This window comes from Musca domestica, unplaced genomic scaffold (assembly GCF_030504385.1).
Source record: "Musca domestica strain aabys unplaced genomic scaffold, Musca_domestica.polishedcontigs.V.1.1 66, whole genome shotgun sequence".
Lineage (NCBI taxonomy): Eukaryota > Metazoa > Arthropoda > Insecta > Diptera > Muscidae > Musca > Musca domestica.
Window position 1 is genome coordinate 17358 of NW_026712376.1, and position 72089 is coordinate 89446.

A 72089-nucleotide genomic window follows, 5' to 3' on the forward strand; every position below is an offset into this window, starting at 1 on the left:
TATATATATATATATATATATATATATATATATATATATATATATATATATATATATATATATATATATATATATATATATATATATATATATATATATATATATATATATATATATATATATATATATATATATATATATATATATATATATATATATACTAGCTGAACCCGGTGCGCTTCGCTACTCCTTTTGATTTTATATGCATTCAAAATTTTATTTACGATATATTTGGATAAAGAAAAACAAATTTAAAAATTAAAATAAAAACAAGTAAAAAAGCAGTAAGTTCGGCCGGGCCGAACTTTGATATCCTCCACCATTTGGAACGAATTAGAAAATTTTCAAAAAAATAAAATCCAATAAAAATTCTTTTAAAATCTTTAAAATATCTAATATAGGAAGGTGCCGATATATGGGGGGATATACGATATTGTGGACCTATAAAGACCAATCTATGTCTGCGTGTAAAGTACTCACAAGGAACTTCGTGTGTGGATTTTCAGACAATACGATTGGAAAATGTGACTAAAATCATCAAAATACCGAATATCGCGGGGTACGTTATATGGGAGCTATACGTTATCGTTAACCTATATAGAGAATTCTCTGTCGATGGGTAAAGTGCTCACAAAGAACCCCTTGTGTACAAACAACCCCTTGTGACCATTCCGTTGAAACATATGGCTAAAAACATCAAAATACCGAATATCGGGGGTACCGTTATATGAGGGCTATACAATATCGTGGATCTATATAGATTATTCTCTGCCGAGGTATAAAGTACCCACAAGGAACTCCTTGTGTGGATTTTTAGACAATTCCGATGAAAAATGTGGGTCAAATCATATAATACCGAATATCGGGAGGTACCGTTATATGGGGGATATACGATATCGTGGACCTGTATAGACAATTCTCTCTCAGGGGTGAAGTACTCACAAGGAACTACTTATGTTGATTTTAAGACAATTCCATCGAAAAGCGTGGCTAACATCATCAAAATACCGAATATCGGAGGTTACAGTTATGTGGGGGATATACGATATCGTGGACCTACATAGACACTTCATTTTGAGGAGGTAAAATGCCCATAAGGGACTCCTTTTGTGGATTTTCAGACAATTTCGTTTGAAAAATGTGGCTAAAATCATGAAAATACCGAATACCGTGGGGGTACCGTTATATGGGGGCTATACGATTTTGTGGACCTATATAGATAATTCTCTGCCGAGGTATAAAGTACCCACAAGGAACTCCTTGTGTGGATTTTCAGACAATTCCGTTCAAAATGTGGGTAAAATCTTCAAAATACCAATATCGGGAGGTACCGTTATATGGGGGCTATACGATATTGTGGACCTATCTAAATAATTCTCTGCCGAGGTATAAAGTACCCACAGGGAACTCCTTTTGTGGATTTTCAGACAATTCCGTTTGAAAAATGTGGCTAAAATCATGAAAATACCGAATACCGTCGGGGTACCGTTATATGGGGGCTATACGATTTTGTGGACCTATATAGATAATTCTCTGCCGAGATATAAAGTACCCACAAGGAACTCCTTGTGTGGATTTTCAGACAATTCCGTTGAAAAGTGTGGGTAAAATCATCAAAATCCCGATATTCGGTATTTACCGTTTTATGGGGGCTATACGATATTGTGGACCTATATAGATAATTCTCTGCCGAGGTATAAAGTACCCACAAGGAACTCCTTGTGTGGATTTTCAGACAATTCCGTTCAAAAATGTGGGTAAAATCATCAAAATACCGAACATCGAGGGGTACCGTTATATGGGGGCTATACGATATTGTAGACCTATATAAACAATTCTCTGCCGAGGTATAAAGTACCCACAAGGAACTCCTTGTGTGGATTTTCAGACAATTCCGTTGAAAAATGTGGCTAAAATCGTCAAAATACCGAATATCGGGGGGTACCGTTACATGGGGGCTATACGATATCGTGGACCTATATGGACAATTCTATGCCGATGTATAAAGTACCCACAAGGAACTCCTTGTGTGGATTTTCAGACAATTCCGTTGAAAAATGTGGCTAAAATCATCAAAATACCGAATATCGGGGGGGTACCGTTATATGGGTGCTATACGATATTGTGAACCTATATAGATAATTCTCTGCCGAGGTATAAAGTACCCACAAGGAACTCCTTGTGTGGATTTTCAGACAATTCCGTTGAAAAATGTGGCTAAAATCATCAAAATACCGAATATCGGGGGGTACCGTTACATGGGGGCTATACGATATCGTGGACCTATATAGATAATTCTCTGACGAGGTATAAAGTACCCACAAGGAACTCCTTGTGTGGATTTTCAGACAATTCCGTTGAAAAATGTGGCTAAAATCATCAAAATACCGAATATCGGGGGGTACCGTTATATGGGGGCTATACGATATTGTGGACCTATATAGATAAATCTCTGCTGAGGTATAAAGTACCCACAAGGAACTCCTTGTGTGGATTTTCAGACAATTCCGTTCAAAATGTGGGTAAAATCATCAAAATACCGAATATCGGGGGGTACCGTTATATGGGGGCTATATGATATTGTGGACCTATATAGATAATTCTCTGCTGAGGTATAAAGTACCCACAAGGAACTCCTTGTGTGGATTTTCAGACAATTCCGTTCAAAATGTGGGTAAAATCATCAAAATATCGAATATCGGGGGTACCGTTATATGGGGGCTATACGATATCGTGGACCGATATAGCCCATCTTCGAACTTGACCTGCCTGCAGACAAAAGAGAGATCTGTGGAAAATTTTAGCTTCCTATCTTAATTCGTTTAGACTGTAGCGTGATTACAACAGACGGACAGACGGACAGACGGACGGACAGGGCTAAATCGTCTTAGAATTTTACGCTGATCAAGAATATATATACTTTGTTGGGTCTAAATGATTATTTCGATGAGTTACAAACGGAATGACAAAGTTAATATACCCTCCATACCTTTTTGGTGGAGGGTATAAAAATATTGCACTAATTTAATGCGTTAATAAACAAATTCATTACAAAAGCAGTAACATGACATGCATACACGAAGGGTTTGTCCTTTGGATTTATTTATTTCATAGCAAATACCAAGCGTGCAGGAAACTGCAATTTTTTTAAGTAGAGTGGCATTTCTATTGCTATTAGTGAATTCGAGATAGCAACATACTTCGCCGTAATAAGCGTATTTCAAATAATTGTTGTGTTGTTTTTTAGTGTTAGCCTAAGGCGTTGTGGGTCAATGGTTCTTATTAAAATCATATCCCAATCTGATCCGATTTAAATATAATTTTAAAAAAATTACTTTTACACCAAACTCCGCCACACCTTTCATATTTTATTGAAATTGGTGCGTCAAATATGTGAAATCGGCCGAGAATATATATATGGGAGCTATAATCACATCTGAGCGTATTGAATATAATTTATCAAATTTATTTTTGTACCAAATTTAGCCAATCATGCCGAATTTCGTTGGAATCGAAAATACGTATCGTGTTTTGTGCATCAAATATGTGAAATCGGCGGAAAATATATATGGGAGCTATATCCAAATCTGAACCGATTTTAATATAATTTGACTAATTTATTTTCTAATGAAAATCCCGTTACATATTCCAAATTTCTTTGGAATCGAACAAACATATCGTGTATGGTGCATAAAATACATGAAATCGGTCGAAAATATATATGAGAGCTATATCCAAATCTGAACCGATTTAATATAATTTGACAAATTCATTTTGGCTCCCAATTCCGTTACTTATTTTAAATTTCATTACAATTGGAAATACATGTCGTGTTTGGTCCACCAAATACATGAAATCGGCCGAAAATGCATATGGGATCTATATCCAAATCTGAACCGATTTCAATATAATTTGGGAAATCAATTTTTTAGATAAAATCCATCACATGTTTCAAATTTCATTGAAATTGGGGGATACATAGCGTGTTTGGTGCATCAAATGCTTGAAATCGGCCGAAAATATATATGGGAGCTATATCCAAATCTGAACCGATTTCAATATAATTTGACAAATTTATTTTCGGCTTAAGTCCAGTCACACATTCCAAATTTCATTGGAATCGAACATTCATATTGTGTTTGAGGCATCAAATGAACGAAATCGGTCGAAAATATATATGGGAGCTATATCCAAATCTGAACCGATTACAATATAATTTGGCAAACTTATTTTTGTTCCAAATTCCGTTACGTATTCCAAATGTGGAGACTTTATCTTCAACCAATCAATAGATATGTGCATATAAAATCTAAATTTTTGGGAAGTACCTCCGATTCTGATGCTATATCTCCAGTTCCAAGTGGAAATTCAAAAATGTATATAGCCTATGTTACTTTCAGGCGATGTTGCAGTATATATGGAAATTTTCAGGAAAATCTATTCAGCGGTTTTCAAGTCCATAAATTACAAACAAACAAACAAACATACAAACATTTTCCTCTTTATAGATATACTAGCTGAACCCCGTGCGCTTCGCTACCCCTTTTGATTTTATATACAATACCAAGCGTGCAGGAAACTGCAATTTTTTTAAGTAGAGTGGTTTTTCTATTGCAATTAGTGAATCGAGATAGCAACATACTTCGCCGTAATAAGCGTATTTCAAATCAATTGTTGTGTTGTTTTTTAGTGTTAGCCTAAGGCGTTGTGGGTCAATGGTTCTTATTAAAATCATGTCCCAATCTGATTCGATTTAATATAATTTAAAAAAAATACTTTTACACCAAACTCCGCCACACCTTTCATATTTCATTGAAATTGGTGGTATATATATATATATATATATATATATATATATATATAATATATATATATATATATATATATATATATATATATATATATATATATATATATATATATATATATATATATATATATATATATATATATATATATATATATATAAAAGAGGAAAATGTTTGTATGTTTGTTTGTTTGTTTGTAATTTATGGACTCGAAAACCGCTGAATAGATTTTCGTGAAAATTTCCATATATACTGCAACATCGATGACAATGAAAATTGGAAGGCTTCTGCCCAGCCCTAAGCTCTAGCCCCATGCTAACTTTAATTGGTCTATAATTGCGACCTGTAGAGCAACTGCAAAATCAGGAATTTTTTCAGTTTTTGGTCCATTTCAACGCCTAAATATTATGCGATCATCTCCAAATGAAATAGGGTTCTATTCTGACCCTAGCCCCACCTCCATTTATATAATTGCGACCTGCAGAGTGATTACAAATTTACATGGACAGACGGACAGACGGACGGACGGACATACATAGCTAGATCGACTCAGCTCAGCGAGATAGGAAGATCCATATATACTTTCCTATGTGGGAAATCAATATTTCGTGGTGTTACATAATTTTTGGCCCAATCAAACTTATAATTCCCCCAACACATAGTGTTGTAGGGTATAAAAAGTATACATTAACTTTTTATAATAGTCCCATGTAAGATGGTTCTCTACCCCCAAAGTAGCCTAAATACACATTTTAAGTCAAATAGATTCGAAAATATAATCAAAACCCTCGAAATAGGTAAAATCAGGAGGTACTTTTATATGAGCCCTACTCCGAAACATTGACATTGAAAAATTTCCGCAAAGAGGTCTTCTACCTGAAGCTAGATGCCAAATAAGGGCAAAATCAATTGAAAAATGTGACCAAGGCCCTGGTAATAGCTAAAATCACCAGACACCTTCACATACGAGTTATAATCAAGCATGGTCCTATACTTATAATTATTTGAAAGAATTTGTTTTTCTTTCTAAAATCTCAAATTACCAACATTTGAGGAATGTGAAAGGGGCTATATCATTTGAGGGGGGCTACATCACAATGTAGACCAACCTGATACATATTTTTTACAAAAGATTCCTCATGTAACCCCTAGGACTGTATTTAATTTAAAACTTTATCATAACTTTTGCGGAGTATAGTGCAAAATATTTGCAGCCCTATGTGTATTGTTATGCTATATAAAATGGACTCCAAAACAAATAAATCAGGGAACCCCTCTTTTCAATTCACTCCACTATTTTGTAAAGTCCGCATATTACAGTGCCTCTACATATTCGGCATTTAACTGATTGAAGTCCCAATGAATTTTGCATTTTGAGTTGAGTTCATTGGATGGATTATTTCCATGTGTAATCAAAATTGAAAATTTGTGTATGGCAACCGTTTAACAGCATGTATAGAAAATATGCAAACTGTCTCGATTTTTTGGTTTTTTTTTTTCAATAAGAATTTTCAATTCCAAAAGGCATTCTAAAAAAATTCTGCACAAAATTCCATATCATAATAGAACAGTCAATTTTTCAATTCACGACGAATATTTAGACATGTTACAAACGGAATGACAAGGTGGAGGGTATAAAAAACATATAAAATGAATTTCTTTCTTTAACTGTGAGATTTTGTGTTTAATATCTATGTTGGGTCAAATTGACTCAAAGGATCATAAGAAGGGCACAAATACAAGGAGTGTAGAAGGGTTAGGCTAACAGTAAAAAACTACACAACCAATTAATTGAGGATACGATTATTACAGGGAAGTATGTCACTCAACTTCTAAAGATTGCAGATTCCTCCACGCTTGGCATCTGCTATGAAATTAATAAATCCGAAGAACAAACCCTTCGTAGGGTAAGTGCGCCTAAGTTCGGCATGTCCCAGTAGTCGGCAGTTTTGAAATTTAAACTTAAATAAGTAAAAATGGAATTGACCAAATAATGAAATAATTGCAAAAAAACGTCAACAGTGTTCTTTGCTCACTTTCTGTAAAAAACAATGAGCTCTTATCTTTTATTTCGAGAGAATAACGGTTTTCGTCAGTGAGTGTCTTTCAACGCGTGTGATAGTGCTTGTTTGTAAAGAAAAAAATTAGTGGTGGAATCAACTTAATAATCGATTTAAGTAAATTAAATTTAATACTTTTGGAATCAGAAATATTTTATAATAGTAAATAACAGTCTAAAGATCATTATATAACTTAACAAGTTTAAAAGCAGTAAGTTCGGCCGGGCCAAACTTTGAATACCCTCCACCATTTGGAACGAATTTGGAAATTTAAAAAAAAAATGAAATCCTTAAAAAATTCTGTTAAATTTTAAAAATACCGAATATTGCCGTTATATTGGGGTCTATCGACGTGAACCTACATAGGCATTGTTTGTCATTAGTCATTACCAAATTCAAATTCGAAACTTGAAATAAAGGGTGAATAATGTAGCTAAAAACATCAAAATATCGTATATAAGGGAGTGCCGTTAAATTGGAGCTGTGCGAAGACCTGGACCAGCATAGACAATTTTCTGTCACAGGCTGTAGCATCCATTACGAACTTCAAATACCACATCTCAAACAATTTCGGTGGGTATTGTACCTAAACTCTTCAAAATACCGAATATAGGGAGGTACTGATATATGGGGCCTATACGAAGACCTGGACCTGCATAGACATTTTTCTGTCACAGACTGTAGTTCCCATCACGAACTCTAAATAGGTAATTTGAAACAATTCCGGTGAATAATGGCGCTAAAATCATCAAAATACCGAATTTTGGGAGGTAAAGTTATATGGGGGCCATACGAAGACGTGGAAATGAAATTTCGAATTTCAAATACGAAAGTTGAAACAATTCAGGTTAATAATGTCGCTAAAATCATCAAAATACCGAATATCGGGAGGTACCGTTATATGGGGGCTATATGAAAACGTGGACCTACATGGCCTATTTACGAACTTAACCTGCCTACTGGAAAAATAAACACGTGTGCAAAATTTTAGCCTTCTATCTCAATTCGTTCGAAAGATAGCGTGATTACAACAGACAGACAGACGGACATGGCTAAATCGGCTTAGAATATATATACTTTGTTGGGTCTGACATGAGTATTTCGAGGAGTTACAAACGGAATGACAAAGTTAATATACCCTCCATAGTATGGTGGAGGGTATAAAAACATACATAATCAACCATTTTTCTCTTATGTTATTTAATGCCGACATTAGGAACAGAAAAAAAGAGATTTGCCAGTAGTCGGCAGGGGGTGCCGATTACTAGAAAAATATCAATTTTGACCTATTTCACCAAAACTTGAGAAAAGTATTAAAAAATAATCCAAAAACTACTCAAATAAAAAAATAGTTTTGAGTCGGCAGTTGCTTTTGTTTGTGCTTTTTGACCAACTTTTCTAAATTAAGTACCTTTTTTGTTAAATCAGCTAATTGACGTTTTAGATAGCGGTGGCATTTTAAAAAAATGTTGGTTATCTAAAGAAAAAGATCACTTCACAAATTCCAAATATAAGAAAGGTACTCTTTTATTTAATCTCATTTTATTTTAATTAAAAATCCATACTATTCTTGATTTTCTACCTATATTTGGTTTAGAATGATAATTAAATAAAACACTATTTAAAAACGAAATTAGTTAATTAAACTGAGAATTAGTATTACAGCATTGTTTTAAATTATTTCGAAAACTAAACAAAATATGGAATCTGAACAACTTTATTTTTCTGCAATTGAAAGATTTCACTCAGAATGTCGGAAGATTGAAATATTGAAAAGCCTAAAAGTGCCGACTACTGGTACACTTACCCTATATGCGGACAAATTTGGCATGTTCCAGTTTTTCTCATAGCCAGCTGTTCCTGTCATGTTCACGCGTTGGTAGACCGAGCTATTTGTTACTTTACGCATTAAGGTATTACAATAATGTTTTTATATCCTCCACCAAAAAAGGTATGGAGGGTCCACGATATCGTATAGCCCCCACATAACGGCACCCCCGATATTCGGTATTTTGATGATTTTAGCAACATTTTTCAATGGAATTGTCTGAAATTCCACAAAAGGAGTCCCTTGTGGACATTTTACCCCTTCAAAAAGAATTGTCTATATAGGTCTACGATATCGTATATCCTCCATATAAATGTACCCCCCCCCCCCCCGATATTCGGTATTTTGATGATGCTAGCCACATTTTTCAATGGAATTGTCTTAAAATCCACACAAGTAGTTCCTTGTGATTACTTTACCCCCTGAGAGAGAATTGTCTATACGGGTCCACGATATCGTATATCCCCCATATAACGGTACCACCGGTATTCGGAATTTGGTTGATTTTACCCACCTTTTTCATCGGAATAGTCTGAAAATCCACACAAGGAGTTCCTTGTGGGTACTCTATACCTCGGCAGAGAATCTATATCTATAAAAGAGGAAAATGTTTGTACGTTTGTTTGTTTGTTTGTTTGTTTGTTTGTTTGTAATTTATGGACTCGAAAACTGCTGAATAGATTTTTCTGAAAATTTCCATATATGCTGCAACATCGCCTGAAAGTAACATAGGCTATATACATTTTTGAATTTCCACTTGGAACATCAGAATCGGAGGTACCTCCCAAAAATTTAGATTTTAAATGCACATATCTATTGATCGGTTAAAGATACAGTCTCCAAATTTGGAATGTGTAACGGAATTTGGAACAAAAATAAGTTTGCTAAATTATATTGTAATCGGTTCAGATTTGGATATAGCTCCCATATATATTTTCGACCGATTTCGTTCATTTGATGCCTCAAACACAATATGAATGTTCGATTCCAATGAAACTTGGAATATGTGACGGGATTTGATCCGAAAATAAATTTGTCAAATTATATTGAAATCGGTTCAGATTTGGATATAGCTCCTATATATATTTTCGGCCGATTTCGAGCATTTGATGCACCAAACACGCTATGTATCCCCAATTTAAATGAAATTTGAAACGTGTGATAGATTTTATCTAAAAAAATTTATTTCCCAAATTATATTGAAATCGGTTCAGCTTTGGATATAGCTCCCATATACATTTTCGGCCGATTTCATGTATTTGGTGGACCAAACAAGATATGTATGTCCAAATTTAATGAAATTTAAAATAAGTAACGGAATGGGGAGCAAAATTGAATTTTTCAAATTATATTGAGATCGGTTCAGATTTGGATATAGCTCCCATATATATTTTCGACCGATTTCATGTATTTGATGCACCTAACACGCTATGTATCTCTAATTTCAATGAAATTTGGAATCTGTAGCGGAAATTAAACCTAATATACATTTGTCAAATTATAGTAAAATCAGTTCAGATTTGGATATAGCTCTCATATATATTTTCGACCGATTTCATGTATTTTATGCACCATGCACGATATGTATGTTCGATTCCAAAGAAATTTGGAATATGTAACGGGATTTTGATTAGAAAATAAATTAGTCAAATTATATTAAAATCGGTTCAGATTTGGATATAGCTCCCATATATATTTTCCGCCGATTTCACATATTTGATGCACAAAACACGATACGTATTTCCGATTCCAATGAAATTCGGCATGAGTGGCTAAATTTGGTACAAAAATAAATTTGACAAATTATATTCAAATACGCTCAGATTTGATTATAGCTCCCATATATATACTCAGCCGATTTAACATATTTGATGCACCCAAAGCGAGAAAGACGAAATCTGGCACCAGAAAAAATTGACAAATTTTATTGAAATCAGTTGTGGTTTGGGTATAGCTAACATATGTGTGGTTACAATAATTCGGTTACAGTAATAAATGTGACAAATTAATTGGAAATTAGTTAAGATTTGGATATAGCTCCCATATATATATTCTCGGCCGATTTCACGTATTTGGCGCACCAATTTCAATGAAATATGAAAGGTGTGGCGGAATTTGGTGTAATGGGATATGATTTTAATAAGAACCATTGACCCACAACGCCTTAGGCTAACACTAAAAAACAACACAACAATTGATTTGAAATACGCTTATTACGGCGAAGTATGTTGCTATCTCGAATTCATTAATTGCAATAGAAATGCCACTCAACTTCAAAAGATTGCAGTTTACTGCACGCTTGGTATTTGTTATGAAATAAATAAATCCGAAGGACAAACCCTTCGTGTATGTATATCATGTTACTGTTTTTCTAATGGTTTTGTATATTTACGCATTAAAGTAGTGCAATAATTTTTTTTTAATTATAAAATTTGTTTTTTTTTAACCAACATATATTCGTAAATAAAATTTTGAATGCATATAAAATCAAAAGGGGTAGCGAAGCGCATCGGGTTCAGCTAGTTATCTATATAGGTCCGCCATATCGTATAGCGCCCATATAACGGTACCCCCGATATTTGGTATTTTGATGATTTTATCCGCATTTTTCAATGGAATTGTCTAAAATTCCACAAAAGGAGTCCCTTGTGGGAATTTTTCCGTATATCCCCCATATAACTGTACCCCCGGTATTCGGTATTTTGATGATGTTAGCCACACTTTTCGATGGAATTGTCTAAAATCTCCACAAGTAGTTGTTTGTGAGTACTTCACCCCCTGAGAGAGAATTGTCTATACAGGTCTACGATATCGTATATCCCCCATATAACGGTACCCCCCGATATTCGGTATTTTTATGATTTTACCCACATTTTTCATCGGAATTGTCTGAAAATCCACACAAGGAGTTCCTTGTGGATACTTTATACCTCGGCAGAGAATTATCTATAAAGGTCCACTATATTCGGTATTTTGATGTTTTTAGCCATATTTTTCAACGGAATGGTCACAAGGGGTTCTTTGTACACAAGGGGTTCTTTGTGAGCACTTCACCCCCCGACAGAGAATTCTCTATATAGGTTATCGATAACGAATGGCTCCCATATAACGATACCTCTCGATATTCGGTATTTTGGAAATCCACACAAGGAGTTCCTTGTGAGTACTTTACACGCAGACATAAATTTGTCTTTATAGGTCCACAATATCGCATATCCCCACATATCGGCACCTTCTAATATTAGATATTTTAAAGATTTTAAAAGATTTTTTAATGGATTTTATTTTTTTTTTTGAAAATTTTCTAAATCGTTCCAAATGGTGGAGGGTATTCAAAGTTCGGCCCGGCCGAACTTACTGCGTTTTTACTTGTTTTTTTTTTTTTTTTTTGAAATTGCTTTCTTTTTTTTAACAAACATATATCTATATATAAAAAATCAATTGTTGTTCGTTGGTAATGGAATCAGTTGAGAACTACTGGACCGATTTGCATAATTTTTTGTACAAACGTTCGTTCCGAATGCCCTCTTAGCATAAAAGAATGAAATATAAAAAAATCGCAAAAAAAGAAGCCAATAATGTTGTTAATATAGATTTTGTAGTATGTTGTGACATTATTTTTTTATACCATACAACACTATGTGTTGGGGGTATTATAAGTTTGATTGGGCCAAAAATTATGTTACACCTCGAAATATTGGTTTCCCACATAGGAAAGTATGTATGGATCTTCCTATCTTGCCGAGCTGAGTCGATCTAGCTATGTATGTCCGTCCGTCCGTTCGTCTCAAAAATTTCTTTCATGACAACGTTTTCACTGTAATTACAAATAGCCAAAAGAAACTTTGAGTCAAATCGGCCCAGCCGTTCTCAGCTAATGTGTTACTATACTTTTTCTAATTTTTTACATAGGATTGGAGGGAAAGTCAACAGTACGTCGTCTAATAATCTTCATTATTTGTCAATTATAAGGATTTTAAATAAATCGAAATAGTTGGCGTAAAAGTATGCGTGGTTAATATTGGTTTATGACGAACGTTAATACAAAAAATTATGCAAATCGGTTTAGCCGTTCTCAACTGATTCCATTACCAACGAACAACAATTGATTTTTATATGTATAGATAAATGTCTGTTTCACGGAGAATCTTCAATCCATAAGTTTTCCAGTCAAATATTCAGTAAAATCGTTTGTATTGGATACTTTATTATTCAAAATACTATTTTCAAAAGGTTGGCAAATATGATAATCCCGCAAAGGTATGTCTGCGTATGATATGGTAATCTTTCCAAAAAATGGGGAATCACAGAATTACAAGATGCTTTTACAATCCAAACGAAAATATTACTGTTGATGAACAATTTAGAGGCCAGTGCAATTTTAGTCAATACATTCCGTCAAAGCCTGCCAGATATGGCTTAAAAATTTGGGCACTTTGCGATTCGAGAAATACACAGCCCGAAAAAATCAAGGTGAGTCTTTTGTATGTATTTCTTATCGCATTTGCTTTATTTCCTTTCTTACTTGTGCTAAGATTATCTGATCCTCTTCCAAAGGGATACACAATTACATGTGACAACTTTTTTACCACACATAACCTTGCCATCCAACTACTTCGTTGTAATATTACATTAGTTGGAACCGTCCGTAAGAATAAAAGTTTTTTGCCATTAAAAATTATGTATATGAAAAAAGCTTGTATTTCACTCAGACTTTTTATTTTCTAACGATGTTACTATAGCATCATATATTCATCATTCAGACGATGTAAGAGATGATGCACAAAAAAAATAGAAATAATACATCATTGCAACAAAACGAAAGTGGGAGTTGATGTCCTTGACCAGCTTGTTGCTAATTACATATGTAAGCGTCAGACAAAACGATGCCGTTATTTTCAAATATGGTAGATATATCAGCATATAACTCGTATGTCATATGGACTGATATGAATCCTGCCTGGAATTGTAACAAAAACTTTAAACGCAGGCCCACATGGGCCATCAGCAAGAAATATTGTTAAAAGTTTTCAGACACAAAACGATCTTACATATGATTCAAAATGTTCTAAACATAATAGTACATTGCCGAGTAATTTATTAAATAAACGACAGGGTTGTTTTCTCTGTCGACATGGAAGGAACTCCAGTAAGCATTCCACTAAATGTGATTCCTGTGCAAACTTTATATGCAAAGAGCACACAGTATAATTTTGCTTAAATTGTCATCCAAGATCTTAAAATTTTGGACATTATTATTAAAAATATAATTAATATTGCCTATTTGAAAAAAGACAGAATTTAAAATTAAATGTTATTATTGTACCCTCCACCTTGGAAATACTAAATATTCGTCGAAGACCCCATAATGTATATATATTCATAATCAGCACAAAATTCTAAGTCGATTTAACGATGTCCGTCTGTCTGTTGAAATCAAGATACAGGCCACATTATGTGACCTAGAGCGTAAAATTTTAGCAGAATAATTTGTATTGCCTCTATGGATGGTTGGTATTGAAAATGGTATAGTCGTTTTTGGTATAGTCCCCATATAACGGTAACCCCCCGATAATCGGTATTTTGATGATTTTTGCCACACTTTTTCACGGATTTATCTGAAAATTGGTCATAATGGGTCCTAGTTCGTGTGGCGAAGCATTGTATGTATTGGCCCACGCTTTGGTATAGCCCCCATATAATGGTACCTACCAACATTCGGCATTTTGATGATTTTTGCCCCATTTTTCATTGATTTTTCTAAAAACATTAAGTTCGGCCAGGTCGAACTTTTAATACCCTCCACCGTAGGGTAATGGAAACATTAGAACCAATACCAAATACCACAAATACCAATTTTTAGAATTATTCGTGGGAAAATGTGGCAAAAATCATCAAAATACGGAACATCGGGAGTTACCGCTATATAGGGCTGTACAAAAACGTGGACCTATACATACAATGTTTCGCCAACGGAGCTAGAACATATTATGACCAACTAATTCCAATTTTTAGACAAATCCGTGAAAAAATGTGACAAAAACCATCAAAACACCGAATATCGGGAGATACCGTTATATGGGGGCTATACCAAAGCGTGGACCTATACATACAATATTTCGAAACACGAACTAGTACCCATTTTGACCTACAAATACCAATTCTCAGCAAATCTGTGAAAAAATATGGCAAAAATCATCAAAATGCCGAATATGGGGAGGTACCGTTATATCGGGGCTATTCCAAAACATGGACCTATACATGCACTGTTTCGCCACCGGAAATAGAACCCATTATGAGCAACAAATACCACATTTTAGAAAAATCCATGAAAGAATGGGGCAAAAATCATCAAAATGCCGAGTGTCGGGAGGTACCGTTATATGGGGGTATACCAAAACGTGGAGTTATAGCTGCAATGTTTCGCCACCGGAGCTTGAACCCTTCATGACCAACAAATACCAATTTTTAGACAAACCTATGAACCGCCGTGGACCGATATATGTCATTTTCAATACCAACCATCCTAGACACAATACAAATTATTCTGCTAAATGTTGATGCTCTACGTCAAATAATGTGGCCTGCATCGTGATTTCAACAGACAGACAGGCGGATATCGTAAAATCGACTTAGAATTGTATGCTGATTATGAATATATTTACATTATGGGGTCTACGACGAATATTTAGACATGCTACAAACGGAATGACAAAGTTAATATACCCTCCTTTCCAAGGTGGAGGGTATAAAAAACATATACGAATTTCTTTCTTTAACTGTGAGATTTTGTGTTTAATATCTATGTTGGGTCAAATTGACCCAAAGGATCATAAGAAGGGCACAAATACAAGGAGTGTAGAAGGGTTAGGCTAACAGTAAAAAACTACACAACCAATTAATTGAGGATATGATTATTACAGGGAAGTGTGTCACTCAACTTCTAAAGATTGCAGCTTCCTCCACGCTTGGCATCTGCTATGAAATAAATAAATCCGAAGAACAAACCCTTCGTATATGCGGACAAATTTGGCATGTTCCAGTTTTCTCATAGTCAGCTGTTCCCGTCATGTTCTCGCGTTGGTCGACCGAGCTATTTGTTTATTTACGCATTAAGATACATATTCCAAATTTCTTTGGAATCGAAAAAACATATCGTGTATGGTGCATAAAATACATGAAATCGGTCGAAAATATATATGAGAGCTATATCCAAATCTGAACCGATTTTAATATAATTTGACAAATGTATATTTGTTTTAATTTCCGCTACACATTCCAAATTTCATTGAAATTCGAGATACATAGCGTGTTTGGTGCATCAAATAAATGAAATCGGTCGAAAATATATTTGGGAGCTATATCCAAATCTGAACCGATTTCAATTTAATTTGACAAATTCATTTTGGCTCCCAATTCCGTTACTTATTTTAAATTTCATTACAATTGGAAATACATGTCGTGTTTGGTCCACCAAATACATGAAATCGGCCGAAAATATATATGGGAGCTATATCCAAATCTGAACCAATTTGGGAAATCAATTTTTTAGATAAAATCCATCACACGTTTCAAATTTCATTGAAATTGGGGATACATAGCGTGTTTGGTGCATCAAATGCTTCAAATCGGCCGAAAATATATATGGGAGCTATATCCAAATCTGAACCGATTTCAATATAATTTGACAAATTTATTTTCGGATTAAGTCCCGTCACACATTCCAAATTTCATTGGAATCGAACATTCATAGGCATCAAATGAACGAAATCGGTCGAATATATATATGGGAGCTATATCCAAATCTGAACCGATTACAATATAATTTGGCAAATTTATTTTTTTTTTTTCATATTCCGTTACGTATTCCAAATTTGGAGATAAAATCTAAATTTTTGGGAGGTACCTCCGATTCTGATGCCATATCTCCAGTTCCAAGTAGAAATTCAAAAATGTATATCGCCTATGTTACTTTCAGGCGATGTTGCAGTATATATGGAAATTTTCAGGAAAATCTATTCAGCGGTTTTCGAGTCCATAAATTACAAACAAACAAACAAACATACAAACATTTTCCTCTTTTATAGATATAGACTAGCTGGCCCGGTCCGCGTTGCCGGCCCGTAATTTTAGTCTTTAATGCTTTTTATATCCTCCACCTTGGAAAGGGGGGTATATAAACTTTTTCATTCCATTTGTAACATCCATAAATGTTCGTCATAGGCCTCATAGAATATACATATGTATATTCATAATAAGCACAAAATTCTAAGTCGATTTGTCCGTCTGTATGTCTGTTTGTTTAAATTACGATACAGCCTACATTATTTGACGTAGAGCATCAAAATTTAGCAGAACAATTTGTATTATGTATAGGATGGTTGGTATTGAAAATGATCTATCGGTCCACGTTTTGGTATAGTCCCCATATAACGGTATCTCTCGAAATCCGGTATTTTGATGATTTTTGCCACATTTCTCCTCGGATTTGTCTAACACATACATATAACGATACCTACCGATATTGGGTATGTTGATAATCCTAGTCACATTTACGCACATAATTGTTTCAAATTTAATATCTTAGAAGTTTTGATAGATGACAATCCTTGAAGTATAAAATTGTCAACAGAGGTTCCCGTTTTGGTATGGCCCCATATAACGGCCTCGATCACTTTATGGTTTTTAGATAAGTTAACTTTGACTAAGTTAACCAAACAGTCTTTCTGGTGTATGAAGTTTAAAGTGAAACACGCTTGAATTCAGATACTTTTATACAAAAATTTTTCCTTTACCCTAAGGTGGATGATAATAATAGTTCTGCTCGGTCGAACATAATTTTTTACTTGTTTTTAAAGTAATAAGTAGTATTTGTCATTGAAATTTCGCGTTGGAGACCCCATAATGTTCATATCTTTTATCATAGTATAATTCAAAGACGATTAAACAAATGTCCGGTTCCTTAAATCATATGATTGTTATACAAAATGTGATCAGTTGTTGCAAGGATGGTCTCTTCCCAAATTACCAACATTTGCCGAAATTAGTATGAAAATATGGTAAAATGTGAGATATACTTGAAATCGGGTTGTACCCTTATCCGGGGGTTATGACCAATATCATGAACTGCAAAAACGATTTAAGGTATCGAAAGTTTGGGAAGAATTTCTGAAAGAATATAAATCCTTTTTTGATATTATTCATTCAGAATTCAAAACAATAAAAAATGTGCACTTCAATATAGTTTTTAAATTGAAAAAATTTCACGCCAAAAGGATTTTTTCTTTTATACATTTATTGACATATTTAACGCAATTTTTTCCCAAGATTCCATTCCGAAGTTGTATGAATTGTGAAAGTCCGTCAAAACGTTCTTGAGTTATAAGCATAGTAACTAATAAACAAATTGAAAAAAAAAATCTTCAACTTGTTCGCAGGTTTTTTACAGCGAATGTTTAAAGGTCCTTACGAAGTTTGGTTCTTACTGTTATTTTGAAATTTGACTTTTGTAACTCGGGGTATGACGAACATTTGTACAAAAAATTATGCAAACCGTTCCAGCCGTTTTCAACTGATTCCGTTACCAACAAACAACAATTTATTTTTATATATATAGATGTTAATAAATTTTTCTTGCGCATTCATGCAACTATCAGTCAAGATACATTGTTTTGGTACTTGGTGTGTTATTTTATACATTTTGGCAAAGAAAATTCGTTAAAACTACTGATAAAATTTTGATGTGAATATTTCTGATCGGTCGAAAATATATATGGGAGCTAAATCCAAATCTGAACCGATTACAATATAATTTGGCAAACTTATTTTTGTTCCAAATTCCGTTACGTATTCCAAATTTGGAGACTGTATCTTCAACCAATCAATATATATGTGCATATAAAATCTAAATTTTTGGGAGGTACCTCCGATTCTGATGCTATATCTCCAGTTCCAAGTGGAAATTCAAAAATGTATATAGCCTATGTTACTTTCAGGCGATGTTGCAGTATATATGGAAATTTTCAGGAAAATCTATTCAGCGGTTTTCAAGTCCATAAATTACAAACAAACAAACAAACATACAAACATTTTCCTCTTTTATAGATATAGATATATAAAAATCAATTGTTGTTCGTTGGTAATGGAATCAGTTGAGAACGACTGGACCGATTTGCATAATTTTTTGTACAAACGTTCAGTCAGAATGCCCTTTTAGCATAAAAGAATCTTCTCTGTCCTCAACTCCTGTCCTCAACTCTCTTCCGATGCGAAACTCCGTGTCGATTAGTTTTCATTTGTGGCCTATAGAACGACTACAAAATTAGAAACATTTAATTTTTTAGCCATTTAAATGTCTAAATGCACATGCTAATAACAATAGGCTTCAATTCCGACCCACCCCCATGCAAAATTTCGTGAGGATCGGACGATAATTGCGACATGCATATAATACCCTCAAAACGTAGTGTTAGGGGGTGTAAAAATTTAGACATTTTAAAATTCATGACAGAAATGGAAAAAATGAAACAAATATATAACTTTTTTTTGGTATATTATCCCGCGATTTTCTTAGATTTTATCCTTTTCTGGCAAGAGACCATTCCGAATTGATGTGAATTGTGAAAATCGGCCCAGCGGTTCCTGATTTATAAGCAGAATAAATAACATCAATTCTTTTACATATATATTGTACCTATTTTGCTATATATCCGATTTCTTGGCTATTAGCATCACTGTAATGGTCAGAAGTGACCTTTTAATGTAGTTGCGATTTGGCTGGGATTGAAAATATTCGCGGTTTAGTGGAAACTTTCATATTTTCTTACATAAAAGTTAGGGTCTATTTTACCCGCTAATTATTGTCCGATGGCCGCTCAAATTGGTAGGTTTCTGCCCAGTCCCAAACTCTAACCCCACGAAAATTTTCGTCGATTGGTTCCTAATTATGACCTATAGAGCAACTGAAAAATCAGGAAAATTTTCTGTTTTTGGTCCATTTCAACCCCTTCATATAGTGCGATCATCTCCATAAACAACAGGGTTCTATTCTGACCCTTACCCCACCTCCATTTTCAATTTCGTGAGGATCGGTTCATAATTGCGACCTGACCTAAAAGTCAAAAAGTCCATTGACCCGCTAATATTTTTAATCCCCCCGAAATCACAAATAGACGATTCTGATAGTAAATATATCGGATATATGTAGCGAAATATATACTATGTATATATTCAAAGGAAGGGGATGTTAGCTAGAATGCTTATATCTCAAGAATAGCTGGACCGATTTTGACAAATTTAGTCAACTCAGATTGCCCTCATGGAATAATAGTATAAAATCTAAAAAATCGCATAACAAGATGCCAATAATCAGGTTAATATAGATTTTGTAGTATTTTGTGACATTATTTTATTTTTTCATATTTTTTATCGCATGTTATTTTTTCAATTTGACTTATAACATTGAAGTGTTTATTTTGTTATATTTATTTACCTTACAACACAGTTTGGGGGTATTATATACAGATTGCAATTATCGTCCGATTCTCACGAAAATTTTCTCAAGGGTAGGGTTAGGCTCCAAAAGGCGAGGCGTAAACTAAAAACTTTCCTGATTTTGCAGCCGTTATAAAGGTCACAAATAGAAACCAAATGACATGAAATTTCGCATGAAGTTAAAGCTTAGGACAGCTGGTCCATAGGACAGCTCCATAGCTCCATAGGACAGCTGGACCATTATTTTTCTGTGAAAAAATTCCAACATTACTGACACGCCTGAGAAGAGAGATTAGGACCGGGGAGAATTCTAGCATTTTGGATGACCATTGGATTACATTTAGCTGTAAAATGGACTACAACAACTAACAGCCCGACGGAGTGCATAAATATTGGGCAAATGTCCTTTTTCAAACTGCTAATGGTAATATCTGGGCAGTGCTCCGTGACATAATTTCAAAAGCGAAATCTTCCGAAATGGATTTGGACATAAGGGGGTTTCTAACAAATTGTAGTGTTGTAGGATATCACATGGTCGGCCCCGCACGACTATCGCCTTTGCTTACTTGTTTCTTTATATTTTTTATCGCATGCGATTTTTTCAATTTGACTTATAATATTGAAGTGTTTGTTTTGTAATATTTTTTCACCTTACAATACAGGTTGAGAATATTATATACAGATAGCAATTAAAGTCCGATCCTCACGAAAACTTGCACAAGGGTAGGGTTAGGCTCAGAAGGGCTAGGCTTATTGTTTTCACAGATGTTCTCAATATATATTTGGGTGTTTAAATGGACCAATACAGAAAAAATTCCCTGGTCACACAATTGATTGGACATTGAAGAACTGTAGCATTTTGGATAACCACTGGATTATATTTAGCTATAAAATGGACCACAACAGCTAGCAGCACGACGGAGTGTGTAAATATTGGGCAAATGTCCCTGTTCGAAATGCTAAGGGTAATATCTGGTCAGTGCTCCGTGACATAATTTCAAAAGCGAAATCTTCCAAAATGGATTTGGACATAAAGGGACTTCTAACATATTGTATTGTTGTAGGGTATCAAATGGTCGGCCCCGCACAACTATAGCCTTTGCTTACTTTTTTTTTATAAATTTTAATAATTCCTTATTTAAAATTTTAAATTCTAAAATTGGTTTGACAGTTCATTGTCCCAGCAGCTTAGTCGATACGACTACCTATATTCTTTTACCATACTTTTAACTGTAGTCAATTTACAAATTTGTGGATTTTCATGGTTAACGCTTATTGATGTTTTCCTTGTTTTGTGGTTTATTGTTGTATTCTATTCAACACATTTGTTTAAGGTCCACAATATTCACAATGAACGAAAGAAATTTTGCAGGTACACTTGTATATATATTTTCAATCTTTTTATACCCTCCACCATAATATGAAGGGTATATTAAGTTTGTCATGCCGTTTTTAACACCTCGAAATATACATTTTAGACCCCACAAAGTATATATATTCGTGATCATCATACAATTATATATCGATTTAGTGATGCCCGTCTCTGCAAATTAATTCCGAACGAAACGAAGTAGGCTAATAAAGATTTACTCAAATGAATATTATGTCTGCGGGACTCTTGGTATTGAAAAAGGGCGATGTAGATCCACGTTTTGGTATTTGATGTTCGTAATAGATATTACAACCAAAAGAAAATTTTACAGCCTATGACAGAAAACTGTCTGTGCATGTCCACGTCTTCGTCTTGCCCCCATATAACGGTGAACTGTCAAACCAATTTTAGAATTGAAAATGTTGAATGAAAAGTTATTGAAATTTGTAAAAATTGTTGAAAAATACATATCATAACAACCTCCGATTTGCGTCGCATATTTTTCACCAAGCACTTCAAAAATTTTTGACATATAAATGTTCCCAGGCGTTGATGCATCTACCTGAATTTTTCTACCATGTTACAGCCTATGACAGAAAATTGTCACTGCAGGTCCACATCTTCGTATGACCCTCATATAAGGGTACCTCCGATATTGGGTATTATTGATGATTTTAGCGACATTATTTCAAATTTGGTATTTGAAGTTCGTAATTGATACTACAACCAAAAGAAAATTTTAGTCAAATCGGCAAAGCAGTTCTCAACTGGTGTGTTACTATATATTTTTTTTTTTTAAATTTTATACATATAGTTTTAACGAAGTATGTGTGGTTCAGAGGGACTGAACCCAAACAGAAACCTAGGGTTGGAGGGATAGTCAAGAGTACGATTTTATTGATTTTTATAGATATAGATTTCACTATTGTGAGCAGCGCCCCTATATATTTTTCACATTAACTATTTTTATACCCTACAACACTATGTGTTGGGGGTATTGTAAGTTTTGATTGGGCCAAAAATTATGTAACACCACGAAATATTGGTTTCCCACATATGAAAGTATATATGGATCTTCCTATCTCGCCGAGCTGAGTCGATCTAGCTATGTATGTCCGTCCGTCCGTCCGTCTGTCCATGTTAATTTGTAATCACTCTACAGGTCGCAGTTATGGCCCGATCTTCACGAAATTTAGAATGGAGGTTGGGCTAGGGTCAGAATAGAACCCTATTTCTTTTGGAGATGATCGCATAATATTTAGGGGTTGAAATATAGATTTTGTAGTATATTGTGACATTTTTTTAATTTTTCATATTCTTTATCGCATGCGATTTTTTCAATTTGTCTTATAATATTTTGTAATATTTTTTCACCTTACAACACAGGTTGGGGTATTATATAAGTATTGCAAATATCGTCTGATCCTCACGAAAATTTTCACAAGGGCAGGGTTGGGCTCAGAAGGGCTGGGCCTATTGTTTTCAAAGATGTCCGCTATATATTAGGGGTTGAAATGGACCAACAACTAAAAATGTTCCTGATTTTGCAGCCGTTATAAAGGTAACAAATAGAAACCAAAGGACACGAAATCTCGCATAAAGTTAGAGTTTAGGACAGCGGGTACAATAGACCACTAATTCTGTGTGAAAAATACCAGCATTACTAACAGGCGACATCCGAAATACACAAAAGGCGAACTTCTGCTTTTTATACCCTACAACACATAGTGGTAAGGGTATTATGTCTTTGTGCATTTGTTTGTAACATGGAGAAGGAAGCGAGATAGACCCATAGTTACTTTTGAAGATCTCCATAGAATAGCTTTCTGAGTTGATTTATGCATGTCAGTCCGTCCGTCCGTCTGTCCATCCTTGGCCCAAGGACGAACCCTATTGAAATTGGAGACAATCAGTAATAATTTAGATAAAGCTCCCATATATATGTTCGTCCGATTTGCCTTTTATTGTGCACCAAATGCGTAATATCAGTCCGAATGGTATTGAATTTTGCACACACAACCAAATTAGGCCTGAAAATAAATTTGATCGAAATCGGTACGGATATAGCTGTAGCTTCCATATATATTGTTCATCCAATTTGTTATTTTTGTCCTCCGCAGCCGTAATATGCATTCTGTAACAACAATATTTGGGGAGACATATCAAATGTAACTCAGAAATACCTTTGCTAAATTTTATCGAGATCGGTTCAGATTTGGATATAGCTCCCATATAAAACTTCGTCCGATTTACTTTTATTGTACACCAAACGTCTAATATTTGCCCAAATGGGATGGAATTTGGCACGTGCGACAGAATTTAGTCTAGAAGCCAGTATGCCAAATTTGGTGAAGACCGGTTCACATATAGCTATAGCTTCCATATATATTGTTCATCCGATTTGTTGTATTTGTTACACACAGCCGTAATATGCACTCCGTAACAACGATATTCAAGGAAATATATCAAATACAGCTCAGAATTATATTTGCCTAATTTTATCGAGATCGGTTCCGATTTGGATATATAGGTTCCCATTTATATCTTTATCCGATTTCAAATTAATTTTGCACCAAATGGGCAATACAAGTCCGAATTTAAAAGATACAAATGCTTCGGCATATTAAGTCCCTTGAATTTTAAATTATAGTTATAATCATAGCGTGTATGATTGAATTTTCCCATAAAAACTTTTAATTGTTATGTGGAGCTCTACTAAATTAGCAAAGTGGTGTAGGGTATCATAAAGTCGGCCCCGCCCGACTTTAAGACTTCCTTTACTGGTTTATGCTGATTTCGTTGACGAATATAGCCAAATATCGTAGACAAGCAAATCATATAGATGAGTCTAAATTTGGAGGTACGGAGGGGCTTCTTGCTTTTGGAGATGATTGCAAAATACTTAGGGGTTCAAATTAACCATAAACAGAAATGTTTTTCCGATCACACAATTGAAGCCAATCGACACGCCTGTGAGGAGAGTTAAGGACAGGGACGAATTCTAGCATTTTGGATGACCATTGGAATATATTTAGCTCTAAAATGGACTACAACAACTAACAGCCCGACGGAGTGCATAAATATTGGGCAAATGTCCCTAGTCAAAATCCTAATTTCAAAAGCGAAATCCTCCAATATGGCTTCTAACATATTTTAGTGTTGTAGGGTATTACATAGTCGGCCCTCACGACTATAGCCTTTGCTTACTTGTTCCATTATGCATTTTGTCCAGTCTTTACCATTTTACGTTTTTCCTAATACTACTGGCCAGCAACGCGGTCCGGGCCAGCTAGTCTATTTTTCACATTTTATCAATCAGCCCTACCTCAATATTATTGCATTTTCATCAATAGTGGAATTCTCTAACTTATTTTTTGAAAGCTTGTAATTTCGGTAATTAACGAAACGACAAAAAGTAAAGTAGTCGCCAAGTGCTACCCAAAGCAACGGTGCTGTCAACTTTAATTAAGACTTTTCATATATAATGTTGTATTTCAACGTTACCAATATTTGTCGGTAACTCCAAATCCTTTAATTTTTTTCGATTTTGATTTTTTTTCCATTAATATATTTTGGATGTTTTGACTTAACTGTTTTTAATGTTCTTTCGTAGCACAAAAAGGGTTTGTGGCAAAATGGCTTACGGCATAATGAAACGATAGATTTTAATGGCCTCCACATGTCTCTTCCACTTTTCGAATTTATGTCGAATAATTATTATTTTTTGTATCTTTTAAATCACAAGTCAAAGTTTCTATTTGCACTACCAAATTCAAGTATTTTGTTTGTTTGTTTTTGTTCCTCTTCTTACAGTAACGTGATATTGAAATGGCGGGCAACACTTGTTCAATTCAAATTTCACTCTTTGCAATTAAAAAAATTAATGATAATTTAAGAATTTCTTACCAAAACCGATGGAAACTCCCAAGTGAAGCAATAAATATAAAACTTTCATTGTTATTTCTCAATAATCACTCAAATTTAGGCTTTGTATTTTTTTTTGTTTTATTTTTTAACACAACAACAATGATTCAATTATCTTATTTCGTTTCTGCAGTTCGTCATTAATATATCGGCAATATATGTGGAGTGACACACGTCCTGCTTTATGAGATGGTGTTAACTGTCTGATGGATTTTCAACAATGACAATATTTAAAAGCCAACATCCCTTTACTCGGATGTCAATACAGCACTCGTACTGGGCATAGCTACTACTGCTAGGTTCGAAAGTTTGAAAAAGAATATGAGTCATTTTTAAGAATAGTGTGAAAGGATGTGTTTTATACTGACAGAATGATTTTAAATGTGTGTATCAATTTCGGAGCAAACTCGTCACACAGTAACACAACCGATCCAAGAATAATTTAAATGCATTAACAAACTTTGCTTTTTGTGTCCTTTGTGCGATAGCACGATGAAAGTCGTGCAGGGGTATTCAAGCTGATTGTCATTAATAAGAACAAAAAATTGCACAGAAAGGACAGAAATTTGAGCGCAGTCGACTATATGATACCCTATAGCACTGTATATTTTTAACGGAACTACTTGTAACAAATAAACAGTGGGCATTTATGTGAAGTTAATCGAATCAACTATGATCGTTATTGATTGCATGGTACGCCATATGTGAAAACTATATCTTGAAAAATATCTTAAATATCAAGTCGTAAGAAACATATTTATGGGGGCTATATTTATTTACCTGAACCTACTTTCTTTCTTATACCAGTTTCTGGGCTAAATTCCTTCACATGTGACAATCCACATCATATTATTTGTATAGGCAATTGTGTAATATTGGTTCAAAGTGAAATGGAAATTGGACGAGAGTGCATATGGAAACTATTTATAAATTTGTCCTCGAGCCAAACAAATAGACTGTGCAAATGTTCATCTGAATTCGACAATAAATGTCATCTGTACGTAGCATGCATAAATCGGCTCAGAATGTGAATCCGTGGATGAGATCAGAGAAAGAAACCATGGATCTTTCGCGTTTTGCAAAATTAACACACAAAATCATGAATGAAAAGTCTATATTAAAGTTGGGTGCTATATTAATATGGGAACGACGTTACAATTACTTTATTTTTGTCGCTAACTAATTTATCTTGGCCGCTAACTAACTAGAATTGTCTACTACATATTCCGAAAATATAAGGATTTGAATTCTACCGATTTTTGTCGGTAACTCAAAAATTGAGTTCGAGAATCCCATCACTGACCAGAATAAAAATCCTCAAACTCTAAATTAGGAACGACTAATCATATATACAGGGTGAGTTAAAAAAAACTGCAACAAACTCAAAAGCCATAATTTTTACTTTTTTTAAATTTTATTGAATGTTAGCTAAAAATGTCGGACATAGCATCAAAATGTAGAATGAAACCGGCCAATGAAACCGTTACACGTTGCCCGGATGTTGCTCCCGGATGTTGGAATTAGCTACTCTTTAGAACAAAAGCTACTCTTTAGAACATTCTTATGATCGCTGCAATTTCAGTTGTTTTAGCTGTTGTATTTATCGTTTTTTCTTACCTCAACAATTTCGCTTGTCAGAAATCATTTTGGAAAAGTTTTTTTTACAACAACGTGTGTTTGTTTTTGATTTTTAAGTACTAGTCAAAAAAGTTAAAAAATGGCTAGAAGCAAATACTTTACATGAATAAAACAGCAAATTATCAGTGTCTAAGAAAACAAGCTATCGCAGAAAATGATTTTTGAGAAATATTTAATAAATATTTCTGTGATTTCTCGTATACTAAGTCGGTTTTTTGAAACTGGATCAGTAGTAACAGTCTATAACGGATGAATGCCGTGAAAACTTCATCCCGTTCTGATCAACAAATTGTATGAGAAATAAAAAACAAGAGTTAAACTGAATTGGTGAGAGAGCTATCATTGGATATAAGCTCGAAATCAGTGCGTAGACGAGTAGTAGCAGATGGTCTGCATGCCCGTAAGTCATCAAAAAAGCCATTTATATCTGAAAACATCGGAAAGCTGGGATGCCTTTCGGAAACGATATTATTTATAGGAATGCAGCTCAATGGAAAAACGTTTTATTCTGGGATGAGTCTACGTTTAATATTAAAGGCTCAGACATGAAAAATTTTACGGTAAGAAGACCAAAAAAATGAAAGACTCAAGCCGCAGTGTTGCAAGGGTACAGTGAAGCATGAGGAAGGGTTAAAATGGTGTGACGTTGTTTTTCTTTCTATGGACCTGGGCCTGTTCATGAAATAAAGGAAGTTATGGATCGGTTTGTTTACAAATATGTGTTGAACATCACGTTGTTCCTTTCCGCTGAGGAAAATATTCGGCTTATTTGGGCGTTTCAGCATGGCAATGATCCCAAACATGCATCAAAACTTGTCGAAGATTGATTGCGGGAGTCAAAAATCGGTGTTTTGTCATGACCGGCACAATCATATGACCTAAACCCCATAGAAAACCTTTAGAGTATCGTAGACAGGAAGATCAAGCTAGTTTTGGAAAGAAATAAACACAAGATTTTCCAAAGAATTCAGGGTGCCTGGAAAAGCATACCCAAGGATCAAATTGAGCGTGTTATAGATTCAATGCCTCGTGTAGGTGTGCAGATGCTATTAAAAATAATGGATGCTATCGACTACTAGCCAAAAATTAATTATTTTAAAATAAAAAACCAAAAAGTTGCTTTAGTTTTGACCAAGCAAAACTTAGGTCATTTTAGTTTTCCATATATTATTTTTCGTTCAAAATTATTTTTGTATTTTTATTTTTAGTTTCTCAAAAGTTAATTAAAGACCTCATATCAAACTGAAAAAATAATTACCTCTTGATTATTATATATATATATATATATATATATATATATATATATATATATATATATATATATATATATATATATATATATATATATATATATATATATTTTTTTTTTTTTTTTTTTTTTCTGGTGCCAGATTTCGTCTTTCTCGCTTTGGGTGCATCAAATATGTGAAATCGGCTGAGTATATATATGGGAGCTATAATCAAATCTGAGCGTATTTGAATATAATTTGTCAAATTTATTTTTGTACTAAATTTAGCCACTCATGCCGAATTTCATTGGAATCGGAAATACGTATCGTGTTTTGTGCATCAAATATGTGAAATCGGCGGAAAATATTTATGGGAGCTATATCCAAACCTGAACCGATTTTAATATAATTTGACTAATTTATTTTCTAATCAAAATCCCGTTACATATTCCAAATTTCTTTGGAATCGAACATACATATCGTGCATGGTGCATAAAATACATGAAATCGGTCGAAAATATATATGAGAGCTATATCCAAATCTGAACTGATTTTACTATAATTTGACAAATGTATATTCGTTTTAATTTCCGCTACAGATTCCAAATTTCATTGAAATTAGAGATACATAGCGTGTTTGGTGCATCAGATGCTTAAAATCGGCCGAAAATATATATGGGAGCTATATCCAAATCTGAACCTATCTCAATATAATTTGAAAAATTCAATTTTGCTCCCCATTCCGTTACTTATTTTAAATTTCATTAAATTTGGACATACATATCTTGTTTGGTCCACCAAATACATGAAATCGGCCGAAAATGTATATGGGAGCTATATCCAAAGCTGAACCGATTTCAATATAATTTGGGAAATAAATTTTTTTAGATAAAATCTATCACACGTTTCAAATTTCATTGAAATTGGGGATACATAGCGTGTTTGGTGCATCAAATGCTCGAAATCGGCCGAAAATATATATGGGAGCTATATCCAAATCTGAACCGATTTCAATATAATTTGACAAATTTATTTTCGGATCAAATCCCGTCACATATTCCAAATTTCATTGGATTCGAACATTCATATTGTGTTTGAGGTATCAAATGAACGAAATCGGTCGAAAATATATATGGGAGCTATATCCAAATCTGAACCGATTACAATATAAATTAGCAAACTTATTTTTGTTCCAAATTCCGTTACACATTCCAAATTTGGAGACTGTATCTTTAACCGATCAATAGATATGTGCATATAAAATCTAAATTTTTGGGAGGTACCTCCGATTCCGATGCTATATCTCCAGTTCCAAGTGGAAATTCAAAAATGTATATAGCCTATGTTACTTTCAGGCGATGTTGCAGTATATATGGAAATTTGATTTGGCTATGTATATCCAAACATATTTTTCTGCCGATTTGATATAATTGACGCACTAATTTCAATGAAATATGGAAAGTGTGACGGAATTTGGTGTTATTTTTCAAATTATATTGCAATCGGTTCACATTGGGATATGATTTTATTAAGAAGCATTGACCCACAACGCCTTTTCTATGGTATTACGTTAACAGCAAAAAACTACACAACAATTTAATTGAGGATACGATTATTACGGGAAAGTATGTTGCTACCTCGAATTCTCTAATTGCAACAGAAATTCCACTCAACTTCTAAAGATGGAAGTTTCCTGTAAGCTTGACATTTACTATGAAATTATTAAGTCCGAACGATAAACACTTCGTATATGCGGACAAAATTTAGTTCCTGACATGTTCACGCGTTGGAAGACCGAGCTATTTGTTTGTTTACGCATTAAAGTATTACAATACTTATTGTTAAATCACTCAAATGATTTTTTAATATTATTTAAATTTGATTTGTTGCTCAAAGAGCATTTTTGAAAACATAACATTATTTAAATTAATTATTTTCAGTACTTAATATTTTAACGCTACAAGAGCCACCTTAATGTCATTTTTTCTGTTTTCCCTTTTTTATTATTTACTTTGAATTCGCCCTAAAGAGAATCCATCATAACTAGCATTGTTATTGTAAATATGGATGAGCAGTCAGACGATCAAGTGATAGGCAGAGAACGCACATACGTACAAACATACATACATACGTTGAGTGCATCATCTCTGTTTATGTTATTGCTCTGCCTCTGCTGATCGCTCTGCTGCTATTCAATGCAAAAAATATTGTCCCGCTATTCCTTTGGTTGTTAAACCAGAATAGAAAAGAAATAAAACATTCTTATTTGAAACAATTAAAGAGTGAAGAAGTGTTTTAATTTGGTGACGGGCTAGAGGCAAACAAAAAGGTAAAAAATAACCCAATACAGTGGTTGAGTAAAAATTGCAAACTAATTTTGGAGAAATTAAATTTGATTGTCTTGATGGAACAAATTGCATAAAAATTAAGCTAAAAGTGGAACTAAACGAAGGCGAGAATTTTGGCGTGTCTCAACAGAGGAACAACATATTTGGACAAATTGCTCTTCCAGGAGAAAGAACTTGCTCAGGGAATTCTACTTGCTGTTGGATAACCGTGGTCAGATTAAAGGTGGAGAGGTGTATTAAAACACTTTTGTCGTAAGTGGCCCTATAGACAACACAATTGCCCAGAGTAAGTCAATTTACATACTCAAGTCGAACCCTTGAGTTAGGAGTGTGTTTAATTACATATGAAACATATTCCGGGGTTGTCAAAATAGGCAATCCTCAAACATTGGCGACCGTGACAGGACACTTGTGTCTTTTTAACCTACAATTTTTGCTCCATATTACCCAAGTGCATTTGGATTTTGTTTGACCGCCTTTTTACTGTCAGCCATTACTCCGTCATTTTGCGAAAGAATCGAAGCCATTTTTATAAGCGATAAGGAATATTGCTGAATTGAAAATTTAGAGTGAGACAGCATTCTCGCCTACTTTTCATCTAATTTTTTGGTGCCATTTTTAAAACTATCGTTGCTCAAGTGGCTGAAGCTGAAAATTAGACTGAGACGGCATTCTCATAAACCGTTTTTTTTTTTCTTGCGCAACATAATCCTATCATCGGTAAACAACGGAAAACATTTTTACACAAATTTATAATAAATTATAATTCCAAATGACTGATGAACAAGTCCAAGGTTCCCAAAGGGACACAACCATTGAGGAATTGAAACAACAACGTGGCTCGTCGAAGGGGAGTATGACCCGAATTAAAAATATAATTGAATCCAAAACTTCATTGTCTCATACAGAACTTGAGTGTCGGTTGGGAATTGTAGAATCCCACTACAAGCAAGCTTCTTACTACCAAAGCCAGATAGAAAGATTGTCCCCCAGAGATAATGGAAGAGCCGAAATTGAGGAACTATATGTTTCAATTAAAACTAAAATTCTTACTCAAATTGGGCAAGGTAGACGTCCTAGTATAGCTGATCAATCTTTTGTGTTGCCTCATGTCCCATCAAATAGATTACCCAGCTTAAAATTACCCAAGTTTGATGGGAAATATCTGGAATATAAGAACTTTATAAATACGTTTAACAATTTGGTCAACAATGACCCAAATATTTCTACTTCGGAAAAATTCAACCACTTACTCTCGTGTCTTAGTGGGGAAGCGCTTGCAACCATAAAGGCATTCCAAGTCACTGATGAAAATTATTCTAGTGCCCTTAAAAGATTGAAGGAGCGGTACGATAATGACACACTAATCTTTCTTGAAAATGTGACATCAATGTTTGAACTTCCGAAGTCCAATAAACCTGTTCCAAAGCAATTGAGAAATATTGTGGATACAATTTCTGCTCTCTATAGCTCTTTGAAATCCCTTGGCTCCTTTGAACAAATTTGTGATGCCTTCATAATTCATCTCGCAATGAGCAAGGTTGATTCTGAAACCAAACAACGATGGGATGAATACATCGATTACTCTAAATTACCCTCTTGGACTGAATGTTGCTCCATGTTGGACAAGCGTTGTCAGCAATTGGACGCACAGTGCCGACGGTCTTCAAAACAGCATAACCCTACCATAACAACAAATTACTCACATAGTAACAATCAAAAACAACATTCATTCGTAACAAAAAATGTGGCTCAAGATTTTGTGTGCAGTCATTGCTCCAAATCGGGTCATATGATATCAACTTGTCAGCGGTTCATCGTTCTTACTCCTAATCAACGAATTGAACAAGCTAAGCAACAAAAACTTTGCCTCAACTGTTTATCAAAAGGGCATGGTTACATACAATGCCCCTCAAAATATTCATGTAGATTTTGTAAACAACGTCATCACTCGCTTCTTCATAAGCAATTAGAACCAACCTGTCCCCAGAAAGAAGAAGAAACGTCATCATCATCTGCTACCACCCATAGCACCTTTCAAACCAAACCCAGTCCCCAAGTGAGTACTGTAATTCTTGCTACTGCATTAGTATTGGTTCGTGACTCAGAGGGAAAATATCAACTGGGCCGTGCTCTGCTTGACTCTTGCTCTCAAGTTAATTTCATAAGTGAGACATTATGCAAATCTCTTAATCTCAAGAAATGCACAGATTCAACAGATGTCTCTGGAGTTGGTTCTTCTAAGTTGAGAGTTACTCATAAAACACAAACGACAATAAGATCTCGTCTTAATAACTTCAATATGTCATTAGAGTTCCTGGTTTCTCGCAATATAACTGGTTATCATCCTGATGAAAATCTTTCCGCTAATAATTTCAATTTGCCCTCCAACATAGAGCTAGCCGATCCAGAATTTCATCGTCGACGAGGAATCGATATTTTACTCGGAGCAGAATCATTCTTTTCGCTCTTATCCGTTGGTCAAATTAAACTTGGAGAAAATTTGCCCACTTTACAAAAAACTCTCTTGGGATGGATTGTCTCTGGAAAGTATACAAGTCAAACGGCAATATCATCACAAAGGTCTACTTACTCCATTGTACAACACAAAGATATTTTCCAAGAGATAAATAAAAATATTGAAATGCTATGGAAAATTGACGTCGTTGAAAGCAAATGCCAAAATATGTCCCGAGAGCAAAAAGTATGTGAAGACCATTTTGTGAAAAATGTATCAGTTCAATCGGATGGACGCTTAATGGTCAGATTGCCCTTTAAAGGTGATCCAAATTTGCTTGGCGATTCACGAGACATTGCCCTGCGTCGTTTCTTTTCCATAGAGAGAAAATTGAATAAAAACCCTGAATTAAAAGAGGATTACTCAAAATTTCTTAAAGAATATGAGGAATTGGGCCATATGTCTCAGGTGGACGACACAAATATTTCATTTCACAACTATTACATACCACATCACTGTGTTCTTCGCCCCAGCAGTGTGTCGACCAAGTTGCGTGTTGTTTTCGACGCATCATGTCGAACCTCTTCACAAACATCCCTGAATGAAATTATGATGGTGGGTCCAACAATCCAGAACAATTTATTAATTACTCTGCTTCGTTTCAGGTGTCATCGTTACGGAATGACAGCTGATATCGTCAAAATGTATCGCCAGGTTTTGGTTCACCCTGAGGATAGACAACTTCAGCTTATACTGTGGAGAGATGACTCCACCAAACCGATAAAAACATTTGCCCTCAACACCGTTACATACGGAACAGCTTCGGCACCATATCTCGCAATTCGAAGCCTAAATTATGCCGCAGAACGTTTTCCCAACCCATACGAAGTAGGAAAAGGCATAATCATGAATGATTTTTATGTCGACGATATGGTTACTGGAGCGGATGACCTTGTATCTTTAAAACACATTAAGAAAGAAGTCACCGAAATTTTATCTTACTCGAAATTTTCACTCTCGAAATGGCATAGCAATTATCCAGGTTATGTCTCAAGTGAAGATGAAGTAAAGGAAATGAAGCTAAATGATGACGTCACAAGTACTTTGGGTATGACATGGCACTCAGATAATGACACATTCCATTTTGAGTTTCGCCCATCCAAAACGTATGCACATAATACGAAAAGAAACATTCTTTCCCTGATGTCGACGCTCTTTGACCCAATGGGTTTAATAAGCCCTCTCATCATCAGGTCAAAAGTATTACTCCAACATCTTTGGATCATAAAATGTGATTGGGATGAATCAGTTCCTCAAGAAATTGAATCAGCATGGGAATCCATCATGGCTGATTACAATAATTTGTCTCAAGTAAAGATTCCTCGATACATTCGACTGCCAAATTCAACTATCATAGAGGTCCATGGATTTGGAGATGCTTCAATAAAGGCATATGGTTGCTGTTTATATCTTCGCTGTGAAGATTCTTTGGGAAACATAGCAGTAAATTTAATCGCATCAAAGTCAAGGGTTGCGCCCTTGAAAACGAGAACATTGCCACGATTAGAGTTGTGTGCTGCTCATTTACTCGCAACCTTCTGGAGCCAATTAAAGCAATATTTTAACTTCCCGATTTCTCAAATCCACTTCTGGTCGGATTCTCAGATTACTCTTCATTGGATTAATTCCCACTCTTCAACCTTGTCTACTTTTGTGGGTAACAGAGTAGCTGAGATTCAAGAAACTTGCCCTGATGTCCTATGGCAATATGTTCCTACTGAACATAATCCCGCTGATTTAGTATCCAGAGGTTGTTCTGTCTCCGATATACTGGTTTCGCCTTGGTTCGTAGGCCCTTCCTTTCTTATTGGCCCATCTTTCAATTGGCCAAATTATTCTGGCCCAAGTCTAAGCGAAGCGGACATGCAGCTTGAAAGACGAAAAATTACATTGGTAACAAAAAAGGAGGACTTACCCTATATCCTAAAAGCAGTCCATAAATTCAGTAACTATTTAAAATGTCTCAGAATATTCTCATATATATTTCGAATTCGTTCAAGGAAATCGCTCCACTTGCCCTCTATATCTCCAGATGAGTTGACACATTCTCTCCATAGGATAGTCTGGTGCATTCAACAACATTATTTTTCGGAGGAATTCCTTGAAATATCAAAGCATGGATTTGTCTCTGGTCAGCTGTCATCATTGGCTCCATTTATAGAAGATGTCTCTGGAGTGCAATTAATAAGAGTTGGCGGCCGATTATTAAATGCCGAGCTTACACCAGAGATGAAGTTTCCTTTGCTCCTGCCCAAAACCGATCCCTTCGTAAAAATCATGGTGATCTACATTCATCGCTCTAATTACCATGCTGGTCCAAGAGCCTTAGTATCTTTGATTCAGCAGCAATTTTGGATTGTCAATTGTCGGTCTTTGGCCCGAAAGGTGGTTCATCAGTGCATACATTGCACAAGATACAAACCGAAATTACTCACTCAGGTAATGTGCAACTTACTCAAGGATCGAGTTACCGGTTTCCGCCCATTTGATGTTGTTGGAGTTGATTTTGCTGGTCCCATACCAACGTATCTCAGGATTCGAGGGAAAGCTCCATCAAAATCCTACATTGCTGTCTTCGTTTGTTTCGCATCAAAGGCAGTACACCTAGAAGCGGTATCCGACTTGTCCAGCGAGGCCTTCATAGCAGCATTAAAACGGTTTACTGGCCGCAGAGGTGTACCGTCAAGAATTTATTGCGATAACGCTACCAATTTTGTTGGAGCAGAGAGGAAATTGAGTGATTTTCATAAATTTTTCCACCTCGACAAAAATAAGGAAGCAGTTGCTCATTATTCATCTGCGAAGTTCATAGAATTTTCCTTCATTCCTCCCAGAGCTCCTCATTTTGGTGGACTATGGGAAGCTGCTGTGAAATCAGCTAAAGGCCACTTGCTCAGAACGCTCCCCAGTGCTCGTCTTACATTTGAAGAGCTATGCACAGCCCTTGTTGAAATAGAGGCAATTTTAAATTCCCGTCCTATCTGCCAGATATCCACAGATCCCAACGACTTAGAAGCGCTTACTCCAGGGCATTTACTCATTGGTTGCCCGTTGCAGTTTATTCCAGAGAAGATAAAATATGACTCTGACATTTCTCATCTACAACAGTGGCATCGAATCTCAGCCATAAAGTCTCATTTCTGGAGCAGGTGGCACACAGAATACTTGGCTCAGTTACAAAATCGTTATCGCTGGAAAAACCCACAACAAAATCTTCAAGTCAACGATATGGTGCTCATACACGAAGACAATGTTCCCCCCATGAAATGGGCCATCGGTCGTGTTACCAAACTTATTCCAGGAGCAGACGGTTTTGTTCGAGTGGCAGAAGTCAAGACATCACAAACTACATTAAAGCGTCCCGTGGCAAAGTTAGCCGTACTTCCTAAAGAATAAAGTTTGATTGAAACCAGGGTTTCAATGGGGCCCGGGATGTTAAATCACTCAAATGATTTTTTAATATTATTTAAATTTGATTTGTTGCTCAAAGAGCATTTTTGAAAACATAACATTATTTAAATTAATTATTTTCAGTACTTAATATTTTAACGCTACAAGAGCCACCTTAATGTCATTTTTTCTGTTTTCCCTTTTTTATTATTTACTTTGAATTCGCCCTAAAGAGAATCCATCATAACTAGCATTGTTATTGTAAATATGGATGAGCAGTCAGACGATCAAGTGATAGGCAGAGAACGCACATACGTACAAACATACATACATACGTTGAGTGCATCATCTCTGTTTATGTTATTGCTCTGCCTCTGCTGATCGCTCTGCTGCTATTCAATGCAAAAAATATTGTCCCGCTATTCCTTTGGTTGTTAAACCAGAATAGAAAAGAAATAAAACATTCTTATTTGAAACAATTAAAGAGTGAAGAAGTGTTTTAATTTGGTGACGGGCTAGAGGCAAACAAAAAGGTAAAAAATAACCCAATACAGTGGTTGAGTAAAAATTGCAAACTAATTTTGGAGAAATTAAATTTGATTGTCTTGATGGAACAAATTGCATAAAAATTAAGCTAAAAGTGGAACTAAACGAAGGCGAGAATTTTGGCGTGTCTCAACAGAGGAACAACATATTTGGACAAATTGCTCTTCCAGGAGAAAGAACTTGCTCAGGGAATTCTACTTGCTGTTGGATAACCGTGGTCAGATTAAAGGTGGAGAGGTGTATTAAAACACTTTTGTCGTAAGTGGCCCTATAGACAACACAATTGCCCAGAGTATGTCAATTTACATACTCAAGTCGAACCCTTGAGTTAGGAGTGTGTTTCATTACATATGAAACATATTCCGGGGTTGTCAAAATAGGCAATCCTCAAACACTTATTATACCCTACAACACTATGTGTTGGGGGCATTATAAGTTTTATTGGGCCAAAAATTATCTAACACCACGAAATATTGGTTTCCCACATAGGAAAGTATATGTGGATCTTCCTACCTCGCCGAGCTGAGTCGATCTGGCTATGTATGTCCGTCGGTCCGTCTGTCCATGTTAATTTGTAATCACTCTACAGGTCGCAATTATGGCCCGATCTTCACGAAATTTAGAATGGAAATAGACCAAAAACTGAAAAAATCCTGATTTTGCATTTTTTTTGAAATTCTACTCGGAACTGGAGATATAGTATCAGAATCGGAGGTGCCTCCCAAAAATTAGGATTTTATATCTATTGATCGATTACAGATACATTCTCCAAATTTGGAATAAATGACGGGATTTTATTAGAAAATATATTTGCCATTTTATATGAAAATCGGTCCGGGTTTGGATATAGCTCTCTTATATATTTTCGCCCGATTTCATGTTTTGATGCATTAAACACACTATGTATGTTCGATTTCAAAGAAATTTTAAACGTGTATCGGGATTTGATCAGAAAATAAATTTGTCAAATTATATTGAAATCGGTTCAGATTTGGATAAAAATCCCATATATATTTTCGGCAGATTTTACATATTTAATGCACCAAATACGATACGTATGTCCGATTCCAATGAAATTCGGCATGAGTGACTAAATTTGGTACGAAAAAATATTTGCCAAATTATATTGAAATCGGTTGAGGTTTGGGTACATCTCCCATATATGTTTTTCGGCCGATCTCATGAATGTTATGTACCAAACACCATATGTATGTCCTATTCCAATAGAATTCGGAATGTGTTGCAGAATTTGGATACAATAATAAATAAGACAAATTAATTAGAAATCGGTTAAAATTTGGATATAGCTCCCATATATATTCTTAGCCGATTTCACATATTTTATGCACCAAAGATGGTATATGCCTCCAATTTCAATGCTATATGAAAGGTGTGATGGAATTTGGTGTAAATGTAAATTTTGTCAAATTATATTGAAATCATTTCAGATTGGAATATGATTTTATTAAGAAGAATTGATCCACAACGCCTTTGCAATGATATAAGTCTAACAGCAAACAATTAAAAAAGCTGTAAGATCGGCCGGGCCGAACTTTGAATGCCCTCCACCATTTGGAACGAATTTGGCAATTTTCAAAAAAATAAATAAATAAATAAAATCCCTTAAAAATTTTGTTAAGATCTTAAAAATACCGAATGTATACGAAGACGTGGACCTGCACAGACAATCTTCTGTCATCTTGAACCAATTTCGGAGAATAATGTCTCTAAAATCATCAAAGTACCGAATATCGGGAGGTACCGTTATATGGGGGCTGTACCAAAACGTGAACCTACATGGTCCATTTTCAATACCAAAAGTCCTGAAGACGTAATTTACACTTGAGTAAAATTTCATCAATCTACTTTATTTCGTTCCGAAGCTAGAGTGATTTCCACAGACTGACAGACGGATAGACGGACGGACACCGCTAAATCGACATAGAATTTTGTGCGGATTAAGAATACATATAATTCGTGGGATTTAAATTGTATATGTCGAGGTGTTACATTCGGAATGACAAACTTAATATACCCTCCATACTATGGTGGAGAGTATAAAAACTACACAAATATTTAATTGAGGGTATGATTATTAATGGAAATTATGTTGATACCTCGAAATTTCTAATTGCAATAGAAATGCCTTTCAACTTGCTATGAAATTAATAAATCCGTAGGATGCGGACTAAATTTAGCATATTCCTGATTTTCTCATGGTCAGCTGTTCCTGGCATGTTCACGCGTTGGAAGGCCGAGCTATTTGTTTGTTTACGCATTAAAGTATTACAATAAAAACGTTTTTAGAATTTTAGAATTTGTTTTATTTATATTTTTTTAACCAACAAATATTTACATATAAAATGTTGAATGCATATAAAAGCGAAAGGAGTAGCGAAGCGCGCTTGGTTCGGCTAGTATATGTATAAAGATATCCCAATGACTTGACAGCCTACAAATATGCAGGGTAGTAGATGCTCAGCCTTGGTTCACTACAGCATACATGCTCACCCGCTCACCGGCCAACCAATGAAAGAGCCTACCGAATAAATTGAAAGTGTCAATTCTAAGAAATTTTAAAGCTTGCTCCCAAACTGCCGAGAAGTTAAAAGTATGTGTGAAGGCCGAGTAATGGAAAGCGCATAAGGCCGTTAAATAAACATATTTGTCATTGCATGACGAAGTTGAATCGATAACTGTGTAACAAGGCCCGTAGTAGTATACCAGTATCGTGCGATTCTTTCATGTGAATTCGAGTACTTTCCTAATCGGTGTTTGAAGTTCGTAATGGATTCTACAGCCTATGACAGAAAATTGTCTGTGCAGTTCCACATCTTCGAATAGCCCCAATATAACGGTACCTCCCTATATTCGGAATTTTTATGATTTTAGCTACATTATTCATCGAAATTTTTTATTCAAGTTTCGCATTTAAATACTGTAATGGTTTATGACAAAAGTTGCCTTTGCAGTTCCACGTCGTTGTATAGACTCTCATATAATGACTACATTCGGCAATTTTAAGATTTTAACAGAATTTTTAACGGATTTTATTTTTTTGAAAATTGCCAAAATCGTTCCAAATGGTGGAGGGTATTCAAAGATCGGCCCGGCCGAACTTACTGCTTTTTTACTTGTTATCTCATTGGGGTCGCCCCGTAAGACTTTTTCAATGTTCCATAGGGAGATGTGGGCATATTTTGTCCATGTCTTTATCTCTAGACCTAACGCATTTAGTGCCATTGGATTGTCCAAGTTTACTGTTGGTAATTCCCAGCCTGTTTTAGCGAGAGAGTTCGCTATCTCGTTATCTCTAATTCCCGCATGACTCGGTAACGATATAATGCGTACTGAGCCATGCTGAGAATAGTGTTAGACTGAATTTATACATTCAAATACAGTTTTCAAATTTTCTGTTTTGGATGTTGTAGTTTTTATAGCGATCTTACTCTCCGTTAGAGCGTTTACGTTTACGGTCTCGTATTGGCATTAAGCCAGATCAGACACTCTGCAATCGCCCGGACTTCCGCTTGAAAGATCTTTTACGATTGGGCAAGCGGAAGGAGATTGCGGTATGTCTTCAATCTTCAATAAAAAGTCCCAGTCCCGCTATCCATCTAACACTGATCCGTATGTATAAAAACAGTTTGCAGTCGCCATTTGTGTTAGGAAACCCTTGATCCACGAGTCTCTGGTGGGAACTAATGTTTCACATGAGACAGATACCGTATCTGAATATCTATTGAGTGTACATATAAAATTGTCTCTAAGGCCCAATTTGTTGTTTTGGTATTACATCTTTTTATCCGTTGCTGTCCAGCAGACTACTGATGCGTACATTAGAACAGGTTTAATTACGCTTTTGAATAGCCAGTGTGTCATTTTTGGGTTGAAACCCCATTTTAAGCCTTTAGCCCTTTTACACGTTGCCCGGCATCTATGAGCTTCAACTGCTCTTTCTTGGATGTTGTCTCTCCAATTAAGTTTCCTATCTTAATCACATCCAGATATTTAACCTTATTGGAAATGTTCATTGTCTTATTCAGAAAGACTGATTCATCGAAGTGCCCGAGTTTTGCTTTCCTAGTGAAAAGACCTATCTCATTATACCCCCCACCTTTGAAAGGAGGGTATATTAACTTTGTCATTCCGTTTGAAACAAGTCTAAATATTCGTCGTAGACCCCATAATGTATATATATTCATAATCAGCATAAAATTCTAAGTCGATTTAACGCCTTTCTCTCTGCCTGTCTCTCCGTCTGTCTGTCTCTCTGTCCTTCTGTCTGTCTGTCTGTCTGTTCGTCTGTCTGTTGAAATCACGATACAGGCCACATTATTTGATGTAGAGCATCAAACTTTAGCAGAATAAAATATTGTGTCTAGGATGGTTGGATTGAAATTGACATATATCGGTCCACGTTTTGGTTTAGTCCCCATATAACGGTACCTCCCGATATTCGTATTTTGATGATTTTTGCTCCATTTTTTTATGGGTTTGTCTAAAAATTGGTATTTGTTGATCGTAATGGGTTCAAGCTCTGGTGGCGAAACATTGCATCTATAAGTACACGTTTTGGTATAGCCCCCATATAACGGTACCTCCCGATATTCGGTATTTTGATGATTTTTGCCACATTTTTTTATGGATTTGTCTAAAAATTGGTATTCGTTGGTCATAGTAGGTTCTAGCTCCGGTGGCGAAACATTGCATGTTTAAAGTCCACGTTTTGGTATAGCCTCCATATAGCGGTACCTCCCGATATTCGGTATTTTAATTATATTTGCCACATTTTTCACAGATTTGTCTAAAAATTGGAATTAGTTGGTCATAATAGGTTCTAGCTCTGTTGGCGAAACATTGTATGTATAAGTCCACGCTTTAGTATAGCCCCCATATAACAGTATCTCCCGATATTCGGTATTTTAATTATATTTGCCACATTTTTCACAGATTTGTCTAAAAATTGGAATTAGTTGGTCATAATAGATTCTAGCTCCGTTGGCGAAAAATTGTATGTATAGGTCCACGTTTTTGTATAGATCTATATAGCGGTAACTCCCGATGTTCCGTATTTTGATGATTTTAGCCACATTTTCCCACGAATATGTCTAAAAATTAGTATTTGTGGGTCATAATTAGTTCTAATGTTTCCATTACCCTAAGGTGGAGGGTATTAAAAGTTCGGCCCGGCCGAAATTAATATTTTTTTACTTGTTTTTTCCCCCAGTTGTATGCAAGTTTCGGAGCCGACTCGGCCTTACTGTATGCTGTACAGTGTGTGTTCTTTACCTCAGGATCAAACATTTCATTATTAAGGAACAAACAAGTAAGTAAAGGCTATAGACGTGCGAGCCGACTGTGTTATACCCTACAACACTAAAATATGTTAGAAGCCCCCTTATGTCCAAATACACATTGGAAGATTTCGCTTTTGAAATTAGGATTTTACAGCTAAATATAATCCAATGGTCATCCAAAATGTGAGAATTCTTCCCTGTGGAGGGTATTAAAAGTTCGGCCCGGCCGAAATTATTATTATTTTTTTACTTGTTTTTTTCCCCAGTTGTATGCAAGTTTCGGGGCCGACTCGGCCTTACTGTACAGCAAGTTAGTGTTCTTTACCTCAGGATCAAACATTTCATTATTAAGGAACAAACAAGTGAGCAAAGGCTATAGACGTGCGAGCCGACAGTGTTATACCCTACAACACTAAAATATGTTAGAAGCCCCCTTATGTCCAAATCCATATTGGAAGATTTCGCTTTTGAAATTAGGATTTTACAGCTAAATATAATCCAATGGTCATCCAAAATGTGAGAATTCTTCCCTGTCCTGAACTCTCTTCACAGGCGTGTCGACTGGCTTCAATTGTGTGATCGCAAAAACATTTCTGTTTTTGGTTAATTTGACCCCTAAATATTTTGCAATCATTTCCAAAAGCAAGATTTATATGATTTGCTTGTCTACCATATTTGGCTATATTCGTCAACGAAATCAGCATAAAAAAGGCAGAAGTTCGCCTTTTGTGTATTTCGGATGTCGCCTGTTAGTAATGCTGGTATTTTTTCACACAGAATTAGTGGTCTATTGTGCCCGCTGTCCTAAACTCTAACTTTATGCCAGATTTCGTGTCCTTTGGTTTCTATTGGTGACCTTTATAACGGCTGCAAAATCAGGAACATTTTTAGTTGTTGGTCCATTTCAACCCTTAATATATAGCGGACATCTTTGAAAACAATAGGCCTAGCCCTTCTGAGCCCAACCCTACCCTTGTGAAAATTTTCGTGAGGATCGGACGATATTTGCAATACGTAAGGTGAAAAAATATTACAAAATATTATGAGTCAAATTGAAAAAATCGCGTGCGAATATGAAAAATTAAAAAAATTTCACAAAATACTACAAAATCTATATTAACATCATTATTGATACCTTTTTATGTGATATTTTCATATATTATTCCTTTATGTCAAGAGGGCATTCTGAATCGGCATCTACGTAACGGACAGAATTTACCTGTTCGTCTATTTGTGATTTCGCCGGGATTAAAAATAGTCGCGCTTTAATGGAAAATTTTACTTTTATTTAACACAAATGTTGTGGCCTATTTCACCCACTAGATATTACCCGATGACCATCAAAATTGGCAGGGTTCTGCCCAGCCCTAAGCTCTAGTCCCATGCTGACTTCCGCTTTGATTGGTCTATAATTGCGACCTGTAGAGCAACTGCAAAATCTGGATTTTTTCAGTTTTTGGTTCATTTCAATCCCTAAATATTATGCGATCACCTCCAAAAGAAATATATCATCTCCAAAAGAAAATAGGGTTCTATTCTGACCTTAACCCAACCTACATTCTAAATTTCGTGAAGATCGGGCCATAATTGCGACCTGTAGAGTGATTACAAATTAACGTGGACAAATGGACGGACGGACATACACAGCTAGATCGACTCAGCTCGGTGAGATAGGAAGGTCCATATATACTTTCCTATGTTGGAAATCAATATTTCGTGGTGTTACATAATTTTTGGCCCAATCAAACTTATAATACCCCCAACACATAGTGTTGTAGGGTATAATTATTATTTTATATGAATGTGTAAGCTTGAATAATTCAATCTTACTCGATCGCTTACATTAATTTCATGATTTTTGTCGAATCGAACAATTAATTTGAATCACTTAACTCGTAACCAAACATGAGCGTTTAAAAGCGTTCGTTTTGTTCAGCAACGAGAATTGATAGAACGCGTGAATCGAAATGAGGAATCACAAAAGTGATTTTTTTCTTTTAATCGAGTTTGTTCAGCATCATTGTTTCTTCAACCATTCAACCGTTTATGGAAGAAAATTGTGAGAGTTCAACCGAAGTAGTTGCAAGTGGAAACTACACACTGTCTGGTAAACGTTTTGTGTGGAACAACTTCATCTATATTGTAAAATCAAATAAAATATTAAAACAAGTAAGCAAAGGCTACAGTCGAGCGGAGCCGACCGTTGAATACCCTACAACACTATAATAAATGATACATTTTATATAGGCCAGATACTCGAAAGAATTCCACAAGATATTGTGACAAATAATAAAAGAAAACAAGTAAGCAAAGGCTATAGTCGTGCTGGGCCGACCATGTGATACCCTACAACACTACAATATGTTAGAGGCCCCCATATGTCCAAATCCATTTTTGGAAGACTTCCAGGTATTACCCTTAGTTTTTTGATCAGGGATATTTGCTCAATATTTACGCACTCCGTCGTGCAGGTAGCTGTTGTGGTCCATTTTACAGCTAAATATAATCCAATCGTAATACAAAATGCTAGACTCCTTGCCTGTCCTTAACTCTCTTCTCAGGCGTGTGGATCGGCATCAATTGTATGATCAGGAAATTTTTTCTGTTTTTGGTCAATATTTTGTGATCACCTCCAAAAGCAAGAGGCCACAGTGTATCTTAAAATTTAGACTCATATATATACGATTTGCTTGTCTACGATATTTGGCTATATTCGTCAACGAAATAAGCATAGAAAAAGCCAGAAGTTCGCCTTTTGTGTATTTCGCATATCACCTGTAAGTAATGTTGGTATTTTTTCACACAAAAGTAGTTGTCCATCCTACCCGTTGTCCTAAACTTTGTGCGAGATTTCGTGTCGTTTGGTTTCAATTTTTAACCTTTATAACGGCTGCAAAATCAGGAACATTTTTAGTTGTTGGTCCCTTTCAACCCCTAAATATATTGCGGACAGTTTTGAAAATAATAGGCCTAGCCCTTCTGGGCCTAACCCTACCCTTGTGAAAATATTCCTGAGGATCGGGCGATAATTGCAATCCGTATATATATATTTCTTCGGTCCAGCTATTCTTGAGATATAAGCATTCTAGCTAACATCCCCTTCCTTTGTATATATACATTGTATATTTATGGCATATATCCGATATTTTTACTATGTGATTTCGCCGGCATTAAAAATATTAGCGGTTTAATGGAAAATTTGACTTTTATTTATCACAAATGCTACTTCTATTTCAACCACTAAATATTACCCGATGACCATAAAAATTGGAAGGTTTCTGCCCAGTCCAAAGCTCTAGCCCCATGCTGACTTTCGTTTCGATTGATCAATAATTGTGACCTGTAGAGCAACTGCAAAATCAGAAAATGTTTCAGTTTTTGGTCCATTTCAACCCCTAAATATTATGCGATCATCTCCAAAAGAAATAGGGTTCTATTCTGACCTTAACCACACCTACATTTTAAATTTCGTGAAGATCGGGCCATAATTGCGACCTGTAGAGTGATTACAAATTAACATGGACAGACGGACAGACGGCCGGACGGACATACATAGCTAGATCGACTCAGCTCGGCGAGATAGGAAGATCCATATATACTTTCCTATGTGGGAAATCAATATTTCGTGGTGTTACATAATTTTTGGTCAAATCAAACTTATAATACCCCAAACACATAGTGTTGTAGGGTATAACCATCAGGTTTCGTTCTCTAATTTTCGAATAATAGCAACTTAAACTAATTTGCTCATTTTCAATTTATTGGTAGATGTTGCACGTAAATGGTCTCCCTAGATCTGGAACCAATATTTCCCAAAGACCTATAATCTCTCAGAAGTGTCAAAAGATTAACATTTATTATTGGTTTTTGACTGAAACGCATCTATATGAGATACAGACATTTGACTATATTCTTCAACGAAATCAGCCTTAACGAAATAGTCAGAAGTGCATCTTTCCTTTATTTGTGAATTCTCCAAAAAGTCACTGGAATGGATATTTTGGTATTTTGTCTACAAAAGTTGGCAAACTATTTCACACATTGAATATTTGTGGATGGCCATCCAAAACTATTTGGCTTTTGCAATGTCCGGTAACCTCCATTCAAATGCGCGTGAGGATCGGGCGATAATTACGACTTGCTGACAATTTTGCAGTTTTTTTTTTTTTGTCCATTTCAACCCCTAAATATATGGAGATTATCTCCAAAAAGGGTAGGCATCTATTCTGATCCTCATCTTATCCCCATGAAAAATTTCGTAAGGATCGGGCCATAAATGCGATCTGTATATGATATCCTGATATCCTAACTACTTAGTTTTGTTAGCTGTAGAAATATTACCAAATGTTTAATTCAAAATGAAAATATGCTAAAAATATGACAAAATTGAAAAAAAATATGAGAAAATATTACAAAATCAATATTTTCATCTTTAGAGAAATATTTTTATTAATTTTGCACAGATATTTCTTTTGTCTGCAGGCATGTCAAGTTCGAAGATGGGCTATATCGGTCCACGATATCGTATAGCCCCCATATAACGGTACCCCCGATATTCGTTATGTTGATGATGTTAGCCACATTTTTCAACGGAATTGTCTGAAAATCCACATAAGGAGTTCCTTGTGGGTACTTTATACCTCGGCAGAGAATTATCTATATAGGTCCACAATATCGTATAGCCCCCATGTGACGGTACCCCGATATTCGGTATTTTGATGATTTTACCCACATTTTTCAACGGAATTGTCTGAAAATCCACACAAGGAGTTCCTTGTCGGTACTTTATACCTCGGCACTGAATTATCTATATAAGTCCACAATATCGTATAGCCCCCATATAACGGTACCCCCCGATATTCGGTATTTTGATATCGTATATCCCCCATATAACGGTACCCTCCGATATTCGGTATTTTGATGATTTTACCCACATTTTTCAACGGAATTGTCTGAAAATCCACACAAGAAGTTCCTTGTCGGTACTTTATACCTCGGCAGAGAATTATCTATACAGGTCCACAATGTCGTATAGCCCCTATATAACGGTACCCCCCGATATTTGGTATTTTGATGATTTTACCCACATTTTTCAACGGAATTGTCTTAAAATCCACACAAGAAGTTCCTTGTGGGTACTTTATACCTCGGCAGAGAATTATCTATATAGATCCGCGATATCGTATAGCCCTCATATAACGGTACCCCCGATATTCGGTATTTTGATGTTTTTAGCCATATTTTTCAACGGAATGGTCACAAGGGGTTCTTTGTGAGCACTTTACCTCCCATATAACGGTGCCCCACGATATTCGGTATTTTGATGATTTTAGCCACATTTTCCAATCGTATTGTCTGAAAGTCCACACACTGAGTTTTTTGTGAGCACTTTACCCCTGAAACGGAATTGTCTATATAGGTCCACTTTTTCCAATGGAATTATCTGAAAATCCATACAAGGAGTTCCTTGTGAGTACTTTACACGAAGACATAGATTTGTCTTTATAGGTCCACAATATCGAATATCCCCCCATATATCGGCACCTTCCTATATTAGATATTTTAAAGATTTTAAAAGAATTTTATTGGATTTTATTTTTTTGAAAATTTTCTAATTCGTTCCAAATGGTGGAGGGTATTCAAAGTTCGGCCCGGCCGAATTTACTGCTTTTTTACTTGTTTATGCTTATTTCGTTGACGAATATAGCCAAATAACTTAGACAAGCAAGTCATATAGATGAGACTAAATTTGGAGATACAGAGAGGCTTCTTCCTTTGGGAGATGATTGCAAAATATTTAGGGGTCCAAATTAACCAAAAATAGAAATGTTTTTCCGATCACACAATTGAAGCCAATCGACACGCCTGTGAAGAGAGTTAAGGACAGGGAAGAATTCTAGCATTTTGGGTGACCATTGGATTATATTTAGCTGTAATATGGACCACAACAACTAACAGCCCGACGGAGTGCATAAATATTGGGCAAATGTCCCTACTCAAAATCCTAATTTCAAAAGCGAAATCTTCCAATATGGATTTGGACATAAGCGGGCTTCTAACATATTGTAGTGTTGTGGGGTATAATATAGTCGGCCCCACACGACTATGGCCTTTGCTTACTTGTTTTGTCATTCCATTTGTAACTCCTCGAAATGCTCATGTCAGACGCAACAAAGTACATATATTCTTGACCAGCGTAAAATTCTAAGACGATTTAGCCATGTCCGTCTGTCTGTCTGTGTGTCTGTCTGTCTGTCCGCCTGTCTGTCTGTTGTAATCACGCTATATTTCGAACGGATTGAGATAGAAGGCTAAAATTTTGCACATATAATTATTTTGCCAGTAGGCTGGATAAGTTCGTAAACGGGCTATGTAGGTCCAAGTTTTCATATATCCGCCATATAACGGTACCTCCCGATATTCGGCATTTTTTTGCGATATTATTTGCCGGAATTGTTTCAAATTTGGCATTTGTAGTTCGAAATAAATACTATAGCCTAAGACAGAAAATTGTGTGTACAGGCCCACGTCTTCGTATAGCCCAATATAACTGTACCTCCCTATATTCGGTATTTTGATGATTTAAGCGACATTATTCACCGGAATTGTATCAAACTTGATGTTTGAAGTTCGTAATGAATACTACAGCCTAAGGCAGAAAATTGTCTATGCAGGTCCACGTCTTCCTATAGCCCCCATATAACGGTACCTCCCAATATTCGGTATTTTGATGGTTTTAGCGTCATTATTTACCATAGTAGTTTCAAGTGGCGCATTTAGAGTTCGTAATGTGAACTACACTCTGTGACAGAAAATTGTCTATGCTGGTCCAGGTCTTCGTATAGGCCCCCGTACCTCCGTATATTCGGTATTTTAACGATTTTAGTTACAAAACTCACTGAAATTGTTTGAGATATCGTATTTGAAATTTGTAATAGAGGCTACAGCATGTGAAAGAAAATTATCTATGCAGGTCCAGGTCTTCGTATAGCTCCGATATAACGGTACCTCCCTATATACGGTATTTTGATGATTTAACTACATTATTCACTGTTTATTTCAAGTTTCGAATTTGAATATGGTAATGGCTTATGACAAACAATGCCTATGTAGGTTCACGTCGTACAGACCCTAATATAACGGCTATATTCGCTATTTTTAATTTGTTAACAGAATTTTTGGCGAATGTTATCTTTTTCGAAAATTTCCAAATTCGTTTCAAATGGTGGAGGGTATTCAAAGGGTATACTGCTTTGCTACTTGTTGGTATTGCAAAGAGCTTAGCAACATTTTCCATTCAAATTAAATGTAATTTGGAATTTGTATTTCCAGTATTTAGAATACCGTGCTGCGTGGTATTTAGTTTTGTCCACCTTTTATCCATAATTGAGGGCAGAATCATTTCGGAATAGTCAAAGATAATTACTCTTTTACACCCATTACCGTAAGATGGGAATTAATTTTTTTGTTAAGTTTTTTTGTTTTGTCCATGTTTTTCATCATAGTATAAATCAATGACGATTAAACAAATGTTCGGTCCCGTGTTACTTTCTAATATTTGTAATTGTTTCATGTTTCTGCCAAAATTTCCGACTGAATGAGTTTGACGTTTGACATTTCGGAGTTTATTTCATATAGACGTACATCCCAAATCTACGTTCTTAACCAATATTCTCTTGAGGGCTACAAATTTAATAGAATACAAAATGTTCTTTTCTAACCACATATTGGTCAGGAAAGTGGACTTGGGGGTACACATAAAGTGGGGACTATACTTAAATAAATGCCTATGTGGATAATTACCTGAAAGATGGCTCTCTACCCCCAGAATAGACTAAAAAAAATTTAACCTAAACCAGTTGATGATTGTGGTCCAGACGAATGTGAATCCTACTCATATGATGGGTATACCAAAACGTGATCATATTTTGCAAGGATGTCTTTTAACATTTGCAAATTACCAACATTTGCCGAAATTAGTATGAACATGTATTCGGCCGGACCGAACTTTGAATACCCTCCACAATTTGGTACAAGTTCGGCAACTTTCAAAAAATTATAATCCATTAAAAATTCTGCTAAAATCTTAAAAATACCGAATGTAGCCGTATATTAGGGTTTATACGACAACGTGGACCTGCACATGCAACTTTTGTCATAAGCCTGCACAGACAATTTTCTGTCATAGGCTGTTGCATTCATTACGAACTTCAAATACTAAATTTAAAATAATTCTAATAATGTCGCTAAAATCATCAAAATACCGAATATCGGGGGAAACGTTATATGTAGGCTATACGAAGAATTTTATTCTGATCCAGAATACTTTGTGGGGTTTAAAATGTATATTTCGAGGTGTTACAAACGGAATGACAAACTTAATATATCCTCCATACCATGCTGGAGGATATACAAATTTTTCTGTCATAGGCTGTAGTATCCATTACGAACTTCAAATACCAAATTTGAAACAATTCCGGGGAATATTGTCGCCAAAATCGTCAAAATACCGAAAATCGGGAGGTACAGTTATTTTGTGGGCTATACGAAGACGTGGACCAGACAATTATCTGTCTTTGGCTGTAGCATTCACTACGAACTTCAAAAACTAAAATTTGAAATCCATACTTAGAGATTTGGGACATAACCGCAAAATATGATTTCCCTTACACAAAATAAAATTTGGTACTATATGCATTGGGGTGATGAAAATAGAATCCCCCGATCAGATATCTATTTTATATAACTTTAGATCGGAAATTGTGTTATCTATGATTTTTTTCAAAGATTCATGGGAATGTTGGGACAGATTAAATATAGCACTCAATTGATTATTAATAAGAATATATTTATACCCTCCACCTTGGAAAGGAAGGTATATTAACTTTGTCATTCTGTTTGTAACTTCCCTAAATATTCCGTAGACCCCATAATGTTTACATATTCATATTCTAAGTCGATTTAACGATGTCCGTCTGTCTGTTGAAATCAAGATAGAGGCCACATTATGTGACCTAGAGCGTAAAATTTTGTGTAGATCCACGTTTTTGTATATCCCTATATAACGGTACCTCCCGATATTCGGTATTTTGATGATTTTTGCTACATTTTCCTACGAATATGTCTAACAAGTAAGCTAAGACTATAGTCGTGAGGGGCCTAACGTGTGATACCCTACAACTCTAAAATATGGTAGAAGTCCCCTTATGTCTAAATCAATTTTTAAAGATTTCGCTTTTCAAATTATGTCACATAGCATTGCCCAGATATTACCCTTAGCATTTTGACCAGTGACGTTTACTAACTCGTGCTGTTAGTTGTTGTGGTCCGTTTTTATACCCCCCACCATAGTATGGAGGCTATATTAAGTTTGCCATTCCGTTTTTATACCCTACACCACATAGTGGTAAGGGTATTATGTCTTTGTGCATTTGTTTGTAACATGGAGAAGGAAACGAGATAGACCCATAGTTACTTTTGAGAACCTTCATATAATCACTTTCTGAGTCGATTTATGCATGTCAGTCCGTCTGTCCGTCCGTCCGTCCATGTATTCTTGTGAACAAAATGCAGGTCGCATTTATTATCCGATTGGGAAGAAATTTTCCAAACAATATTTTTTTTTTGGCCCAAGGACGAACCCTATTGAAATTGGTGAGAATCGGATCAAATTTAGATATAGCTCCCATATATGTCTTCATCCGATTTCGGGTTAAATGTGCACCAAATGTCCACTATCAGTCCAAATTACCTGAATTTTGGCACACCCAACCGAGTTCGGCCTAGAAGCAAGTATATCAAATTTGGAGAAAATCGGTTCAGATATAGCTATAGCTCCCATATATATCTTTCATCCGATTTGATCTTTAAGTACCTCACATTCCTACTATGCACTCCACAACCGTGATATTTGGTACCAGGTATTAGATGGAGCACAGAAATAGCTGTTTTAAATTTTATCGAAATCGGTTCAGATTTGGATATAGCTCCCATACATATCTTCATCCGATTTCGGGTTAATTGACCACCAAATGGCCAATTTCAGCCCAAATGGCCCGAATTTTGGAACATGTGACCGAGATTAGCCTTAAAACAAATACAACAAATTTGGAGAAAATCGGTTCAGAAACAGCTATAGCTCCCATATATATGTTTTATCCGATTTGGTGTTTAAGCCTCTCACATTCGTAATATGCACTCCACAAGAATGATATTTGGTACCAGATATAAGATACAGCCCTGAAATTGCTGTTTGTAATTTTATCGAAATCGGTTCAGATTTGGATATAGCTCCCATACATATCTTCATCCGATTTCGGGTTAATTGACCACCAAATGGCCAAAATCAGCCCAAATGGCCGGACTTTTGGCACATGTGACCGAGATTAGCCTAAAAGCAAATACAACAAATTTGGAGAAAATCGGTTCAGAAACAGCTATAGCTCCCATATATATGTTTTATCCGATTTGGTGTTTAAGCCTCTCACATTCGTAATATGCACTCCACAAGAATGATATTTGGAATAGCTGTTTGTAATTTTATCGAAATCGGTTCAGATTTGGATATAGCTCCCATATATATCTTCATCCGAATTTTAGTACATCGGACCAAATTCAGCCTAGAAGCAAGTATATCAAATTTAGTGAAAATCGGTTCAGATATAGATATAGGAACCATATATATGTTTCATCCGATTTAGTGTTTTAGTCCCTTACATTCGTAATAATCACTCCACAACCGTGATATTTGGCACCAGGTATTAGATGGAGCACAGGAATAGCTGTTTTAAATTTTATCGAAATCGGTTCAGATTTGGATATAGCTCCCATATATATCTTCATCCGATTTCGGGTGATTGACCACCAAATGGCCGTAATAGCATCAATTTTGGCAAATCCGACCGAAACCAGCTCAGAAGCAAGTACACCAATTTTAGTAAAAATCGGTTCAGATATAGCTATAGCTCCCATATATATCTTTCATCCGATTTGGTCTTTAAGTCCCACACATTCGTAATATGCACTCCACCGGAATGATATTTGGTACCAGATATCAGATAAAGCCCAAAATTAGTTGATTTTAATTTTATTAAAATCTGTTCCGATTTGGATATGCCTCCCATATATATCTTCATCCGATTTCGTGTTAATTGTGCAACAAATGACCAACATCAGCCCAAATCACCTGAATTTCCGTACATAAGACCGAATTCAGTCTAGAAGCTAATACGTCAAATTTGGAGAAACCCGGTTCAAAGATAGCTATAGTTCGTAAAATGCACGATAGATTTTGATTTTGTACCAAATATCTCATAGAGCTCTGAAATGCCCTGTATAAACCTTTTTACGAGAGCTCTACTAAATATGCATAGTGGTGTAGGGTATCATATAGTCGGCCCCGCCCGACTTTTGAGCTTTCCTTACTGGTTAACACTCGAAATATGCATTTTAGAACCCACAAAGTATATATATTCTTGATCAGCATAAAATTCTATGTCGATTTAGCAATGTCCGTCCGTCTGTCCGTCTGTGGAAATCTCTCTTGCTTCCGAACGAAATGAAGTAAGCGGATAAAAATTTACTCAAATGTGTATTATGTCTGCTGGACTTAAGGTATTGAAAATGAGTCCACGTCTTTCTATAGCCCCAATAAAATGTTACCCCCCCCCCCCCCCATTATTCGGTATTTTGATGATTTTAGCGACATTATTTACCGGAACTATTTGCAATTTGGTATTTGAAGTTTGAAATTAATACTACAGCCTGTGACAGAAAATTGTCTATGTATGTCCACGTCTTCGTATAGTCCCCATATAACGGTGCTCCCCGATATTCGGTATTTTGATGATTTTAGCGACATTATATACCGGAATTGTTTAAAATTCCGCATTTGAAGTTCGTAATAAATACTACAACCTATGCCACAAAATTGTCTGTGCAGGTCCAAATCTTCGTATAGCTCCCATATAGCGGTACCCCCGATATTCGGTATTTTGATAATTTTAGCGACATTATGTACCGGAATTATTTCAAATTTTGTTTTTGAAGTTCGTAATGGATACTACAGCCTATGCCACAAGGTCCAGGTCCACGTTTTATATTTTTTTTTTCGCATTTGAATATTGTGAAAGCTTGTGACAAAATTTGCCTCTACAGGCCCATGTCGTCTTATAGACCCTAATATAATGGCTACATTCGGTATTATTTTTTTTTTTTTGATTAAAACAGAATTGTTAACGGATTTTATCTTTTTGAAAATTGCCAAACTCGTTCCAAATGGTGGCGGCCGGGCCGAATTTACAGTTTTTTTACTTGTTTTTCAAATTTGATGTACTTGCTTCTAGACTGTATTCGGTCGGATGTACCAAAATTCAGGACTTTTTGACAGATATTGCCCAACAATTAACCCGAAATCGCTTGAGGATATATATGGGAGCTATATCCAAATCTGAGCCGATCTTGACAAAATTTGATACACTTATTTCAGAGTTGTATCTAATATCTTGTACCAAATATCATTGTTGTGAAATCCATATTACGCTTGTGGGGGACTTAAACCCCAAATCGGATCAAATACATGTATGGGAGCTATAGCTATATCTGAACCGATTTTCAATTTTGAAGCACATGCTTGTAGGCTGAATTCGGTAGGATGTAGCGACATTCACACCATTTGGACTGATATTAGCCATTTGGTGCAAAAGAAACCTAAAATCGGATGAAGATATATATGGGGGCTATATTTTAATTTGGACCAATTTTCACCAATTTCGTCAAGGTTTCGTCAACTACAACTGTACGTTTGAAAACAGTAAAACAAAGAAAACAAACAAACAAAAACAAAACAAAATTAACAATGCTCATCCAAAATGCAAATTTTTTTCCCTGTCCTTAACTCTCTTCACAGGCGTGTCGATTGGCTTCAATTATGTGATCGGAAAAACATTTCTGTTTTTGGTTAATTTGAACCCCTAAATATTTTGCAATCATATCCAAAAACTAGATGCCCCTCTGTATCTCCAAATTTAGACTCATTTATATGAATGCTTCTCTACGATATTTGGCTATATTCGTCAACGACATCATCATTAAATAAGCCAGAAGTTTGCCTTTTGTGTATTTCGGATATCGCCTGTAAGTAATGCTGGTATTTTTCACACAAAATTTGTGGTCCACTGTACCCGCTGTCCTAAACTCTAACTTTATGCGATATTTCGTGTCCTCTGGTTTCTATTTGTGACCTTTATAACGGCTGCAAAATCACGAAAATTTTTAGTTGTTGGTCCATTTCAACCCCTAATATATTGCGGACATCTTTGTGAGAATCGGACGATAGTTGCATTCCTTATATAATAACCCCAACCTGTGGGGTAAGGTGAAAAAATATTTACAACAAGTAAGAAAAGGCTATAGTCGTGCGGGGCCGACCATGTAATACCCTATTATGTCCAAATTTATTTTGGAAGATTTCGCTTTTTAAATTATGTCACGGAGCACTGCCCAGCATATTGACCAGTGACATTTGCCCTATATTTACGAACTCTGTTGTGCTCTTTTTTATTGTGGTCCATTTTACAGCTAAATATAATCCAATGGTCATCCAAAATGCTAGATTTCTTCCCTACAATATTTGGCTATATCAGCATAAAAAGCCAGAAGTTCGCCTTTTTGTGTATTTTTTTTTTTGTGTATCGCCTGTAAGTAGTGTTGGTATTTTTCACACAAAAGTAGTGGTCCATTCTACCCACTTTTCTAAACTCTAACTACGAGATTTCGTGTCCCTTGTTTTCTATATATGACCTTTATAAGTGCGGACATCTTTGAAAACAATAGGTCTAGCCCTTCTGAGCCTAACCCTACCCTTGTGGAAGTTTTCGTGAGGATCGGACGATAATTGTAATCTGTATATAATAACCCCAACCCGTGTTGTAAGGTAAAAAATATTACAAAATATACACTTCAATATTATGAGTCAAATTGAAAAATCGCATGCGATAAAAAATATGAAAAAATAAAAAAATTTCACAAAATACTACAAAATCTATAATAACATCATTATTGGCATTTTTTATGCGATTTTTTTAGATTTTATCTTTTGATGCCAAGAAGGCATTCTGAATTGGCAAAATTTGTCAAAATCGATCCAGCCATCACCTACTAAATATTACCCGATGACCATCAAAATTGAAAAGCTCTAAGCTCTAGCCACATGCTAACTTCCGCTTCGATCGGACTATAATTGCAATCTCTAGAGCAACTGCAAAATCAGAATTTTTTTCAGTTTTTTGTTCATTTCAACCCCTAAATATTATGCGATCATTTCCAAAAGAAATAGGGTTCTATTCTAACCTTCCCCTTACCTCCATATTCAATTTCGTGAGGATCGGGCAATAATTGCGACCTGTAGAGTGATTACAAATTAACATGGACAGACGGACGGACGGACACACATAGCTAGATCGACTCAGCTCGGCGAGATAGGAAGATCCATATATAATTTCCTATGTGGGAAATCAATATTTCGTGGTGTTACATAATTTTTGGCCCAATCAAACTTATAATACCCCCAACATATAGTGTTGTAGGGTATAAAAAGCCAGAAGTGAGCCTTTTGTGTATTTCGAATATCGCCTGTAAGTAATGTTGGTATTTTTTCACACAAAAATAGTGGTCCATTCTACCCGTTGTCCTAAACTCTAACTTCATGCGAGATTTCGTGTTCTTTGGTTTCTATTTGTGACCTTTATAACTTCTGAAAAATCAGGAATATTTTTAATTATTGGTCCATTTCAACCTCTAAATATGTTGCGGACATCTTTGAAAACAATAGATCTAGCCCTTCTGAGCCTAATCCTATTCTTGTGAAAGTTTTCGTGAGGATCGGACGATAATTGCAATCTGTATATAATAACTCCAGCCCGTGTTGTAAAGTGCAAAAATATTACAAAATATACACTTCAGTATTATAAGTCAAATTGTAAAAATCGCATGCGATAAAAAAATATGAAAAAATAAAAATATGTCACAAAATACTACAAAATCTATATTAACATCATTATTGGCATCATTGTATGCGATTTTTTTAGATTTTATGCCACGAGGGCATTCTGAATTGGCAAAATTTGTCAAAATCGCTCCAGCCATTCTTGAGATAGAAGCATTCTAGCTAACATCCCCTTCCTTTATATATACACTGCATATATTTTGCTATATATATCCGACATTTTTACTATCGGCATCTACTTAACGGTCAGAATTGACCTGTTCGTCTATTTGTGATTTCGCCGGCATTAAAAAGATTCGCGGTTCAATGGAAAATTTGACTTTTATTTAACACAAATGTTGTAGCCTATTTCACCCACAAAATATTACCCGATGACCATCAAAATTGGAAGGCTTCTGCCCAGCCCAAAGCTCTAGCCCCATGCTAACTTTCGCTTTGATTGGTCTATAATTGTGAAATGTAGAGCAGCTGCAAAATCAGGAATTTTTTCAGTTTTTTGTCCATTTCAACCCCTAAATATTATGCGATCATCTTCAAAAGAAATAGGGTTCTATTCTGACCTTAACCCCATCTACATTTTAAATTTCGTGAAGAGCGGGCCATAATTGCGACCTGTAGAGTGATTACAAATTAACATGGACAGACGGACGGACATACATAGCTAGATCGGCTCAGCTCGGCGAGATAGGAAGATCTATATATACTTTCCTATGTGGGAAACCAATATTTCGTGGTGTTACATAATTTTTGACCCAATCAAACTTATAATACCCCCAACACAAAGTGTTGTAGGGCATAAAAATCAAACTTATAATACCCCCTACACATAGTGTTGTAGGGTATAAAAACGTAATTATACCCTACAACACTATGTGTTGGGGGTATAATAAGTTTTATTGGGCCAAAAATTATGTAACACCACGAAATATTGATTTCCCACATATTAAAGTATATATAAATCTTCCTATCTCGCCGAGCTGAGTCGATCTAGCTATGTATGTCCGTCCGTCCGTCTGTCCATGTTAATTTGTAATCACTCTACAGGTCGCAATTATGGCTTGATCTTCACGAAATTTTGCACGAAGTTGGTGTTAGGGTCAGAATAGAACCCTATTTCTTTTGGAGATGATCGCCAAATGTTTAGGGGTTGAAATGGACCCAATACTGGAAAAATGTCGGATTTTGCAGTAGCTATACAGGTCGCAAATATAGACCAGTCGACACGTAATTTCGCATGTAGCTAGAGTTTAGGGCGGGGAAGAAGCCTACCAATTTGGGTGGTCATCGGATAATATTTAACGGGTAAAGTAGACCATATCTTTTCTGTTGGAAAAATTCAAAATTTTTCATTAAACCGCGAATATTTTAAATCCCGGCAAAATCACAAAGCCATGACAATGTTACTTCTGATCTTTACATTGATGTTAACATCCATCAAATCGTATATATAGCAAAATATGTGCGATATATATGTCTATCAAAGAAGATATGCTTGAAAGATCTCTTATATGTCGAGAACGGCTGAACTGATTTCGACAGTTCTCATTAATTCAAAATGGCCTCTTGGCAGGAAAGAAAAAACGTCTAAAAAAATTGCATAAAAATATCTCTCTAAAGATGAAAATATTGATTTTGTAATATTTTTTCAATTTTGTCATATTTTTGGCATATTTTCATTTTGAATTAAACATTTGGTAATATTTCTACAGCTAACAAAACTAAGTAGTTAGGATATCAGGATATCATATACAGATCGCATTTATGGCCCGATCCTTACGAAATTTTGCATGGGGATAAGATGAGGATCAGAATAGATGCCTACTCTTTTTGGAGATAATCTCCATATATTTAGGGGTTGAAATGGACAAAAAAAACTGCAAAATTGTCAGCAAGTCGTAATTATCGCCCGATCTTCACGCGCATTTGAATGGAGGTTACCGGACATTGCAAAAGCCAAATAGTTTTGGATGGCCATCCAAAAATATTCAATGTGTGAAATAGTTAGCCAACTTTTGTAGACAAAATACCAAAATATCCATTCCAGTGACTTTTTGGAGAATTCACAAATAAAGGAAAGATGCACTTCTGACTATTTCGTTAAGGCTGATTTCGTTGAAGAATATAGTAAAATGTCTGTATCTCATATAGATGCGTTTCAGTCAAAAACCAATAATAAATGTTAATCTTTTGACACTTCTGAGAGATTATAGGTCTTTGGGAAATATTGGTTCCAGATCTAGGAAGACCATTTACGTGCAACATCTACCAATAAATTGGAAATGAGCAAATTAGTTTAAGTTGCTATTATTCGAAAATTAGAGAACGAAACTTGATGGTTTTCTTTTATTATTTGTCACAATATCTTGTGGAATTCTTTCGAGTATCTCGCCTATATAAACTGTATCATTTATTATAGTGTTGTAGGGTATTCAACGGTCGGCCCCGCTCGACTGTAGCTTTTGCCTACTTGTTTTCATCATAGTATAATTCAATGACGATCAAAGAAATTAGTATTCGTGATTTTTTCATGTTTCTGAAACAATTTGAAATTTCGGAGTTTATGTCATATAGACACATCTACGTTCCCAACTAATATTCTCTTGGGAGTTTCAAATTCAATAGAATGTGGGAACTATACTCAAAAGATGCCTATGTGGACAATTATCTGTAAGATGATTCTCAACCCCAGGGTAGCCTAAATATAATTTTTTAGCCAAATCAATTGATGAATGAGGTTAAGACCAAGATGGACCCTACAACACTACGTGTTGGGGGTATTATAAGTTTGATTAAGCCAACAATTATGTAACACCTCGAAATATTGATTTCCTATATAGGAAAGTATATATGGATCTTCCTATCTCGCCGAGCTGAGTCGATCTAGGTATGTATGTCCGTCCGTCCGTCTGTCCGTCTGTCCATGTTAATTTGTAATCACTCTACAGGTCGCAATTATGGCCCGATCTTCACAAAATTTAGATGGGGCTAGGGTCAGAATAAAACCCTATTGCTTTTGGAGATGATCGCATAATATTTAGGGGTTGAAATGGACCAAAAACTGAAAAATTTCCAGATTTTGCAGTTCCCCTACAGGTCGCAATTATAGAGCAATCGAAGCGGAGGTTAGCATTGGGCTAGAGCTTAGGGCTGGGCAGAAGTCCTCCAAAGTTAAATTTTCCATTAAACCGTGAATATTTTAAATCCCTGCGAAATCAGATATAGGCGTATAGGTCAATCCTGACCGTTACGTAGATGTCGATAGAAAATATATCGGACATATGAAGCGAAATATATACAATGAATATATACAATGGAAGGGGATGTTAGCTAGAATGCTAATATGTCAAGAATGGATGGACCGATTTTGACAAATTTTGTCAATTCAGAATGGCCTCTTGGCATAGAAGTATGAAATGTAAAAAAATCGCATAAAAAGATGCCAATAATGACGTTTATATAGATTTTGTAGTATTTTGTGACATTTTTTTATTTTTTTATATTTTTTATCGCATGCGATTTTTCAATTTGACTCATAATACTAAAGTGTATATTTTGCAATATTTTTTCACCTTTCAACACAGGTTGAGGTTATTATATACAGATTGAAATAATCGTCCGATCCTCACGAAAATTTTCACAAGGGTAGGGTTAGGCACAAAGGCTAGGTCTACTGTTTTCGAAGATGTCCGCTATATATTTAGGGGTTGAAATGGACCAACAACTAAAATTTTCCTGATTTTGCAGCCGTTATAAAGGTCACAAATGGAAACCAAAAGACACGAAATCTAGCATGAAATTAGAGTTTAGGACAGTATGGACCACTACTTTTGCGTGAAAAAAATACGAACACTACTTACAGGCGATATCCGAAACACACAAAAGGCGGACTTCGGGCTTTTTATGCTGATTTCCTTGAGATGAGTCTAAATTTGATTTCTTGCTTTTGGAGATGATCGCAAAATATGAACCATAAACAAAAAATATTTTCTGATCACATAATTGAAGCCAATCGACACGCCTGAGAAAAGAGTTAAGGACAGGGAAGAAGTCTAGCATTTTTGATGACCATTGGATTATACTTACCTGTAATATGGACCACAACTTTCGTGTGAAATTGTTTTGAATACCTAACAACGGAGCGGAACGACGGAGTGCGTAAATATTGGGCAAATGTCGTTGGTCAAAATGCTAAGGGTAATATCCGGGCAGTGCCCCGTGACATAATTCCAAAAGCGAAATCTTCCAAAATGTATTTGGGCATAAGGGGGCTTCTAACATATTGTAGTGTTGTAGTGTATCACATAGTCGGCCCGCACGACTATAGCCTTTGCTTACTTGTTATACCCTACACCACATAGTGGTAAGGGTATTATGTCTTTGTGTATTTGTTTGTAACATGGAGAAGGAAGAGAGATAGACCCATAGTTTTCTTTTGAGGATCTCCATAGAATCACTTTCTGAGTTGATTTATGCATGTCAGTCCGTCTGTCCATGTATTATTGTGAACAAAATGCAGGTCGCATTTATTAACCGATAGATATGCAATTTTGCACATATCATTTGTTTGGCCCAAGGACGAACCCTATTGAAATTGGAGATAATCGGTAAAAATTTAGATATAGCTCCCATATATATGTTCGTCCGATTTGCTTTTTATTGTGCACCAAACGTGTAATATCACTCCGAATAGTATGAAATTTTGCACATACAACCAAATTAGGCCTAAAAATAATTTGATCGAAATCGGTTCAGATATAGCTATAGCTCCCATATATATTGTTCATCCGATTTGTAGTATTTGTTACCCACTCCGTTACAACGATATTCAGGGAAATATATCAAATACAGCTCAGAAATATCTTTGCCAAATTTTTTTGAGATCGGTTCAGATTTGGATATAGCTCCCATATATATCTTTATCCGATTTCAAATTAATTGTGCACCAAATGGGCAATACAATTCCGAATTTAAAAGATACAAATGCTTCGGCATATTTAGTCCTTTGAATTTTAAATTATAGTTATAATCATAGCGTGTATGATTGAATTTTCCCATAAAAACTTTTAATTGTTATGTGGAGCTCTACTATTAATTATCTACTACTAATTAGCAAAGTGGTGTAGGGTATCAAAAAGTCGGCCCCGCCCGACTTTAGGACTTTCTGGTTTTTGTAATACTTTAATGCGTAAATAAACAAAAAACTCTGTCTTCCAATGCGTGAACATGCCAGGTACAGTTTTCCATGAGAAAAGGAGGAACATGCTAAATTTAGTCCGCATACACGTAGAGTTTGTCCTTCGGATTTATTAATTTCATAGCAAAAGCCAAGCGTGCAGGAAACTGCGTCTATTGAAGTTGAGTGGAATTTCTGTTGCTATTAGAGAATTCAAAGTAGCAACATACTTCCCCATAATAATCGTATCCTCAATTAAATTTGTGTGTAGTTTTTTACTGTTAGCCTAATACCACAGCAAAGGCGTGATTTCAATATAATTTGACAAAATTTAATTTTTGGTCCAAACAACGTCACACCTTCCATATTTCATTGAAATTGGTGGATTTTTTATACTCTCTAACATAGTGCGAAGGGTGTATTAAGTTTGTCATTCCGTTTGTAACACCTCGAAATATACATTTTAGACCCCACAGAGTATATATATGTGATGTCCCTCCGTCTGTGGAAATCACTCTAGCTTCCGAACGAATTGAAGTAGTTTGATAAAATCTTGCTCACATGTATGTTATATCTGCAGGACGTTTGGTATTGAAAATGGGTGATGTAGGTCCACCTTTTGGTATAGCCCACGTATAATGGTACCTCCCTTTTTCCGGTATTTTGGTGATTTAAGCGACAATATTCACCGGAAAAGTTTAAAATTTGGTATCTGAAGTTCGTATTCTTCGTATAGCCCCCATATAACTGTACCTCCCGATATTCGGTATATCATGATTTTAGCGACATTATTCACCGGAATTGTTTCCAAATTTGATATTTGAAGTTCGTAACGGATGCTACAGTCTATGACAGAAAAGTGTCTGTGCAGGTCCACGTCTTCATATAGCCCCCATATAACGGATATTATTCACCGGAATTGTTATTTGATATTTAAAGTTCAACGGATGCTACAGTCTAAGACAGAAAAGTGTCGTGCAAGTCCATGTCTTCATATAGCACCCATATAAGGGAACACCCCCCCCCCCCAAAAAAAAAAAAAAAAAAAAAAATGGTATTTTGATAATTTTAGCGGCATTATTCATCGGAATTGTTTCAAATTTGGTATTTGAAGTTCGTAATGGATACTACAGCCTATGACAGAAAATTGTCTGTGCAGGCCCACGTCTTCGTGTGTTCGGTATTTTTATGATTTTAGCCACATTATTCACCGATTTTTTTTAAAGTTTCGTATTTGAATATGGTATTGGCTTGTGACTAAATTTACCTATGCAGGTCCATGTCGTCGTATAGGCCCAGCTACATTTGGTATTTTTAACAGAATTTTAAACAGAATGTAACAGAATTTTTAACGAATTTTATTGTTTTTGAGAAATGCCACATTCGTTCCAAATGGTGGAGGGTATTCAAAGTTTGGTCCGGCCGAACTTACAGCTTATTTACTAGTTAGTATCTATTTTTTATTTCGCACTCTGTTTAATTCATTTAGTGTTTCATTATTGCAGGGTTTCTTGCCCGTTAGTTTATTGCAGACCAACTCCTCTACATATACGTAGTCCCTGCAAAGATCTTACCCTACTAAGAGCTATGTAGGCTGGACCTTCTTCAAACAGTTTCGCACCTATGTACACGACTACGTGATCCACAGTGCTGGCCTGCATTTTGTGTACTGCTGATAGTTTTATGGGCAACATTCTTCTTTCAGCCGTCCCGTAACTGTACTTAGCTGGAAACTGTATGGCTTTCGGGTGTATAAAATGTACTCCGTCTCTTGCGAAATCAATTCGGACGAAAGGTACATCTGTTGCATACATCTGAGTTCCACGAAATTGAGGCCAAATGATTTCGTTGATGTAGCCTATATCGCAATTTAATAATCCTTTTGAAACGTCAATATTGGACCGTAGCATAATTTTTGCCCCCACAAATATTGCTGGTAAACCCCCAGTTATGTTGATATCAGCTGGTTTTATATTAGCTATATCCATATTGTCTGCATTTCGTGTGGCGCTTTTATTTTGTAAAAGCGAGCACCATTATTTCTGTACAAATTCCATTCAGCAGAGCAGTGGTCGTTAACTTGTTGATTTGTGGGGTATACCCTTAACGCTTTGTCTACTGCAAATTCCTCACTCGGGTCTTGATTCTGACGCATATTTTCAGTTAATTCACACAGCGTGAATAAACGCCAGAGATGTGTAGCTGGTTGGAGATGTTTTGGCTGTTTGAAAACAGGTGTTCCTGATCGTTTTATAGGAGGCAGTAGTAAAATATCACCGAAAAATAATACGTTTACTCCTCCAAAAAACTCATTTTCACAGCTCTTAATTTGTCTTAATCGAGCGTCCATCATGCATAACATTTGATAAGACGCCATGGAAATCTCGTCGACAATCAAACATTCTGTCTGATGCCATTGTTGCCTCATTATTCGCAAATAGTTTCGGACAGTGGTGACATATCTGCTGTACTTTTCTTTCGTTTTTTGAAGCCTTCGCTTACGTTGTGTTGCTGTTTCCGTTTTATTTGTGTTTGTATTTTTTATGTTTATACCCTACACCAAATAGTGGTAAGGGTATTATGTCTCTGTGCATTTGTTTATAACATGGAGAAGTAAACGAGATAGACCCATAGTTCCTTTTGACGATCAGCATATTATACCATTTTGACTCGATTTATGGATGTCCGTCCGTCTGTCTAAATTAAGATATAGCTCCCATATACATCTTCATCCGATTTTATGTTTCTTGTGCACCAAATGGCTAATATCAGTCCAAATGGTGTGAATTTCGCTACATCTGGCCGAATTTAGCCTACAAGCATGTGCTTCAAATTTGGTGAAAATCGGCTCAGATACAGCTATAGCTCCCATACATATGTTTCATACGATCTGATGTTTAAGTCCCTCATATTCGTAATATGCATTCGACAACAATGATACTTGGTATCAGATATCTTAGCTCGAAAATACCTCCGCGAAATTTTATCAAGATCGGTTCAGATTTGGCAATAGGGCCCATATATATCTTCAACCGATTTCGGGTTTATTGTGCACCAAATGGCAAATATCAGTCCAAATGACCTGAATTTCGGTACATCCGGCCGAATTCGAAGCAAGTACATCAAATTTGAAAAAAAAAGTCGGTTCAAATATATATAAGTCCCTCATATTCGTAACATGCATTCGATAACAATGATATTTGATACCAGTTATCTTATGAAGCTCGGAAATACCTTTGCCAAATTTTATCGAGAACTGGATATAACTCCCATACATATCTTTAATCCGATTTCAGGTTTATTGTGCAAATAATAGCTAATATAAGGCCAAATGGGGTAAATTTCGGGACGTACGTTTCCATTTTGTAAAACTCGGCTCCGGTACATATTTATACCCTACAACAATATGTGTTGGGGGTATTACAAGTTTGGTTGGGTCAAAAATTATGTAACACCACGAAATATAGTTCTCACATAGGAAAGTATATATGGATCTTCCTATCTCGCCGAGCTGAGTCGATCTAGCTATGTGTGTCCGTCCGAACTTCTGTCCATCTGTCCTCAGCTGTACCCAGGGTCGCCATAAGGACCCGCTAAACCTTATGAAATAATAAGAGTAGATTTCTCCCTTTCCTGGGGGTAAATATCGCATGTTTTATTGATCTTTAATTCTAGATTACAATCTACTCGGGTTGAAATACGATAAGATAAGTATTGAATATAGGATGGCAAACGGACTTCGGGTATGTTCGTGACTCCAAGGTGATGATGCTTAATTGGTGATCGGGGATTCTATGTTGACTCGTATCGTAGGCAGGCGGGTGTACGATTCGTGAACAATCGGGAGTGATGATGTCGGATGTACGCAATGAATACTCGGGTAGTTGATATGAGTGTGGCTAGTCGACGATCGGATACTCGGGGATGACCGTCGGAGGTTGATTGTGAAAAAGATAGGGAATTACGATGTTGCGTTCGGGTGACGCTTGCGTTGACGATTTGAAGGTAATCGGGAACTTGTGGTCGTCGGTCGTCGACGGTTTGATTATTACGATGTTTGTGTTCGGGTGATACGCTCTCGGGGATGACCGTCGGAGGTTGATTGTGAAAAAGATAGGGAATTACGATGTTGCGTTCGGGTGACGCTTGCGTTGACGATTTGAAGGTAATCGGGAACTTGTGGTCGTCGGTCGTCGACGATCAGATTATTACGATGATTGCGTTCGGCCGATGCAGTCTGTTGACGATTTGACGGTAATCGGGAACTTGTGTTCGTTGACGATTTGAAGGTAATCGGGAACAGCTGTCCAGGTCTTCGTGAGCGGATTGACATTCGTACTGGTTGGGCAGCTCGTTGAGGGTAGATTCGGCAACCGATGCGTTCGTGTAGATGGTTCGGGGCTCGTTCGTGTTCGATAGCTCGTTGAGGGTAGATTCGGTAACCGATGCGGTCGTGTAGATGGTTCGTGGCTCGTTCGTGTTCGACAGCTCGTTGAGGGTAGATTCGGCAACCGATGCGTTCGTTTAGATGGTTCGGGGCTCGTTCGGCAGCTCGGGTTTCTGTTATTCGGGTCGGCAACAGGGGCGAAGTAACTAGCCTAGCTACGATTCTCTAACTACGTCTACTCCACTACCAACGTTTGACTATAATACGGAACAGCGAGCCGAAACTCCTGTGGAACAGCGAGCCGAAGCTCCTGTGGAACAGCGAGCCGAAACTCCTGTGGAACAGCGAGCCGAAGCTCCTGTGGAACAGCGAACCGAAGTTCCTGTGGAACATGGGCCGAAACTCATGTGGAACAGCGAGCCGAAGCTCCTGTGGAACAGCGAACCGAAGCTCCTGTGGAACAGCGAACCGAAGTTTCTGTGGAACAGCGAGCCCAAACTCCTGTGGAACAGCGAACCGAAGTTCCTGTGGAACAGCGAGCCGAAGTTCCTGTGGAACAACAAACCGAAGTTCCTGTGGAACAGCAAACCGAAGTTCCTGTGGAACAGCGAGCCGAAACTCCTGTGGAACAGCGAGCCGAAGTTCCTGTGGAACAGCGAGCCGAAGCTCCTGTGGAACAGCGAGCCGAAACTCCTGTGGAACAGCGAGCCGAAACTCCTGTGGAACAGCGAGCCGAAGCTCCTGTGGAACAGCGAGCCGAAACTCCTGTGGAACAGCGAGCCGAAACTCCTGTGTAAATGAATTACCGGTTCAACCAAGTCATTGCGAATTTTTGGCCTTACGCTGTGAACAGCACACCAACGAAAAGTACTTTGTTCACCACGCGCCCAATGAATGCTGCGTTTGCTGGCTAGTGCTGTTGTCGCCTTGCTGACTGCGTATGACCGAGTCGTGTGTGCATGATGGTGGTGGTGGTGGTGGCGGTGGCGGTTGGTTGGTGCTGTTAGCGTCGCACTTGCAGTGGCCGCTGTTGTTATTCTCTTTGTGTAATAGGTGCGGTTGTTTGTTCGTATAAATGTACGTGATGAAATCAGCACGTTACATCCCCCCCTGCTTGGGAAAGTGATGCTTCACGGAGATAGTCGTGCTGGTTTTGTCGGGTTATATGATAATGTGCTGGTGCTTCGGGCTGGCCAGCCTCGGTCGAGTTTCGTTGGGGATAGTTCTGCAGAAGTGGTTTAGATGGTGGATCCGTCTGTCTCTTCGATAAACTTGCCGGCGGGGACACCAATTTCGCTTTAATGGTAATTCGGTGTCTTGATTTCGGGGGTTTGCAAGTTTTAGGGAGCGATTGGACTGGAACTTCCAAAAGCTTAGCCTTCGTAAAATCGGTGTGGTTGACTAATTTAGAATGAAATCGGACGGATCTTTGAGCTCAGGTGCGGAAATCGTTGTATTTTTCATAGGCTCGTCGGTGAGGTATTGCTTCACTCTCGGGTAACTTGTTCTTCTTTCGGGACGAAAGCACCCAGTCCGATATGCTGTGCAGGTAATGCAGACCGGAGCGATCACTAATCGCTGCCTTGGGGACGACCTTCCCGTCTAAGACGATATCCAAACCTCTCTTCAGCAGGAAATCCATCCCTAGAACAACAGGTTCTGCAAGTGTCGGTAGTACTGTTGCCTCTATGGAGGTGGCTTGGTCGTTGAAGACAATCGACACGGGGTATACCCTTCCACAGGTGGCCATTTGTTGGTCGGCAAGCTGAACTCTTCGGGTTATTGTGATCGGTTTAACCCCTTTCATGTCCACGAACTTGCCGACAGAGCTATCGATGTAGGTAAGCGAAGCTCCGGTATCTACGAGAGCCCACAAACCTTTCCCATTGAGGGAGATCCAAATGTAATATCTCCCATGATGTTCGGTGTTGATGGTCGGGTTCATTCGGCACTCGCAGTTCCGGGATAGTATACCCTCCTTGCCACAATGGGAGCAAAACAATTTTCCCTTTTCTTGGCATTGGTAGCGTACATGGCCCTTCTTTTTGCAACGCCAACAATGCGTTGACCTATTATATCCGTCCGAGGTCTGCGATACCATGTGGGAAGTATGTGGACGTTCGACACGAGCCTCGTCTTTCTTTAAAAGCTCGAAGTCGTCCACCAAAGACAACAATTCGTCTAAGGTCTGGAAGTCATTCCGACGAATGTAATGACGGTATTCGGGCCGAAGGCCGTCGTAAATCCGATCTAGGTGGTCCATTGGTCGTAGGATAGGATGTTGCTTTGGCATGGTCAGCATTTGAAGTATGAAATCCTTGGCTTTTTCCCGGTTAAACTGTCGTCGGTTATAGAACGAGTGTTCAAGTTGTGTTAAATGCCGTTTTGACAAGAAAAATTTCTCGGCCTCCGTTCGGAACCATTTCCAGGTCGTGATATCCCCCTCCTTGACTCTATACCATTTGAGTGCGTTACCTTCCAGGATGCAGGGCAGGGTGGATACGAGTCGGTCGTGGGGAATTCGGTAGCACTCGGCCAACTCCTCTATTCTTTCCAAAAACTCGGATAGATCTCCTTCGCCTGTAAATTTTAAGTTCCATCGCTGTACCATACTCATGGTCTCGGAATCACAACTCTCCCGGCGAGGAGGTCGTTCGGGAATCTGCAGACACTCTTGAGTGACGACTGTTTTCTCTTCTGCCTTGAGCTCATTCTCCAAATCCCGTAATAAATTCTCGGTCGAACTCCTCAATCGCTTTTTCCTCACGAAGTCCGCCAGTTGCCTCCTTAGGTACTCGACAGTATATCCTTCTGTCTGTATACTTGCCGCCTGGCACTGTTCTATAAGTTGTTCCCTTCTCAGAAGAAAAATCAATCCTAAGGATTCGGGTTTCAATTTCTTATCGCATTTCCGACTTGACTCGTCCTCGTTGGCGGATGTTTCGGTTTTGCCGCAGTGCGATTTCGAATCAGGTCCCTGCTCGGGCGCCATTTGTAACGTGGTTTTCTCGTCGGCTGAGGTAAGCTCAGCTGTACCCAGGGTCGCCATAAGGACCCACTAAACCTTATGAAATAATAAGAGTAGATTTCTCCCTTTCCTGGGGGTAAATATCGGATGTTTTATTGATCTTTAATTTTAGATTACAATCTACTCGGGTTGAAATACGATAAGATATGTATTGAATATAGGATGGCAAATGGACTTCGGATATGTTCGTGACTCCAAGGTGATGATGCTTAATTGGTGATCGGGGATTCGATGTTGACTCGTATCGTAGGCAGGCGGGTGTACGATTCGTGAACAATCGGGAGTGATGATGTCGGGTGTACGCAATGAATACTCGGGTGGTTGATATGAGTGTGGCTAGTCGACGATCGGATACTCGGGGATGACCGTCGGAGGTTGATTGTGAAGAAGATAGGGAATTACGATGTTGCGTTCGGGTGACGCTTGCGTTGACGATTTGAAGGTAATCGGGAACTTGTGGTCGTCGGTCGTCGACGATCAGATTATTACGATGATTGCGTTCGGCCGATGCGGTCTGTTGACGATTTGACGGTAATCGGGTACTTGTGTTTGTTGACGATTTGAAGGTAATCGGGACTTGTGGTCGTCGGTTGTCGACGATCAGGAATTATGATGATTGTGTTCGGGTGATGCGGTCTGTTGACGATTTGACGGTAATCGGGAACTTGTGTTCGTTGACGATTTGAAGGTAATCGGGAACTTGTGTTCGTTGACGATTTGAAGGTAATCGGGAACTTGTGGTCGTCGGTTGTCGATGATCAGGAATTACGATGTTGGTGTTCGGGTGATGAGGGTTGTTGACGATTAGAGGGTAATCGGGAACAGCTGTCCAGGTCTTCGTGAGCGGATTGACATTCGTACTGGTTGGGCAGCTCGTTGAGGGTAGATTCGGCAACCGATGCGTTCGTGTAGATGGTTCGGGGCTCGTTCGTGTTCGATAGCTCGTTGAGGGTAGATTCGGCAACCGATGCGTTCGTGTAGATGGTTCGGGGCTCGTTCGTGTTCGACAGCTCGTTGAGGGTAGATTCGGCAACCGATGCGTTCGTGTAGATGGTTCGGGGCTCGTTCGTGTTCGACAGCTCGTTGAGGGTAAATTCGGCAACCGATGCGTTACGCTGTGTAGATGGATCGTGGCTCGTTCGGCAGCTCGGGTTTCTGTTATTCGGGTCGGCTACAGGAGCGAAGTAACTAGCCTAGCTACGATTCTCTAACTACGTCTACTCCACTACCAACGTTTGACTATAATACGGAACAGCGAGCCGAAACTCCTGTGGAACAGCGAGCCGAAGCTCCTGTGGAACAGCGAGCCGAAACTCCTGTGGAACAGCGAGCCGAAGCTCCTGTGGAACAGCGAACCGAAGTTCCTGTGGAACAGCGAGCCGAAACTCCTGTGGAACAGCGAGCCGAAGCTCCTGTGGAACAGCGAACCGAAGCTCCTGTGGAACAGCGAACCGAAGTTCCTGTGGAACAGCAAACCGAAGTTCCTGTGGAACAACGAGCCGAAGCTCCTGTGGAACAGCGAGCCGAAACTCCTGTGGAACAGCGAACCGAAGTTCCTGTGGAACAGCGAGCCGAAGCTCCTGTGGAACAGCGAGCCCAAACTCCTGTGGAACAGCGAGCCGAAACTCCTGTGGAACAGCGAATCGAAGCTCCTGTGGAACAGCGAGCCGAAACTCCTGTGGAACAGCGAATCGAAGCTCCTGTGGAACAGCGAGCCGAAACTCCTGTGGAACAGCCAGCCGAAACTCCTGTGTAAATGAATTACCAGCCACTCAAATTAATGAGAGCCAGTCTTGGAAAAAGTATTCCCGACTAACGCTTTTATTAGTCGGAGGACGGCCTATGATCTTTAGGAAATTCACTAGCTACTCTTTGGCAAGCTCCTGCAGTAGCGAGCCTTCCCTCATCGCACCTAAAACCGAACGCTATATGTGACCGGTTCAACCAAGTCATTGCGAATTTTTAGCCTTACGCTGTGAACAGCACACCAACGAAAAGTACTTTGTTCACCACGCGCCCAATGAATGCTGCGTTTGCTGGCTA

General features: G+C 36.8%; 1 protein-coding gene across 1 annotated transcript; it reads left to right on the forward strand.

Annotated features, from left to right (window-relative positions):
• The first annotated feature begins 32231 nt into the window (after positions 1 to 32231).
• Positions 32232 to 36614, forward strand: LOC131805942 (uncharacterized). The gene is made up of 2 exons (XM_059129747.1): positions 32232 to 34324; positions 36368 to 36614. The coding sequence occupies exons 1-2, from the start codon at positions 32232 to 32234 to the stop codon at positions 36612 to 36614; spliced, it is 2340 nt and encodes a 779-aa protein (XP_058985730.1).
• Positions 36615 to 72089: the final 35475 nt, after the last annotated feature.

Coding starts and splice junctions, on each gene's coding strand:
- LOC131805942 (XM_059129747.1), top strand. CDS start 32,232: ATGAGCAAGGTTGATTCTGAAACCAAACAACGATGGGATGAATACATC. Junction 34,325..36,367: donor GAGTTTCGCCCATCCAAAAC/GTATGCACATAA, acceptor TTTCTGGAGCAG/GTGGCACACAGAATACTTGG.